At 42.6% G+C, this 72,089-nt stretch overlaps 1 protein-coding gene across 5 annotated transcripts; it reads left to right on the forward strand.

Annotated features, from left to right (window-relative positions):
* Positions 1-6,796: 6,796 nt before the first annotated feature.
* SCC3 (sister-chromatid cohesion protein 3) lies at positions 6,797-31,021 on the forward strand. Of its 5 annotated transcripts, none has more exons than XM_078588886.1 (22): positions 6,798-7,044; positions 7,177-7,408; positions 7,489-7,601; positions 7,682-7,774; positions 7,904-8,067; positions 8,162-8,398; positions 8,509-8,653; positions 8,741-8,919; positions 9,024-9,169; positions 9,293-9,420; positions 9,553-9,726; positions 13,917-14,078; positions 14,167-14,367; positions 14,440-14,577; positions 14,655-14,849; positions 15,172-15,316; positions 15,432-15,538; positions 20,102-20,242; positions 24,403-24,668; positions 24,806-24,930; positions 26,221-26,487; positions 30,501-31,021. In XM_078588886.1, exons 1-22 carry the CDS (start codon positions 7,000-7,002, stop codon positions 30,506-30,508), a joined length of 3,411 nt encoding a protein of 1,136 aa, XP_078445012.1. In that variant the 5' UTR covers positions 6,798-6,999; the 3' UTR covers positions 30,509-31,021. The 5 variants fall into 5 exon arrangements, with proteins under 5 accessions (XP_078445014.1, XP_078445012.1, XP_078445013.1 ...); XM_078588887.1 differs by lacking the exon at positions 30,501-31,021 and adding an exon at positions 29,443-29,821; XM_078588884.1 differs by lacking the exon at positions 30,501-31,021 and adding an exon at positions 27,069-27,124.
* The last annotated feature ends 41,068 nt before the right edge of the window (positions 31,022-72,089 follow it).

Below are 72,089 nucleotides of genomic sequence, written 5' to 3' on the forward strand. Positions count from 1 at the left end.
TTGAGAAAAAAACTCTTGAATAAGGATTTCATCATCGCAATGGAGGCAACAACCTGGAAGAAGCCCGACAACCACTGACATATTTCACAATGTACTCTAGCACCACATGGTGGATTAGGAGTGTACTTGTAGGTGCCATGATAGAGGAATAAGGCCACACAATTTCCTTGAATCTTCTTAGTGGCCATGGAATGGCTCCAACAAGCATGTGGCCTCCCCTATGGCTCACGGGTGTGGACGACTAGTTAAGCAACTTGAAAGCAAGATGTTTGGAGCCCTAATGCGATCTTCTTTTATAGGGGACGAACCATAATTATCCTTAACACATTAACCCTAATGTGAAATTTTCTACCACGGAAAAGATGATTATACCCTTACACATGGCTAGTCAACAAGGTCAACATCCAACATAAACTCTAAATTGCCTTAGCTATGGCAAAACAAGAGGTTCACGAAGAAGATTGAATTGTGGAGATGGATCATCTGCATTTCGTATAAGATTATACATATGAAGGAAGACTATGTGATGCGATCCTTGGTCAATCTAATGGAATTCCGGAGAAGAGTTCTCCAATTATTATTGAATGTATCAAGACTAACTTGGATGACCAATTAGGGTTTCATAATTTATCATAATTTTAGGTTTTCTTAAGCCTTGACAGATCATTCTAACATATAAATACAATGTAATCGATTTAAATCAACATTCTTGAACTAGAATATCAATGGTGATCTTATTTCCATCTTTAGATCTTACTCAAACATGACATGTCAAGCAAACCAATACTTGCTTCCCAAGATAGCCTTTGCAAGCCATTGACATGTCCAACCTCTAAATGTATCCACATAATCAATCTTGGATCTTCTCTCTAACTTTTCAACTCTCACTTGAGGATCTAGTTTATTTTATCAAATCAATAATTTATTAATTATCCAATACATTTATATAGAGAATTATTTAGATTGGATAATAAATGTTAATGGGCCATTGGAATTGTTAAAAGGGGTGTTGGACACATGAGCCAAAAAGGCCTTTTGGATGAAAAGATGATATTTTGGATGTTAAAAGATACTTAAAATTTAGGGGGTTTCATTAGAAGTTATTATTAAGTATAAATAGGAGGAGGCTGTCAACAAAATTCATAGATGCATGTATTATTCAAGTGCTTATTCTTCTCCATTCTTCCTTTACCTCCCCTCCCCTTCATCTGCGATTGGAATGTCATAAAGATGATGGGGATTATCGACATGAAGGATGCGATTCGACATTCAAAGGATGGTGTGGATACATCAATAAACTGGTCAGATTAACAACTAAACATTTATTTATTGACGAGTTGAGAAACTGCGAATCCAGATTGTGTAATGATGATTTGATCATAAAGTTTTAAGTGATGTTATTATGTTGTTCTAAGGCTTCTGTTGAGCAAATCATGAAACTTTCATGTCAATTAAAGCCCTAGAGGCCAACAATCACATCTTCGTCACCTCATTAGGATGCCCCAGCTTTTGTCACCCCTATGTGGGGGAGGGTGGTAGGGATAGGGTTCAGATTGAATGTTTACTTTGATAAGAATGAGCATTCTGAACGTATTGAATATTTCGATTGAAAAAGGTTTTTGGTTGAGTTTATCTAGATTTTTCATTAATTTTATTTTCCAAATCAAAATTGATCAAAATTTATCAGAACTGTTCGAAAAAAATTATACAATATGAGATAAAAGCGAAAACTCCCTCTCTCCCATGCTCTCGCGCTTGTGTTCGAACTCATTCTCCTTTCAGACATTTATTCTCTCTATCACACTCACCCCTCTCTCCCTTTTTCTATCTCTTTATCTCTTTATGGCGGTCTCTCTCTTGTGCTCTCTCTTTCTCTATCTATGGCTATCTCTCTCTCACTCTCTCTCTTTCTCTCTCTATGGGTGTCTCCCTCATGTGCTCTCTCTCTCTCTCTCTTTCTGTCTCTATAGCTGTCTCTCTCTCATGCTCTCTCTCTTTCTTTGTATGGCCGTTTCTCTCTCTTGTGCTCTATCTCTTTCTCTCTCTATGGTGGTCTCTCTCTCATGCTCTCTCTTTCTCTCTCTATGGTGGTATCTCTCTCTCTCTCTTTCTCTCTCTATGGTGGTATCTCTCTCTCTCTCTTTCTCTCTCTATGGTGGTATCTCTCTCTCTCTCTCGCTCTCTCTCTTTCTCTCTCTATGGTGGTATCTCTCTCTCTCGTGCTCTCTCTCTTCTCTTTCTATTGCTATCTCTCTCTCTTGTACTTTATCCCACCTATTTCCTCTCTCTCCTTCTCCCTTGCTCACTCTATCTCTCTTGCACACACTCTCTCTCATGCTCTCTCTAATGCTCTCTCTCTCTCTGTATTTCCATCAATTATATATGTATATATATTGTATAAATTTGTACAATTAATCTATGTTTGGATTCGTTCGATCGAATGCGAGATCTGATTGAACAATCTATCGACCTGAGAGATAAGGAGGAGAATGAGTGATATATACATATGTGTGTGTAGGGTTTGACGGTCCCGGTCCGGTCCGATTTTTTGGCTTGGACCTAAATCTTACCTAAAGTTTGGTCTGGTTCCAGTCCGACCTTGTTCGGTCCCAGTCCAGTCCCGATCCAGTCATGTTGACTAGTTAAAGTCAAAATCAAAGTCAAAGATGAAAAATTGGCAAGAACTTTTCGTAAAAGAATATGACAGTACAAGGCAATTTAGAATGTCCATCTCGAAAAGTGAAAAATACCATTTAGATGTTACTTCCTAGCTCTCTCTAGTTCAATCGCTGCACAACCTCCAACATAACATTGCTTTGGCACCACCTTGTTGCTACAACCTAAAGAAACATAGACATACATCATGATTGATCAATACACAATTAGAAAATACAATCTAAAATTTTAATAATAGTAATACCATAAAATAATCACAAAAGCTTTTAGTGTTCATCGTCATCCTCTAAAATTTCCTCCACTTCACCATCTTCCTCTATGTTCTCCTCATCGGTTTCATAAGTCGAACATTTTAAAGTCATCAATATGGAAATAGATTCTGCAGATAGACATCCCTTTTGAAACTAACAATCCCTTCCCTGCTAAAAAGAGACGCTCCGATGGCGCTCTCGAAGCACACATAGGGAGGAACTAATTTGTGACAACTACAAGTCATGGATATTTTGCAAACCCAAATTCAGACCACGATTTGAGTGGGTCATCACAAGGAGAAATACAAGGCTCTTTCAAGTGTTTATCTCATTTATCTCTAGCGGATCTTTGACTTGGACTTGTACTTGTTTTTCAGGCTCCATCAATGCCACCATCAATTTTGAGCACTTTGCAAGTATAGATGGTTGTTCTTCAATAGTTTTTTGGTTGGTTGAATTTAAAGATCTGTACACTTTATTGAGAAATTGTACAGTAGTGTGGATGATGAATAATTTTTCATCGGGCGTAAACTCAAGCTTCTTTCATAGTTCTAACATTGTCGCAACGAGGAACATAGGATTCAACTTCAAGTGATGTTGATAATCTATCAATTTATCCTTCATTGCACCATATGAAATTTTAAGCGACCTTGTCTGTTCCTTCTTAGTGACCTTGAGAGTTCAGGATGCATATCCTCGAGCACATGAATACTAGTCTAATTGATCTAACAGAAGTTGATGTGCCCTCAAAACACTAGATGTTGTAATGGTTTGTGACTGTGAAAGGATGTTAGTATCACCATGAAAGCCTTCTAAGTCATCAGAAAAACTTTTCAATAGATCCCACTCTTCAGCCATGATTGAATAGCTAACTTTGTTTGTGTTTAGATAATCACTTGCCATCCTGTCTAACATAATTCTCTTCTCGTAAGTTGCTTCAATCATTTCATATGTAGAGTTCCACCTGGTGGGCACATCTTAAACGAGCAAGTTTTGATTTTCCATGCCTAAATCATGGCATGAAGTATGAGAGTGGTGAACTATCTGTGGCAAAGCTCCAACTGCAATGACAAGTCTTCGAAGTCTATATACAATTTCTTTAAATGAAAACTGAGTATTATTAAGGAGGATATTTTTGTCGTCATTATCTTCACAAAGTGAGCTTGTTGTCCCTGTAATGTGAGTCAAATTATGTGCTAACTTGTTTTCAAAAGAAGGATTTTGATTAGAAAAATTTAAGAATCTTAAATACCTAGCTCCTTCAGGTCTTATTGAACCGCCAAATTTAGGACATGTGCCATGCATGGTGCGTGATGTTGATCCAGTGAAGTTTGAATTAGAACCCTTCATGAACCTTTCTAAAGTTTCAATCATGGTTTTATTATTACTAGCATTATCAATTGTGATAACGAGCACCTAGGAAAAAAGGAAAAACATTTCAAATATGTAACTACTACATAGTAAGAATTAATGATGACATACCTTGTTTGTGAGATTATAGTCCTTCAACACATTGTGCGCTACCTCTACCAACTAAGCACCTTGATGAGAACCAATTAATTGGAAAACACTTAGAACTCGTTCACAAAGTATCCATGTTGTATCAATCCAATGAACAGTGATCTCAAGTATAGCTACACGGTTTGAGGTTATCCAAGTGTCCATCATGAGTGACACTTTTTCTATTGGCTTGAGTACCTCTTTCAGCTTCAACTTTTCTTGCGTAAATTTTTAGCTGTTGTGCATCATACAGTTTTTGAACTGGGATTATATGCATCATCACTTTGTGCACAGAATGTTAAAATATTCTTTAAGTGACAATGGTAGATCCACGCTCACAACAAGGTCCAACAAAAGTGCTTTTGCTTCTTCAGGGGATATGCCTAAATACTTTGCAGTCTTTGTCAAGTAACCTGAGATAGGTTTCACAACAGTAGGAGGCTTTAAGTCATTGTATTCCTTGATATGCCATGCTTTTAGGTGCTTATATAACTTTGACGTGTTCCCAGTATTATCCCTGGTCTCTATTCTATTTGTTCTTTTAGAAAGTTTGCATTTTGCAGTTTCTGTCACTATTTTTAATATAGTATTGCAAGACAGGCAATGAATTTTGACAATGGGAAGTCAGGGATTCATTCATTATCTCTAAATGAGTTCTTGTGTGTCCAGAACGTGGCCTTCACCCAAATCCATGGACCAGAAGCTGATTGGACTGGGACTTAAGGAGAAAATAATAGAAAAACTAATCAAGATGACATAGTGCAAGAGTATTAACCAACATAATAGGAAATAAGAGTACCAAAACAAAACCATCTAGAAAATGAAATAAAAATGTTTTCTTAGTATAAAAGAAGAAGAAAAAAAGAAAGAACAGGAAAAAAGGGAAGATGAAAAAAGGAAGAATAAAAGAAGAAAAGGAGAACAATAAAAATCAAGGAAAATGAAAATAAGATAAATAAAATAAGAAGAGAACAATATAAAGAAATGAAGATGAAAATAAATTGAATAAGAGTAGAAGAGAACAAGAAGAAAAAGAAAGGAACATTAAAATAAGAAGAATAAAAGGAGAATAAAAAAAGGAGAAGAGAAGAAAAAATAAGAAGATATAAAATGAAAAAACCGAAGAAGAAAATAAGAATAAAAGTAGAAGAGATGAAAATTAGAAGAAAAGAAGAATAAAGGAAGAAAACAAGTATTGAAAATCAAAAGAGAAGAAACAGCAAAAGGGGAACACAACAAAAGAATAGAAGAACACAGAAAAGAATAGTAAGAAGAAGAAGATAAGAGCAAAGAAAGATAAAAAGAAGAAGAAGAGAAGAATAAAATAAGAAAAAAAGAAGAGGATAATAAGACTGGATGAAAAGAAAACCAGAAAAATAAGAAATGAATTTTAAAAGATGACATGAAGGAAGAATAGAAGGAAATTACAAGATTGAAGGGGGAAGTGCTGAACAAATAGATCTTACCACCGAGCAGCCAAATGCGGATGTGGTCGTGTTAGCGCCGGGTGTGTTTGCGCAGTGAGGAGTGGGTTTGGGCTGATCGTGCGGCGGGCCAGCAACAAGCAGGCAGGCAGCATTGATCAAGTGGGCCGGGCGACAACAGGGGGGGTGGAGGCGGCCCGAGAGACGACGGGCGGGAAAGGTGCCGGCGAGTGCGCAGGGTGGCGGTGAGCAAGTAGGGCGAGCGCACGTAGCGTCGACAGCGAGTGCGCGGGAGGCGGTGGCCCACGTGTGGCTGTGGAGAGGAAAGCGCAGGGGGGGCTTGGGGGGTGGCGGTGAGAGCTGGGGGGGCCGAGCGTCGGGGGGGGGGGGGAGGGCGGCAGACGAAAGGGACGGGAGCGCGCGGAGCGGCGGTGGTGAGCTTGTGGAGTGGCGGGCGATGGGGAGGGCGAGGCAGAGGCAAGTGTGGGGGATGGGATTGGGGAGTACGACGATTAGGAGAGGCAAGGTGAGAGGCAACACTCGATGCTCGGGGAGTAGGGTAGCCAAGAAAAAAATGTTAAAAAACACTTAATATAAACCGGTACCTGTTTGGCTGACCTTCAAACCGGATTCGGACCGACCAGCCGGTTCGGTCTGGTTAGACTGGTCCCCCATCCAAAATGTCAAAGCCTATATATATGTGTATCTAGGGAGAGAGAGAGAGAGACAGAGAGGGAGAGAAAGGGAGAGAGAGGGAGGGAGGGAGAGAGAGAGAGAGAGAGAGAGAGCTTTGGTCATCACCACCGTCATCCTCATGTGACGCGTCCAAAACAGTTCGTCATCTTTCACGGCTCCTACGTCATCCAAGGAACCCGCCGCCGCGTCGCGTCACCGTCCGGCCGGTTTAAAGCCGCGAGTTTCGCGACAAGTATCAGGTAAGATCCGAGAAGCGGTGGGGGCGGGAATAAGGGCGGGAAGCAAGTACAGAGGGAAGTTGAAAGCGCAGTTCACTCGTAGTTCCAGTCCGATGCTCGTCGATCCATCGTAGATCGTCGGCAAATCGCTACGATCCTGCGGTTTTTCTGATAATCGGCGTAGCCAGTGCCAAGTTTTCCTCTCGAATTTTTCACCTGTTGCGGCATTCGCCGATGGAGAACGCTGCAGTAGCGTCGGAGACTTCTGTGCGGCGATCGGTGGGATTTTCATTTTTATTTTTCTGTTTCGCGTCTTTTAGATCGCGTGTTGATTACGGTTTAGATTGTTCGAGTGATCTTTTGCTTGAATTTCGTCGTTTTTGGCTTGAATCCGGCGCATTCGGTTTGCAGAAGAGGGTTAGGGTTTCGGTTGCGACGGCCGGCGAGTGCTTGCCGTCGAAATCTAGCCGTTCGGCGGCGAACAGGTCTGGTGGAAGCTCCCGAGAGAAGAGGGGGAAGGAAAATGGCTCTGAGGACGAGTCTTCCGATGATGATGTCGTCGTTTCCGACGAAGAGCCTGCGCCTAAGCCGAAGAGGAAGCGGGGTGCCTCTGGAATGTCGAGAGAACATTTGAACTTAATTGGTATGCAGAAATTGTATAGTATATCTATAATTTATCTACTTTTATGCTTCTATGTCTAGATTATCCTGGAATTTTTGCAGAAGTTGTTAAATCCGGTGTGAAGGGAATTCCTTCTGCGGTCAAGCAATGGGTTGAAAGGTACGAGAGAGACGCAAATCCTGCTCTAGGCGAGCTCTTGATGATGCTTTTCGAGGTTATATTTTCTCTAGACGTTCCATTCCCGAAATTTTATGTTCTTGAGTATCTCTGCTGATCTAGGTCAGTTTTGTACAGGCTTGTGGAGCCAGGTATCAGCTCGACATTGACTCTCTTGATGAGACTGACGTTGATGACGTTGTTCTTGCGCTTGTGGAACTCGCTAGGAGTGTATCCTTTTGGCACCGCTTCTCATACTTAGTAAATAAACAGCATGCTAGATCATCATGTCGTTAAGTTTTTTTGAATGATCAGGAACTGCGGAGAGATAGTTGAAACTTGACCAGCAATGATACTCAGGGGGAAGTGGAAGATCTTTACAATTCCAAGTTGAAGGAGCTTAGGAATTTCAAGGAGAATCTTTCAGTTTTCTGGGATAACTTGGTCTTGGAGTGCCAGAATGGACCCCTATATGATAAGAAGCTGTTTGAGAAATGCATCGACTACACTGTTGCACTGTCATGGTATGTTTCATTGTTCTCGTATGTGAGTTCAGATTTTTACCTTGTTGCGTGAAGGTTTCAGACAAAAAGCATTCGCTCTCTGTTCGTTTCATAGCACTCCACCACGGGTTTATCGTCAAGTGGCATCATTAGTGGGTCTGCAACTCGTCACCTCATTTATAAGTGTGGCGAAATCGCTTGGCACACAACGTGAAACTACACAACGACAATTAAATGCAGTGAAGAAGAAGCAAAATGAAGGTTCTCGAGCAGAGTTGCTTATCAAGAGGCTATCGGCCACACATGAGAATATAAGCTTTATGGAGGAAATGATGCGAAAAATATTTACAGGGTGAGAAACCATAATCTTACTCATTCCACTGAGATTGTCCTTTTGGGCTCCCTTTTTTTATTTCATCTTGGGCTTTTTTGATCTGAACAGTTATTCACTGCTTCCTGTAGGCTGTTTATGCACCGCTATAGAGATATTGACCCCAGTATCCGGATGTCCTGCATCAAAGCTCTTGGAATTTGGATTCTTTCATATCCATCTCTATTTTTGCAGGACTTGTACCTGAAATATCTTGGTTGGATGCTGAATGATAAAGTAGGCTCACCTGGCTGAGTTGATTTTCTTTTAATTTTGCTCATTATTGCTTACTACTCACCTATCCATTATGTTACCATTCTGAAGAGTGCAGTTGTCAGAAAAACATCTGTTCTTGCTTTGCAAAGTCTTTATGAAGTTGATGACAATGTCCCATCACTCAGCCTCTTCACTGAAAGATTCTGCGGCAGAATGATTGAACTCGCTGATGACATTGATGTTTCTGTGGCCGTGTCTGCAATTAGCCTTCTGAAACTGTTACTGAGGTATTCAACCTTTTAAAATTTTCTCCGCCATAAGCTTCTTTTTATAATTCATTGAGATATTCTTTAAAAAAATAATACATTGAGATATTATCAAATATTTACAGACATCAACTTTTGACGGATGACGAGTTGGGGCCGCTGTATGACTTGCTTATTGATGAACCCCCATTAATAAGGCGTGCCATTGGTGAGCTGGTGTATGATCATCTGATTGCACAGAAAGTCAGTGGCACTCAGTCGGCTATCAGAGGTTAGTTTGATGCTGTAGATTCAACTAATTATGTCTTCCTCGGTGCTGTGCCTTTCTATTCCGATGATCATACACCAGCCGTGCATTTTTATTCCTATGATTTATTTTTGTCATCATTGGTAGGGGAAGATGATGAATCGTCAGAGCTTCATTTGGGGCGGATGTTGCAGATACTTCGAGAATTTCCCACAGATCCGATTTTGAGTGCCTACGTTATTGATGACGTTTGGGATGATATGAAGGCTATGAAAGTAAGATAACTAATTATGTTTTCCTTATTCTTCTTGATTATTATCCTAGGTGATCTTTTTTAGTTGTCTGTCTCTTGTTAAGTTCAACTGTGGCAAATTTTTTTTTCCCTCTTAGCTCTTCTTTCTTTTTAGGATTGGAAGTGTATCGTCTCTGCTCTTCTGGAGGGAAACTCTGTGATTGAGCTCACCGAGGTTGATGCAACAAACCTAGTAAGACTGCTTCATGCATCTGCCAGGAAGGCTGTTGGTGAAAGGATCGTCCCTTCTGCAGAGAACCGAAAGCCATATATTAGTAAGGCTCAAAGGGTATGCACTCCTTGCTAATGAGAAACATGATGACTAGTATATACAAGAAAAGTTTTTCAGGCCTTTTCCTTGTTCTTAGAAACTCCTTAACTGATGCACTGTCGGGTACCTGAATATTGACCTTTATCCTCGGAACAAAGAATTAAATTTTTGATGTTGGCAATGAGGATAGATGATAATGAGAGCTGGTAGGGGTTACTGTGTGCAGAACCCCAAATCTTGGAGGGTTATGATCTTTACAGTGACCTAGGATGATATTTCGAGTTGGAGGGATGAGGGAGGTCGAGCGTTGACAGTGCTCCGGGCGATATGGCTACACCGTAATGATGTAGTATTTGGGGGGGGGACAAGGTGTCCAAGGACGGGCTAGCCCACAAGGTCAATGGCCTCATGGCATCCTGTTTCGCTAGAGGGTTAATCAGTTAAGAGAGAGGTTGGCCAGGTGCTGAGGAGAGTTTTAACTATCTCCACATGCAACTCCGGGTGGTTACCGCTTTGTCGAGTGACCACCTCAAATCACTTTTCAAAAAAAAAAACTATTGCACATATTTTGCTGTGAAATTGTTTGCAAGAGCACCAGGTCGCAACATTGGGAAGCAATGAAACACGACTAAGAGATGAATCCTCTACCCGAACAGAGAACAAGCTTGAATAACTTCTTATGACACCAAAATCTCCTCACTCGAAATTTTCTACAGAACCAGCTAAACATAAATTATTATTGATTTGCATTAATGTTTCGAAATGATGTTTATTTGACTCTTAAGCTTTCCTCCATCCGTTTTACTTTTTCTTTAAATGCTTTTCTTCCAGAGCTTCTACAGGCATGCCCAAGTAAAAACGTTTCTCTTTATTTTTTTTTGGATATTCTAGTTTGAAATCTGGGATTTGGGTGTACAGGCTTCAAGGAGAGTATATGTAGTTTAGGATCAGGCCCATCTAATGTTCCCCGTGCCCTACTCTCCTTTGCTCCAAAAAAGACTGTTAAACATCTAATTTCATCCTTTTCTATTTTGACACACATGTAAAAAGGTGGGCCATGAGTTATAAATGGCCCACCTATCTCTCTCCTACTTTCTCTTCCTTTTTCCTTTCTCTTTTCCTTCTTTTTCTTTCTTTTTCTATCGCTCCCCAAAGAATGACCTTTTTGCCCCTTAAAATAGCCGTTGGGGCAACGGCTATATGACCGTTGCCCCCAACGGATATCTTGAGAAAGGACTTAGCCTATAAAGGAAAGTCTTTCCCAACCTGTTTATATGTGAGTTTTTTCCCCTTTTCTCTGTATCAAAAATCTCAATAAACTTCTTCTGCATATTTCTCATTTGTCTCAAAAAGGCCTCATTTGTCCTATCTGTTCCCAAAGGCAGAATTCTCTGCATTCTTCACAAAGACATTTTATTACTTCGCCGAACGGGCTTAAGTATGTGATACAGTGGGCCACTTTTTTGGAGCAAAGGGGTGTAGGCCACTGGGCCATTGCATCATACATAAGCCCTTAACAATCCGCTTTATGTTAAGTGGGATCCTTGAGATCATAAGGACAAGAAAGGAAATAAAGGGCCAAAATTATAAATAACGAAAAAATAACAGGAAGAGGCATGAAAATGCTGTTCAACAACCCCGCATGGTGGATAGGGATGTTTGGCTTGCCTGGCTTAGTCTTTGCCTTCATCTTATTGTTAGCTTTCAGCTGATCTTGAAGGGAAGCTGCCGCAAGACCTCTTGTTCTCCCTTGCTCCTCCACCTTTCCAAACCCTAGCCGCCAAGAAAAAGAGAGAGAAACTCAATCCGTAAAATTTGACTCAATCAAGATTAACATGAGTTATCCAGTACTTGTACTGGGTTACACCGATTGGGTCTCCAAGGACCTGATATGATGAATCTGGTCTACCTAGATCTAATACGAGTAGTTATACAAAAACGTGAAATACAGGGTTTAGGGAGTAAAGAGAGTATAAAGGAAAGGAAATGGGCGCCTGCTGACACTTATTCGGTTATTCTCTGGTGGGGGTTCTGCAAGAGGCTCGTTATTCTGTGGTGGCTGTTCCTCTTCATCTGGTGGGGTCACTTATGCTCCATCTTCATGATCTGTGTCATGTTGTGTGCACACAGATTCAGGTAGAGTTGTTTTGTTCCTGTCTTCTTTTCAACTTCTACTGATTATAATTTTTCCCTCTTCCACTGCCTTGCGAAGTGGAACATTCCTGGAGTTCACCATCATGATTTTGCTATAGTGGGATTTCCCCTCCAGAAAAAAATGACTCCTCATTGAAGGCAAAATTATCCGAGATAATGAATTTTCTTGAAGCTGGATCATCACTTTTATAACCTTTCTGGGCAAAAGACACCCCACTAGTATATATTTAACTGCCTGTTGATTACATTTTTCCCCTGTTGGGCTCTGAGTGTGAACTTGAGCCACATATCCAAACTCATGCCTCCAAATGTGTCTTCTGCTGAAAAGGATAATTATAGTGCTTGGTCTCCACACCTTTCTGAAAGGATAATTCTGCTCCTTCTCCACACCGTTCAGGAATTGACGTTCCGTTGAGAGAGAAATAGATTCTCTTTCTTTAAGGGAAAGGAGCTTATCTTCTTCTTTAACACAACCAGTCTTCTGTGGCAAGAAACGACCTTGAACATACCACCTTTAAAGATTGACATCTGTCTATGGTCCAGAAAGATGGCCATGTTTAAGACGCTCTTGCTGACCATTCTGAGAAAGTCGCAATTACGACTTACCATATCAAAAAGAATCGCTGAGTTGACCATCGTGTGCGAACTCGCACGTGAGAGTTTAAATTGAATAAAGGCAGGAAAGGGTGGCTATTAATAAAGGGTGTGTGCATCTGAAGGAGGACAGGGGGTTTTCTTTCCAAGGTTGGTTGGAGATCTGGTGGGAGATCCTCTCAGTTCAGATCTCAAAAGGATCGCTGAGCTGATTCATCACGCTCTCCAGTTCTCCAGGGATATCAATCCGATCTCCTTGGTTTCTATCCTTATTCTCCTTTTCTTGTTCCTGCATCTCTTCCCTTGACATTTCTTAAAAAAACAAAGTATTTAAAACAAGTTGCGAGGAAACTTTTCTATTTTGGTATAATTCAGACCTCCAATTTGGTTGATTGTCCTTGGAGATTATTGGTGCAATCTGGTCAAAGCACCATGCTGACCATGTATTTGAGCTCGTTGCACTGTAATTTATGCAGGGGCACTGCACTACCTGTGCAATGCACAGCTTCTGCTCGACCCTTGGGCGTCGTGCTTATCCGAGGCCTCTGCAAACATGTCTCTTAAGAGTAAATCTGTGTGGAAAACCCAATTGAATCTTAGCTTCTCAAGAATCCCTGAAAAATAAATGAGCCCTTGTTTTTTCTCTGCAGTTGAATTGGATGATGTTATAATCCACTCTATCTAGTAAGCCCACTAGGAGTAGCATTGTCTTTCACATTCCCTTTGCATTTTCCTCGTTGGAGGGCAGGACATGAGTTGGCAAGTAGTTCTTTCCTCTCTATAGCTTCTCTTCCCTCGATGATGCCCACTCGGTCGACCCCCCAGTCCCTCCGGTGATGTCCACTCCGCCGTTCTCGTCCGCTCAGCGTCGTCCACTCTGCCAGGGTCAATCTCGTCCTCAATACGATCCCGGCTGGGATCTTCTCAGATGATATGATATTAGAGGAAGATTTTGTCTCATGGCTAGACTACATACGTCGAAGCAATGTTAAACCACTGATGACAGGGAAGAATTAGGAAGAGTCTTTGATGATCAAGAGTCTCCGTTATCTTGATTTGAGATCTCCAATAGGTCTTATCAGGATTCTTAGACGGATCTGAGCTTTGGTACCATTTCAGCGCTCGCAATCTTCCTGAGTTGCTTCAGGAACCAGTGGGATTAGGGTTCGGAAAAAGCCAAAAAGCATGTATTAATTCTCGACCTCTGTTTGAATCCATTTTTACATGTTAGGGCCCTGCCCAATTTGATCTCTTAATGTGAATTCAATATTAATTTGGAACTAGGTAAGGGCATTTTTGAAACAGGAAAGCAGCGGGTTTAAAAAATACAATTAAGATAATGAGTGACGTAGACAAGATAACAGCTCTCTGTCTAACAGAAGTTTCAAGCATTTATTGGTCAATTTTTTGCCTATGCTAATGTTGGTCCAACGGTTTATCAAGTTGTTCCATATTTTCAGGAAGCATTTGAAAATAATAGGCAAGAGATAACCTCCGCTTTGATGAAAACTTACCCACTGCTTCTACAAAAATACGTAGCTGATAAGGCAAAGGTCTCACCCTTGGTTGAGATTACCTTGCTTCTTAAATTGGAGCTCTACACTTTAAAGAGACAGGAACAGGTAGCTTATCTCCTTTTGCAGTCTTTGCTTATTTTTATCTGTAGATGTTTGAATTGATTGTGATTTGCTCTTTGTTGATCTTCCTCAGCATTTCAGATCCTTTGTTGAGCTTATTTGTGATGCATTCTTTAAACACGGTGATAGAGATGCACTGAGGTCATGCATTAAAGCTATCGCCTTTTGTTCCAATGAAAGTCAAGCTGAACTCCAAGATTTTGCACAAAATAAATTGAAAGAACTTGAGAGTGATCTACATGCAAAGCTTACAACGGCTATGAAAGAAATAGAGGTAGCAGAGTGCACCGTTTAATTGTCTTTGTAGCTTAGTATGATGCAGCAATAATAAAAGTTGTACTCACAGATGGGAGAAGACGACTATTCCCTCTTAGTTAATCTAAAGCGCCTTTATGAAGTTCAGTTGACCAAGCATGTCGCTAATGACGGTTTATTTCAAGACATGGGTAATATCATTCCTCGATTGAGAGATTCTGGCGAGGAGGTATGGACAAAATGACGCTGAACTTTTGCAAGACTTCAGTTTTGTTTTTCCCCATTTTGATTCAGTATGTTTTGCAGGTTATTGCCTTTCTTCTACTCAACATGTACCTTCATGTAGCCTGGTGCTTGCAATCCATTGATGGTGAAAATCCTGATGACGCATCTGTTAATGCACTTGTATTGAAGAGGAATACTTTATTTCAGCGCTTGGAGAGGTTTTTGAACTCCCTCTCTGATGTTCACTGGAAGGGAAGAAATCTGCTAGCTTCCAGGGTGAGTGAAATATGTCATTATCACTTATTATTTTGTGATGTTTGTGACAGCATCTCCTGGAACTAGTTCTTTTTTGAAATTAGTTTTCCCTCTCTTCAACTTTCGTACATTTTGGAATCCGACAGGATTTGCATTATTTGTGATTTTCTTCTTCCTACCTGCTGAAAAAAAGATGCTGGCCAAGGTTGGAACAAAATTCGTTATGAAATAGGCATAAATGAGAGCTGATATAAATGATTTGTCAGTTTCTCAGCTTTGCTAGACCTCTCTTCAATGCTTAATCCTGTTCTACTAATGTCACTGTTTGTTTATCTCTTTCTAGGTTTGCGTCATTCTGTCAGATATGTGGTGCCTGTTCAAACGATCAAGGTATGTGTCCACTAAACTAGAGAGCCTCGGGCACTCGCCTAGCCATGCTTCTATTCTGAAGTTCTGGAAACTTAGCGAGCGACAACTTGATGTTTCAGGTTGGTTTTCCTTTATAACTTGGATTTTTATCAATTTTATGCTTGTAGTGTTCTCACATAACTTCAGGGATTTCTTTGTCTGTTTTGTGACATCAGAATTTGGTCATTTTCGTAGATGAGACTGAAGATGAAGATGCAAACGAAGAATATATTGAAGAGACAAATAAAGATACCATTATGATTGCTGCCGCAAAACTTGTTGCTGGTGGTGCTGTGTCGAAGGTGGTATAGATGATTCTGTGTTTGTTCTTTTGCCCTAACGTTTTCTTTATTTTGCTTGTCTTACCGTAGTTGTCTATGACTAAGATTGTACTGCTCAAATATTTTCGGGAATAAAAACAATCGAATAAACTCCTCGTCTGACATGAACTCAAACCAAATCGAGTTAATAGTCTGCAAGAAGTCCGACTGTCTATTAGATTGTCAATTCAGCTAGTAGATGGAGAATATAAACCAAACGACCATCCTTTCCTCCTTTTTTAGCTCCAGGTATACTCCAGACACATCTTCCAGTTCAATCAGAATCTCTTATTATGGCGATCAAGAGTTCGCCTTCCCAAAACCATCGTCTTCTCGTCACCAACCTGACAGGCTTTGCCCTTCCATGGCCTTGAGTTACGTACAGCCCTAGTATCTCCGGATCCCACTCCGCCAAACAACCTGAAATAATATTTGTCCCCACCTGTAACCTCATAAATACGTGGAGGACAGTAGAAATAAATGCTATTCTTCTGGCTCTCAAAAACCCTAGTCTTCAAAATCCTAGTTGCTGCCAGGTCTGTCTCCATATAGAGAGAGCCCAGATCTTCAACATATTATCAGAGCAACTGTGGTGGTTCGGCGTCTGACCTCTCTCCTGATATAGCGTACAGATACTCTGGTTAGCAGAATGATGCGGCACGTGGCAGCTGACTAATGTCTGCTGCATGTCGACCAGTCAAGTTGACCGGCTACGGTGTTAGAGAGTGAGTCTGTGGCAGTGTGCTGCGGGATTCCTCCAATCTGGGAAATCTACGACTTGGCTACTGCAGTTATGACATAGGTTCCAGAAGGATGACACCTGACGATAAGAGCTGACCAAGATCATTAAGCGGTTGACGCTGTAGCAAACCATGGCAGAAATCACTGATTCTAATTGCTCAAAAGTGGACTGAGAAGAGTGGGGAATCGTGACCCAAGTAATCTTCCTAGTTGTTCCCGATGTTGTGAAGTCTAGTGGCTTCAATTGATGGACCCAATATGTTGAACTGACAATGGAGAGAACAGGATTAGTTTGTCATCTCACGGAAGAGGTGGATCCAGTCAGTTGAAAGTACAGAGCCTGGAAGAAGGAATATGCAAGTAACGTGCATGTTTTTTGGGCAACATGGTAGGAGATTGATTCAAAAAGTACCTGTACATGAAGACAACAAAGAGGATTTTATCATCGACACAAAAGCAGTGTGAAGAAAAGCCAGGCCTAGAAGATCTTTGAACTAATTACCAGGGCCACCACACTAATGCAAGGAAACATGTCAGCCCCTAAATTTGCTGATAACCTTCAGGCACTGTGGTGAGAGGTTGATCATATCATGCGCGTCAGGTGGCCCTTTGCGGGAGATATTCCCTTGGCTCTTTGCCCTTGCCTGATCCCGATGCCATAGTGGGGGACTGCTGAGAGAACACATGGAATCCAAGGGTCGATGGTGCCCTGTCAGACCAGAGGGCGGCGGGCAGATAGCAGTCTCTTGGGCATGCAACAAACCTTGAATCAGTGCTATCCAAGACCTGGAGAATATGATGGATGGGTTTGGACCAAAACTTCCTTTTCATTACGGAAGGCCTACTCAAGGATCCATCAGGGAAATGAGGAGGACCAATCGATGATCCATTCATGTTGAGCCAATTGGTGCCTAAAGGTTCCTGTGAGACTCTATTGAGCTAACCCTAGGTCGAAGAGAGAGAAGAGAGAGGAGATAGAGAAGGAAGATGTGGCAAAAATGAGATTAGTTTCATTAGGGTTTCCTGTGTCCCTTTATAATATGGGTTCACAGGGAGTTTACACACACTGGGCTCATGGGCCGATAATGGGCTCTTCACAAGTAATAAACATAAAGTGGGTTAATAAAAAAGAAAGCCCTCTAACTGACAGTTCCGCTAAAGGTAAAGATTTTTAGATGGTTCTTACTGTGCAAAAATATATCCAGATAAATTGGCGGCACATACTTTATGCACATGAAGCGACGAAGACTGCAACCATCTATTCGTTGAGTGCCCCCTTGGCCTGCGCAATTTAGGCCACCCAAGTGCGGCTGGTGGTGAAGGCGATGTCAGATGTGGGCTTCCCAGAGTACTTACGGATGGGTGGTCCTAGGAGGGATGAGGGCAGCCAAACGGTGACAGTGCTCTGGGCACAATGGCTACATCGTAATGAGGTTGTATTCAGATGGCGGAAGACTTCTACGGACGGGCTCGCCCACGAGGTTGAGGGCCTCATGACGTCATGGTTAGGTCGTCGTGAAAACAGATAGGGGAGGGGTTGATCATGTATGAGTAGAACTTTAGGGCTCTTTACACGTACCTTTGGGTGGTTATCGCTTTGTCAGGTGACCACCTTAAATCATCTTTAAGGAAAAGAAAGATAATGCCTGGGACCTTTGCTCCTGTTACAAAGCATGCGGATCCTCATCTCTCTTGCAGCAAGTCTAGGCTGGTCACTGTTACAATATGATGTAAAAAAACCTTCCTCCATGGCGACCCGAGTGAAGAAATTTATCTGAAACTGCCTCCCAGGTACTATTGTAGAGAATCTGGATAGGAAGTCTGTAAATTAAAGAAATCCTTTTGTGGACTAAAACAGTCTGTGTGAGTGTGGTTTGGAATGTTCTCATGCAGCATGAAGAACATGGGTAACTGTTACAACCCCGTGTCGACGAGAGATATAGGAATAACTTGAAACACCAATTTCGAAAGTGGATGGTTGAACGCAAACAGTTATCACTACAACTTGGAGGAAGATAAGACAAAAGGGGAAGATAACCACGATCGCACCGAATCGGGGATCGTTTTCTTGAAGGAGAGGGAGGATCTCCCAAGCCAGCCGTGGAGTGCCTCAGCGTCCACCAAGGAAAGACTCTTCATGTTCCCTCCCGCCTCCTTGTCTTCTACTTATGAATTAACTTGTGCCTCTTCGTCTTCCCGCCGTTGCTCCGCACGTGCGAGGCGGGGGCGCTTCTTCCTTCGTACGTAGGTGCGTGGAAGAGTTGTATCAGTAACTCCCATTGTAATAACATTCAAACACTATTTGTGAAGCACTCTGACTCCGGTAAGATCTCAGTGCTGTTGGTATGTGTTGATGACTTTATTATTACATGTGATGATTATGTCGGAAACCATTCTGTAGGTGCCACTGTCTGAGACAATTGAGATCAAATCACTTGGACAACTCATGTATTTCCTGGGTATTGAAGTAGCCTATTCTCCTCGAGGCATATTTGTCTCACAGCATAAATATATTCTTGATCTCCTGCTAGAAACAAACATGAGTGCGCCAAGACACAGTTAGGTTTGTGCGTAGAAGAGTGGAGAAAAGCTAATACCAGAGGTTGATTAGGAAACTCATCTACTTGAGCAAACCACTGCCTGATATAGCCTTTGCAGTTGGATTCTTGATTCAACTCGTGGACAATCCCTGGCAATCCCATTTGCAGGCAGCATATACGGTTTTGGCATTTTTAATAATATCTGCATGCCATTTTTTCAGTCAAAATGGGGGTACCAATGTGGAGATGTATACAGAAGCGGATTTTGGAGATTCAATAGTGGATAGATGGTCTACTACAGTCGACTGCACATTTCTCGTAAGAGATGACAGAAAATTGCATTGTCAAGTCCCAAAGTTGGTTACAGAGCACTAGTAAGGGCGTCAGCAAAACTTTGGATAAGAAATATCTTTGTACAGCCTGGAATGGCTCAGAACAAACCTACAATCATATATTATGACAGTAAGGCGGCACTTGGCATTGCTCATAATCCTGTCGCACGTCATAGAACAAGGCATATTATGCTGAATAAGCATTGCATCAGAGATAAGATTGACCAAGGACATGCTCAGATAAAGCATATCGAATCAACTAATCAAGTTGCTGATATTTTCCCCAAAGGGTTGGCGATCACTTTTTAACTGATTGCTAAGCAATCTGGGAGTCAGAAGTATCCATTCACCAACTTTTGGGGAGGATGCAGCAGCAGAAATTCCCTTTCTTTCTTTCTTTCATTCTACTTTCCATGTATCTCAATGGGCCCAATAATATTTGGGCTCACCATAAACCCATATGTATGGGGAGGACAGTTGAAGTAAAAGTTCCTTTTCAGTATCCAAAAACCCTAATCATTTAAATCCTAGTTGCTGCCAGTTCTGCCACAGTTGGAGAGGGTGGAGGCAGATCTTCGTCAATTACTTCTTCAAAATACCATCATACCTTAACCCAATGCTTACTTGTGACCAAACTTATTCCTTCCACGTCAATGCAAAATGGACAAGAGATCAAGTTTCATATCCAGAGGTCTGGTTCTTCAAATTATGTGAGATCTGGGTAATTGTGGAGCTTGATAACTTATGCTGTTTATAGATTGGGAAATTGTGGAGCTTCTCTAAGAATGCATCAGGATTCTTTTTTTGAATAATTTTTGGTATTGTAAAGGTCACACTTTAATGTCAAAATGTTGCAACTCTAATGGTATTAATAAAACTGAAGTTTTCGTATGCCATGTTGCATCAGAATTGAGCCTACTTTCTCTGTGCAGGATTACCTTGGTCCAGAGATAATTTCTCACTTTGTGATGCATGGACCAAGCATTTCGGAGGTGGTTAAGTATCTGATCACGGTTTTCAAGAAAACTATGGAGGATGATGTCCATTCAATGTTCTTGGAGGCATTGAAAACGGTTTGGACCTATTTATATTGCTTGGTGCCAAATTTTTTTCATGTATCTTTATCAGGCACAAATGTTCTCTCGTTTTTAACTTTATCTCTAAAACAATGTCTTCTAAAATCATCTATTCTAGAACTTTGACAGAAGGGGGTTTGAGGTTCCCCCTTATATGAGAGGGATCATGCTTGTAGGCTTTACATCCAAAATCCCAAGGAGGCTATGAGCTTTTGTCACCTTTGGAGCTGGTGTCTTCAGCTCATCATTCACAACCTTCTGCCGTACATTCAGCTGTCTCTGTCTGTATGCAGGGCACTGTAGTTTCATATTCTTGTCTCTCAACAACAACATTATCAGTCAGATTCTGCTGAGCTAATGTGGGGCTTCCTTCTTCACTAATTTGTTCTTGACTGTCAGATAAGCAAATACTGCTGAGTTTGTTGACAGGATTATGGTTGTGAGCAAATACTGTGCATCCAAAAATTCTGGGTCTCAGGCCGCTCTCATTCTGACGGGAGGAAAGAACTTTTATGACCACGTACTTTTGATGGTTGGCAATTAATAAGGTGTGTTGCTGTAAGCAGTGCTTCGCCCCTTAGAAAATTGGGCACCTCCTGGTGAATAACCAGAGCTCTAGTTGTCTCAACCACATTCTGCTGTGGTGTATTGACACAAGAAGACTCATGGATGATTCCTTGAGTTTGCATTGAAGTAGTCTCTGGCATTAACTGTTCTAAACTTCTTCATCTGTACACCATACTGTGTCTGCACCTGAGCTATAAAATGTTTAAGAATATCAATTGTCTCAGACTTATGCATTAGAACATACACCCATTTTAGCTGAGTACAATCATCAACAATTATAAGAAATCATCTAGGCCCGTGCGTGGATGGTATGGTTCGTGGTCCCTATATGTCGCAGTGCATCAGGTCAAAAGGCCTGTCACTTCTCTCATTCTTCCCCTTATAAGCTTGGATGAGTTCAAATTACTAGCAAAAACAGGGAATATTCTCCCAAAAATTCAAAAGATGGATGTCCCAAATGACCATTCACCACCAGTGCTGCAGCCGCAACATCTTCCAAACTCAGCGAGCCGTTCCTCTCTTCAATTTGTCCAATCCATCAGTTCAGCTTCTTGTCATATACAACCAGTAGAATAGAGAGTTGGAGAAAATAAGGAATATTTAACGAGCCTTTGAGGAGAGATTAACTGAGCTTTGAGCATAGGCACATGCAGAACATTTTTCAAGAAGCCTAAATTTTTAATTCTAACAGTTCCAATGTCCGAGACTGGGAGAGTCCCCCCCTGTGGTCAATACTACAGGTATAGGTGGAATATTCCAAAACTTTCGAAATAAAGGGAGTCATGTGATCAGTTTCCCAAGAGTCAATAATCCACCTTGCGTTTTGTTAGGCTTTATGAAGATCAATAGAAGTAGAATGCATACCATTGCAAATCATAGAAGTGGGAGCCACACATACAAAACTTATTAATTTCTCCAATTCCTCCTTGAGTGCATGGATATCATGAAGTGTTGGATGTGAAGCATCATCTCCACAATTAGATGGCTCCCCACCAGGATTTGTATCGTGCATATTTACCACATGAGCTTGAGCCTGTCTGGGTGGTCTGCCATAGGGATCCCAGCAGCTTTCCTTCTTATGCCCCTTCCTCTTGCAGTATGAACAGACAATCGGTTCCCTGGACTGCCATGTAGGCTTTCCCTTTTGATGTTTCTGACTATGCACTTCTCGTGAATAAGACTTGGTTGGCTGGTTTTTAGTAGTGGCTACAAGTCCTGAACCAATCTAACCGGTAGAGACATTGGATAGATGTTGTATTTGACAATCTTCTTCAAGAGCTACCTGAATGGCTTGTTCCAAGCTTGGTACTTTCTCTCTATTGAGGATCTGATGTCGAGACAAATCTTTGTCTTCATGAAGTCCCATAAGGAACTTATAGAGCCGATCTTTCATAGTGTAATCTTGGCACGGAGAACCTGTTTCAGCAACTGGCCTGGAGAGATCCATCTCATCCCAGCGTGCCTGAACTACGCAAATTCCTGAACCGTTTTATCTCCTGTTGAAGTAGTGCTGCTTTAGTAACAACTTCATAGATACGCCAATCGTTATTTGTCTGCAAAAAACTTTTATCTATCATATCCTGGATCTCTTTTGTAGTGGGAAGCATAAGATATATAGGAGTAAGATCACCGCTCATATGACCAAGAAGCCAGGTTTTGACTGTGGCATCCACAGCCGTCCACATTGTATACTGAGGGCTAGTTGGCTTCACTTGTTCAAAGAAATGATGTCACAATCTTCGTCCTTCAGCGACCATTTCAACGGATTTACTCCAGTGGAGAAGATTAAGCCCTGTATACTTCATAGACTCAGATATCCCATGGTTGATCTCAGTAGATAACTCTTGATCCTTCCGGACAATTTGAAGGTCATTAGAACCGATCTTCTCTGCTGCCATTTGAACAGTTTACTCCTACACTCCGGCTCCTGTAGGCTTTTCCCACTGTCACACCTGCGTCACGACAACTGGTGGCAGTCGTCTACAACAGATCCGCAACTCACAAACACCACTAGCTACACCTGCTTCACAAGTGTATACGCTGCCAAGTGGCATGCTGCACTAGTGTATTAAGAAACAACGCCCAGTCCCTGTCCAGAGATTCCGGAGCTCTCAGCAATGGCGTCAAGAAATGACCAAGACACGACGAATGTTCCGGAAATGACGATCCACAACTTCCTGGCATATTTCTGCTGAGAGAATGACCAAGAAACAGCGAATGACCGCTAAATATTCCAAGTAACGATGAACGACCAACGTCGTGATGCATTTGACAATGAGAGACCAAGAAACCGCCGGGACGCACCTTTCACAAGGATGCGTGTACTTCCATGAACTGCTCTGATAGCATGTCACCTTTGGAGCTGGTGTCTTCAGCTCAGCAGTCACAATCTTCTTCTCCAATAGAAAACGCTAGAGAGATTGATATTGAACAACAACGATGACAGTTTCCATTACCTCTTTCTGGTCGAATATACCAGATTCTTGATTACACGTATTGGGCCATTATTTGGGCCCATTAATCTATATCAGGAAATAACTAAATAGGAAAAAAAATAAAAGAAATAAGGAAAAAATAGAAAATCTCGGCTCACAGCTTTTAACTTTATATGGGGGAACATAGTGGAGGGTTTCTCTATAGGGCTAATATAAGCCAGGTTCCTTGATGAGATGTAATTGATCAGATGTTTACTCAGACATGACAATTTGTTAGATTGTAGGGTTGAAATGTCTTTTCCTCATTTCTCAAGGGGTTTTGTGTAAAAGGGTAATAGTCAATCTCCCTGTTTAAGGCAGATAGAACATGAATGACATTGAGCTATTCCACTTATTTTTTCTAGGGTTTTATTCCCTCGCTCCCAGGGCGGCGGGCTCGTCCTGTCGCCCTGCCTCCACATTCTCTCCTCTGATCAGCCAAGAGCTGACACAATTCATGAATGATATCCCTCTGTCTAGTATAAGTCTTCATAGCTGATTCCATTTGTAGTGGGTCTCTTAGATCCTCCTCTACACCATCTCAAGTCAGATTTGTTGCAATGGTAATAATTTTGTCCACAATCCTCCTTATGCTCTCCCTCTTATACTGTAGTTAGAGTTCCTTGAGAGTAAAGCTGAGGAGTCATGCCTCTCATCTGCAGAGGTGGACCTTCATTCTGATTTCCTCCTCCATGAGAGGATGGATTGCTTCATCTAAAGTTGGTAATTTTCCCTGATGAATGATATGTTTCCGCACATCTTCACTTGTGGGATGCACACCTACCAGAGACATTAACATTCATTGTCTAAGAGTGATTTGTCTATCTAGCCCATCAGTAGACTGGACTGGCCAATAGTCGTCTATTTAACGCCCCTTGAACTCACATGCATACTCCGCCCAATAATGGTTTAAAAACCTATTTATACAGAGATAGTAAGCTTTACTTGGCCCACCAGTCCCTAAGATAGGTAAAGTTCTCTTGAGGCAAATAAAGTATAGTAAGACTTCTTTAAAAAAAAGTATAGTAAGACTAAGCTCTTGGGCTGACAATAATTTGTGTAATTTGTGCCAAAAAATACATTGTGTTTATTATATTCACATTTTTTTGTGAGTAGGCATACTTGCGACATACGGCTGATACCTCGCCAGGTGATGGTGTTTCATCCTCCCACAAGTCCATTGAAAATTGCAAGGAATTGGCTGTGAGGTTGTCTGGGATGTTCATTGGTGCTGCCCGCAATAAGCACAGGGCACAGATTCTAAAGATTGTGGAGGATGGCGTTTCTTTTGCTTTTCTTGAACCCCCTAAGAAGCTATCCTTTCTCGAGGCCGCCGTGCTACCGTTTGTTTCAAAGTTGCCCTCTTCGGACATTTTAGATGTGTAAGATAAATATTTAGATTGCTCATTTTTTTCATCTTTCTGGGCTCATCTTCCTGATTTTTAGACGTGTAAAATCAGGAAGAGTTCTTTCAAGAAAAATCTTCCTGATTTTTATTTTTTTCTTTCTGAAAATACAGTTTGAATGATGTGGAGACAAGATCAGAGACTTTGAACCCTAATTTAGATGCTAATGTTCTGCGTCCGGATCATACTTTTATCAACCAACTGAGGGAAAGACATGCCAAGAACGAGGACCTTCAGGGTAATTCAAGCTCCTCGCTCTTTGTTTATTTTAATGATCTTTAAATACACCTTTTCCTTTTGATCTTTAAATTCATTCACCAGTGATGCCTTCCTCCACTATCCGAGAATGGGTTGGAGTTTTTTCCTGGAAAATGTTTTCCATGTTGACGATGTTGTGTCTAATGTATTATTTCTGAATTTTTGTCTTTTATTTGTGTTTCATTTGATGTACTTAAATCCCTTCCAAATTATAATGTAGAAAAATGTTTTGAAACAGCATTGCCTCACCTAACGATATCTTTTACGATAACATTTTCGTTGTGGGAAGTTAGGTATTAACTTGTTTTATATGCCTTTGTTTAAAATAGTTTTCAATACGTACCACTGATTGCAGTGTCTTCTATCATTCTATTGGATGATTTTGATTATAGTTAGGGTATGTGAATGAATTTCAAATCGACTTCGTTTCTGGCCCAGTTGTCTGACCTGTCTTCAAGAGGGACAGTGCAATAAAACGGATGACAAGTTTGGGGCGGAAGAAAATGGACTATTGACGGATGCTTAACTTAGTTCCCCTCATGCAGCTGTGGTTCTTCCTCCAGCAACCTCTCCTAAACCTCTTTTGTGGTGGCTAAGGTTTACAAAAACGAGAATTGAACGACTTACACATTCACCTATCACAGTTGGTTTAAATACCAGCCAGTAAATGGGTTGGCCCCACTCATATTAAGTCACATGGGTTCATTATAGAAATGTGGCCCACTTACACATTAAAAGGGAAATTTAAAAAATAAGAGGAAAAAGCAACACTGTCTAACAACGGATGACTGATGACGGGATGAAATGTGATCTTACTTTCTTTAACTCTCTCACAATTACTGCCGTTATTTCAGATTTTCCAGTCTATCTATTAATCTTTTAAAACAAATTTTGTAATATTTCCCTGAACGGTTCCAGTCTGTCATCTGTTCTGTCCAGTCTCATGGATGGAACACAGACCAAAATGGTTAACTCCTTTGACAGAGAATGCCACAAAACCATTAAGTCCCAGCAATCATCCGTTTCCAAATCCAAGATCATTGTATTTTACTTGATTATTTCCATGAAAGTCAGGAATCTACCATTTATCTGTATGCCAATGTTTTTGAAAGTTTCACCTTATATCGTTTAGTGTCGCATGATTTCTGATGATTCCAATGAATAAATTTGTTTTGATCTTATTAACCATTGTATACTTCCATTTTGCTAAATAATATTTTGTAATATGATTTTAACATCATGATGTTTTGATCATTCCAACGCATGGCAGATGAACGAGACGGGAATAAAGTGAAGCGTCGCGGTCGACCCCGTAAAGCAAACAATCTGCCTGGGAAAAAGCTCTTTGAGGAGCACGCTCCAAGTGAAGAGGAAGATTCTATCAGCGCATCTGATGGCGATGATCCTGGCGAGGAAGACAGTGAAGAGGAGCAGACGTTGGTTCACTCCTTCACCAGGTCCTCTGCTTCCAAACTCCGGTCAATGAAAGTCCCACAACAAATGACCAGGGCTCCTCCTAGTGCGTCTCGGAGAGGAGGTTTGTACGTTACTTAAGGATCATCATGAATGCATCATACTTAGAGCTCAAGTTTTAAAATTTCATTATGTGGATGCTTACTGCTCGAAGTACTTATAGCCGTCGTTTTTTTTTTGAATTACTTATAGCCTTCGTTATCACGCTGAAGATTCACTTTTGCATGTTTAGAGGTTGACGTATTATTAGATTTCATAGTATGCGCAATTTTCAATCACGTGGAAGATTTGACTTCTGCATGTTTTTGGTTCGAAGTATTATGTGATTTCATAGTCTGGGCAGTTCATAATCAGGTCGAATATTCAACTTGCTCGTACTTTTTGTTTAGAGTATTATATTTCATTGTCTGGGGGAGAACTCTTGGCCACAGCGAAGATGCAGCATTTGCATCTATAGATTTTGAAATATTAGATTTCAATTGGTTCAAGTTGTGCATACTTAAGTTCGAATTATTAATTGCCATAGACTAAGCACTGCATACTCATACTGAAGATTCGATCTGGGCATGCCTAAATGGTAATAGACCAAGTCATCCAAGAAGTGAAGAAGGTGACCCATCTTCTCGACTCTTCCTCTACGAACAGGAGAATGCAGGAGAAGAAGCTGGCATGGGCAGAAAATATAAGAAGAGGGTCAAGGATGATGAGCCGGCTGTCGTCACTGAAACTACTTGCATCCGAATCACTAAGTGTTTGGACGATTTGTGGGCTTCTGATGCCGATGTTTGCACTTATTGAATCGACTCTTAGTCAACTCATCCGAACGGCAGTGCACAAGCTTTGCAACAAGATGGCCTGATTTCAAAGAGGAAAGACTACAGAGAGCGTGTTCTGTTCTCTTCGGAATGGTTTGAAAGGTGGCCTAAGAAGAGAGTAGGGGAATGGATAAATGAAGGAATAGGTGGGTAGTGGCTTCATAATGGACATAACCTTTAAATAATGGAATGGACGAATTGGAAAGGACACAGGAATTTTCAAGAAAAGTCATTTCCCTGATCGGCAGTTGCAGTTGAGAACTGGAGCGCAGGAGAAGGCTGCGAGCAAAGAGGAAAAGAATCTACCCATTATTCTCAAATCATACCTTCGTTTCTCTTCCGCATTTCTCGTTCTCTCTTTTCTGTCACTAGACTTCCCCAGTTTGATCTGAACTAGGTTCTCTTGAACATTGGAATTCTGAGTGTACAATTGTTGTTTCTTGTTTGAATTGCCACATCTGGAATGTTGTTCAAGGTAGATTTGTTGCAGAATGATTAGACCCTTGATATCACTACGAATAAAACGCCAAATCTTTGAAGAATCCCTCCTGAAAAACATCTTAATGTAGTACACCGATCCCTTAGATCAACCAACGAACAACAAGAATATACCAGAGAGGAGATTGCGAATAGGTGGAAATTGAAACAGAACAAGTCTGAATCGGGAAACGCTCATCCAGCGAGGAGGATTTCCCACTGGCCTCAAATGGTGAGTGCAACTCAAATCTTCAAGAAAAGCCAATGCCCCCATTTCTCATGGTCTTTATTTGTAGTCACCTTTTTCCCTGCAATCTGTTGCTTTATTCAAATCGTCACATGTGCCTGAGTGAGTTGCACGTGTGATGTCCTTTCTCTAATAGGTCTTCATATGGTTCTTATCACAGAACTCGTTGCTTGATACCACGATAGTATCAGATTGCTATTAATTGTCAGTGTTTAGGAATTAGTGGAATCAAGATTGACTGAGGGAGGAAACGGTGGAGGTGTCAGGAATTTTGAACAGAGTTGGTTATAAGATTTGTGTACTCATTACCCTTATGATGAGTTACAGAACGAAAAGACGGTCATTAGAGCTGGTACTGATAGTAGAGACCAGGGAAGAAGGATAAGGGTACAGATTGCGTAGTCTTTGATGAAAGAAGAATATATTGCTAAATGGCATAATGCTAAACTGGAGATGACTCAGCTTAAGAAGCTGATGGGTATGTTTGAGTGTAACTGAATTTTAAGAGTCTGCTTTTGGTGCCACTACGTCGGTTATTTACTTTTTGTTGAAGCCCAATGGTCAAAATTTACTTGTACTCCTGTCAGAGTACATGCCATCAACAGCTGACATTGAGGGAGTAGTAGATGAGCAGACAAAGAGGAAGAAGGTCAAGGTGGATCAGTGCCAACATAGAAGTGAGCTGTTCTCTCAGGAAGAGGGAGGAGGTAATCGCAGCAGACTGGAGAGAATAGAGATCTTCATGAATATGACGACCCAGAGTAGCATCAGCCTTGAGGTCGAGAGCAGTGATGCAAGCAATAACGTAAAGGCCGAGAACTATGACAAGGGATTCTTCCAAACCAGCATGTCTCATTTTCGATGGCACGCAGCTGGAGGGTTTGCCAATTTGTGAGCCTGCAGTTACAAACGATGAACCTGGCGCTTCTGGCAGTGGTTGGCCAAGATTTTTGAGCTATTGGGTGGGTCTGATGCATTTTGGCAGGGTTTGAGACAAGTCTTCCCCTCAGTCCAGGAGTTCTTCCATGTCAAACTGGGGGATGGTTCACTATTTCATCAACGGCTAGAGTAGTCAGCTTGGGGCAGTCTGCCAGAGTAACTTCTGCAGCTTTTTGCCATTTACAAGATCAACGGGATGAAATTGGAGATTGCTGGGAGGGTAGATGGAATCTGTTCTTTAAGGGCACTCTGTGGGACCACGAGGGAGCACAAGGGAGGAGAATCAATCCATGATTCTTCTTGAGGTATATATCACTATTCTTCCTGATCTCCATTGTCTCATTTATCCTGAAATCTACCAGATCGTTCTGGATTGATTTCTGTGAACATCTACTTGGTGTGCATTCTTTCCATAATTATTATTGGAGATCAACTTTTGAAATATTTTTTGGAGGTAGGGTTGTTGCTGAACATTCTTACATGATACTTCATCGTATCACAACATTCTTTTGCACAAGTTAAACTGATCAATGGATTATAGGATGAGTGAAGTGGACAGATGAAAATTCTTTCCGAAGGGTTTATCTGGAGATCAGAGCTGACAAGATTGTGGAAAAGCTGGCAGCCATTTGCGCATTCAAGTTCATTTGGAAGTTGAAAGTTCCATCGAAGGTGTGGATTTGTTGTTGGCTGCTCCTCAGGGGGAAACTTGTGACATAACCTTCAAAAAGAGGCTATTTCAAGATAGACTTATGACATCTTCGCATAACGTGTTGTATAAAATGGTGGTGGGGGGAAGCCTCGGGTGGTTTCTGGGCCTTCATTAGCGGTTGATATTCAGGAGGGAGGCATAGTAGAGAGGCTACTTTGGGTTAGTTTCCGGGGGAACCATTTTGGCCTCATTCGCTTTGGGTTGATCATCATTTTTCTGCTGTTCCATTTCCTTCAAAGAGCAATTTTTTTTTTTAATTAATGAGGGAAAATCACCCAAAATCTGTGTTCAACCCAGAATAAATGATATACATGAACGTGCAGTACAAGACCGGCATGGTCCTCTCAAATCAACCATCCCCTTAAACCAATATGTAAGGAGGCTCTCCACATCATGTAACACACTATCCATTGAAACTGCCCTTCCCCTGAACACCACTTCATTTTGGTGCAGCCATATTGCCCAAATAACCCCAATTACCCTTCCCCATCCCATCTGTCCCCTGCCTGCACTCCCCTGGATTGAGCCCCAGCATGTCGCATTAGAAGACGCGTCCACCGATGTGGGCTTCTGAAGCCTCCATACTGCCTGAGCAAATGGACATTCAAAGGAAAGATGAGGACCCTAATCATGTTCTTTCATTTGGTACCATCCAACACCCATTGATCCAACAATATGGTTGAGCATGCATATTATTTGTCCACTCTATTTGAAAAATGTGGATAAATAAACTTGATACCTCTCGACATTTTTTCTTTTCTTATTTTTTTATGACTTTTGTCCTGCGGGGTTGAAAACATAAGCCATATAGATAACACATGTCTCTGGCCCTTGCTCCATATCCTGCTTGTTGCACTATTTTTTTATAGCTTTGACCATTTGTGTAGGTGTTTGAGCATTATCACTTGCAGTATGAAGATACAAGTGTAAGGAGCTTGGGCTTGAGACGAGAGATTTATAGCGGAACTCAAAACTCTAGGTTGAGAATCAATGACCAAACAATAGGCTTAGAATACTAGATAGGTCATGTTCATCCACTAAGTACTACAGAGAATCACACACTGACTCATCGTCTACTATCACATGAGACATCAAAGAATTTTGATCATGATAGAGGTGATAGGTTCCCAGTTCACCCCTCTCCCTTCTTAGATTGTTCACCACATTATTCTGGATATTCTATATCTCTTGATCATTCTACATCTAAGAAGTAATTGGCTTGAACCATTAAGGAGTTCTGTGTATGCACATAAATGAGTGCTTGTGCAGCACATTGTATGAGCTTAAGTCCTCTAACCCCATTGATCAATCATGCTTATAAATGATGTGCATGAACACAAATAGTAAGGATAGAAAAATCCTGATATTTTTAGCTCCTTGATTTTTAAAAGGCTTGGCTTCTTCATGATCGGCTTGGTTGACAGCACACGACATGTCCTTCGGAACTCACCTCCAAGGCATTTTATAACTAATATGAAATCTATCTAAGAACTGAGAAAATAATCAAGATATGTGGACTGGGTTGTCTCCAAGGAAAATTCTAACTAATATGAAATCTATCTAAGAACTGAGAAAATAATCAAGATATGTGGACTGGGTTGTCTCCCAGAAAGCACTGATGTTATAGTCTTCAGCCAGACTTTATAGAATTTTATAAAAGAAATTATATACCCATGTACATGTACTGTACTTCAAGGTTGACTTAAGAGATCCTTAGAAATTAAAGTTACACCTTACGTTGAAGTAGTTCATTTACCTGCAACAATGTTAGCCATAACACAAGCAATTATGAAAATGATTCATTTAAAATATATAAAAGTAGAAGAGAAAGGATCTCACCTCAATTTCCTCTAATTTTGCTAATATACGATATAATTTATTTTCCTGTAATGTTAAGCTCAATAAAATAAAAAACAGTAGATATGTATGAAAAATAGTACCAACTCAAACACCAAATCAATCTAAGAGACGCCAGTCTCTGGCAACTGTGCCAATGTGATACGGGCAAATTGCATACTAATTTTTAATGTCGTTGAAATTTTAATTTGCCTAAAACCAAATAAATATGATAAAAATAGAAACTCACTTGAATGTATATTTGGAGTGAGGACATCTCCACAGGGACTGGCCTTTAAAGATGTATTCAATAGCTGAATAGATAATATAGTAAAATCTAATGGCTATAGTAAAAGATAAGTAATTATTAGGTGTGAGGTAGAATCTAATGGATGAGAGAGATCGGATAATATTTAATAGTAATGATTGGAGAATGATGTAAGAGAGCACCAGAGAAAGAGAGAATACAAGATATTATAAATATATGTTTATAGATACTGAAGATAACAAAGAGGTAAGATAATGAAAAAGAAGTAAGGGTATTCTAATTATGGGTGACGTTAATGTAGGTTGTGAAGAAATAGAGAAGATAAATAAGATGCATAGAATAGTAAAATACTATTGATATAGGACAGGAGGTTATTCTCCCACATATTTCTCTTAAACTTCACCTCTGAACATAAATAAATACTTCTCTAGCTCATTAATCTTTAACTAATTAAATAATCTACTCCTATCTATCAAAATTCCACTTCCATTCTTCATCCTTCCTCTTACCTCTTATCATAAAAAGTATTTTTAGTAATTAACTACTTACATCTTACTAAGAATAAAATTAGTTTTCACCCTCTTATTAAGTCTTAATATTCATTATTATTATACCTATCTCCTATCTAAGACATACCTTATTATTAATCAAATAAATAACCACATTTCTGACATTCTGGTTCGTTCGCTAGGGGCCCCACTATTCTCGTCATTGTCCGCAGCCAATCAGAAAGCTCAAAATGAAAAAGAACGCAAAATTAGTCGAGATTATATCAACATACTTAAAAATCCATAACTACATGAGACCTCAAGTTTCATGGTTTAGTGTTCCAACATGTGTAAACATATTTTTTAGGGCTCATATCATCCAGCCCCACATCTCATATAAAAGACCAGAAATAAATTGATCTAGGTTCACTACCCCCAGCTCCCCTAAGGAAGCGCCCCACTAGTAATGTGACACTGATGTCACGCCATACAGCAATAAGAGCCCTAAAAAGGCCACTACCATGCCCTTTAGCTACCCTTCAAACTTAGTTGTGGGAGACTTCTATAAAACCAAATTGAACCAGTCAATGTCTAAATAATGTGCCATGATAAGTCCAAATTTAGGGGTTTTATATCATTGTTTTAATTCAAACTTAACCATAAATACTTATGAAAACTTTTCACTTCGGTACTCCACTGTTAATATAGGGTAAGGGGTTGATCGATAGAGAGAGAAATCTAATATCTGAATTTTTCTTAAGTAATAAATGAAGAACATGAATTTAAGTAATAAATATATGATTTCTGGGATTTTTCTAAAATTTTAATTAATTTATATAATTTTTATGATTTAAATTAAAGCAGAAATATAAAGAGAAACACTAAAATACTTTGCATCAATTTCCCTAATTTTAATTAACAGTAGAGATCATAAATAAATATTTTTAGAATTATATGGACTTTAATTTACACCAAATACCTCTAGAAATATTAAAAACGAGAGTTAGAGACTTTGTTTGATTTTTTTGGACATGAAAGTGACTAGAAATCGATTATATTAATTTTAGGGATTTTCCTGATCCTTTTTGGAAGTTTTAAATGCAAAAATAGAGAATTTACCTGCTTTGCCGATCACCTGCAACGGTGGCGACGGAGCCCAACAGAGCGGCAGCAGAATGGCGGCAGAGCAGATGGGACGTTTGGGTCAGCAGACCTGGATATTGGGTCAACCCAATTGGGCTTGGCCCACTAGGTTTAGGATTAGCCGATTTGGCTAAGTCCTGAACAGGGGCCCCTTCTGCTCGACGGATACGCATGCTGCCCACACCCGAACCATCAGGTGGAAGGGTGCTCCTACAACCCTTGGCGCTATCGTGCATCGCACACCACTACACGACAGTGGTAGCGAAGGGAGAAAACTGGTTTTTTTTAAGATAAAACTCATTTTTTAACTGGACTTTTTTTGGGATTTAACTGGAAATGGAGGGTCTAGGGGGAGGTAGTAATGGATTTTAAAGAGAAAAAGAACAATATTTGAGAGAGAAGAGGTCGAAATGAAGAAATAGAGAGAGAAAATAAAGAAATGGTGTAGAGTAGGTTTCGCCCAACTGATATTCGTCTGATATCCGGTATTGGACAACCGATAGCCGATATCCGGGAAAAAATGGGACGGTGTCGGATATCGCATATCGGATATCAGACAATATCCGTCTCTGAGGGGGTAGACGAATATCGGTATCAGATATCGGGAGGGCGAGGACGAATAGGGTATCGGATACCGGATATCAGTTTTCGATATCCGGTATCGACCGATAAAAATAATCTACACTTCACATTCTACCTGTTAGTTTTAAACGCGTTGTAGTTTTGACTTATATTCAATGTCAGTTAATATATCGAGTGCAAACTTTTTTTTTCTTCAATATGGGATAACAGGATTCAAAGGTAATTTAAACTCAGAATCCCGTTTTCCCACATGGAAGATATTAGAAAATTTTCTCTGTATATATTAAATGAGGCCGAGAATATATTTAATATTAAAATAATATCTACATCAATTACCGTTACATTTTAAGAGCCTTATATAAATTATTTATTTTATATATGAGTACACCGTCCAATAAATAGAAACAAAGATTTCTATTTCCTTCCATATGAAAAAAATACGTGACTGTATATATTATACGAGATGTCTGATCAATTAGAAAGCTTTTTTGTTGCTCTCGTGCCCACATTAACCATTGTGTAATGTTTAACATTTAATAATTAATATTATTTTTACTATAATTTGATGTGGATATCGGTTTTTTTTTTATATATATCCACATCTGGTATCCGATATCGTCATCTGCCCGGTTGAGACGGAGACGGATGCCGACATCAAGACGGATATCGGTATCGGATATTGGCACTATAGCAACCGATATCCGATACAGATATCCGGTATCCGGATATCAAAAAAAATGGATACCGGAAAATGCCTTTCCAGTATCCGGTATAGCATTCATCCCGATACCGGCATCCGGTACCGGTATCGGGACGGGCGAACACTAGTGTAGAGGGAGTTTGAGATGGAATTCGAAGGTGTAAATGGAGGATATTTTTATGAAATTTTAAGGAGATAAACTAGGTATATGGATGAAGGTATAGAGAGAGATATTCAGTTCAAGAAATAAAAAGTAGGGAAAATGAGTATTTTGAGTGAGAAAGTGATGGTTTTAAAGGGGAATGAGTGGATAGTGATGGAAATTGTAAATCTAAGTTCCTAAAAACTTAATGCAAGCATAAAGAGCCCTCAATGCTTCCTATCAAGTCTATATCCTTATGTTTCACCAAGATCATGCATTTTTTTAATGCAAACTAGAGTTGAGCAACTTGGATTCTGAAGTATGCCTTGCCCTGCTGGTCAGCCACTTGCTGGATCACGTCCAGAATTAGGGGTAATGAGAGTATTTATACATAGGAGGAATTACTAAAATACCCCATTTGGGTATTTTCTATTCTCTTTTCTTGCTATTTTTGCCTCTTTTTCTCCATGGGTTGAGAGCTTACCCTTGTAATCTTCAAAGTCTTTCTTTGGAAGACTTTTGAGAGCCCAATGGTCAGGTCAGGTCGTGGCCCATCTTCCTTTGATTTCTCTTTTGAAGGTCCACAACACCCTTTGCTCCTTTCAAGCCCCATTTGAGAATCACTAAACTCCCAAAAAATCTCCAACCCCTTAGAAGTTGTATATTCTCATTCCTGTAAATTTCTGCACGTATGAAACTATGAACCACTTGTCAGTAATAAACCTGCTTGACTTAAAAGAAGTCAAGGATGTTAGTAAAAAATAACCATAATGTACAAAAAATGGAATTTATAGCTGATGCGTAAATATTTAGTTAATTCAAATAATAAGATGATAAATTACAAATTATAAATACCAAAATCATCTAAAATGTACGCAAATAGCCATGCATTTATCATGTTATCATGCCATCATGACATGCACTAATCCCATTTGTAACCAATTTTAACCTCTAATTTATACAAATTTAATGCACATTATCTTACTGTTTCAGCATTTTCGGGTTCATCCCATTTCATGAATTCAGTTTTAATATGATGTGATTTACAAATCGGACCTTTTGCAATGTCAACCCAGATCAATTAACCATTTTCTTCCAAGTTCGATGATTGCAGGAACCAAGTTAAGAGATGTCATGTATGTCAGTTGTTCCACGTCAGACATAGGCAGCATTTCATGACAAGGGTGCCAAGTTTAGCACTAAATTGAATATCTTATATTTGAAATGGATGTTCTAGGGTTGAATTCCTTGTTTGGGCAGGTCGTGTACATTGTTGTGGCCGATTTCCTGCAGAAAAGAGAGAGGGAAAAGTTTGAAAAGGAGGAGAGCGCTCAGAAGAAGAAAAAGAGCGGGAAGAAGGTTAAGATTAGGGCACGGGCTGGCCCCAGAGGCTTCGGCCAAAAGGTTGAGGACGAAGATGAAGCTGATGACTGACCATGAGTAAGAATCTCATTTGCTTTATTTCATTTCTTTCGATCCTGTCTTTCGATTTTATGGTTTTATTTCATTGAAATTTGACTGGAGAGAATGCCTGGTTTCATTGCAGGATTAAACAAATTTCTTCCCTAGTTTTAATAATTACCTTCGAATCTCTTTTTAAAGCGTCGGGACTGTAATAATCATATTGCAAGATATATCGCTTGTTAGCTGCGCTTGTGAGGAAAATTTTGGATTTCCATTTAACTTTAGAAGTAGAGAGACGGCTAAATGTTCCAAAATCAAATTCCTCAATCGGCTATTGAAGAGTGGTTGGTTAATACGCTACTGTTGAGAGGCATTGCAGTTTTCGGTTTTCATGACTCGAAGAGAAGACATGAATTGTGAATTGTGAATGTCCAATTATTGATGTCATGGCTAATCTCAATTACATTATTGTTCGTATATAACTTTTGAGCCATTGAACGGTGATACACTAGATTTGTATCAATGGAAAACTCGTGACCGATGAGTCAAATTTGCGAGGAATATCCAATATCAATTCGTGATTGATTGAGCAAGAATAGACTTGCTCCCATGAAGTCATGATGTTAGGTCATGGAGGATACTTAGTAGGGTTTAAGCTAACTAATGGGCCCGAGGCCTTGTACTCTGTAATAGCCTAACCCTAGGAGATATTAATAAAAATAACTACTTCAGGCCCAACATGGGCCGCCTAACTTCCCACTAAGGGCCCATTAAGGGCCCATTAGTGTAGGCCCAGTAGGGCTCATATATTAGGCCCAGTAGGGCCTAATATATGTTGGGCCTGACCACAGTCAGGCCCAACTCTCCAACGGCTGAAACCCAGCCGTTGGAGAGTCCAGCTGCTTTAAAAGCAGCTGGACCTCTCTGTTTCAAACAGTCATATATTCAAAATATATGACCGTTGGAAACAGGGAATATTCCTTAGGAATATTCCCTTTCTAACAAGTGAAGTTTTTCTTCTATAAAAGGGGGCCCAGTTCAGCAATAAAAATTATTCCTTCTTGCCCCAAATTCTTCTCTCTTCTTTTTCTCTTCCATTAATCACATGGTATCAGAGCAAGGTTTGATCTGAACCTAGTGCAGCCCTGATTGAAGCCCTATGAAGCCCTGATTGAAGTCTCCATTAGAGCTCTGTTCAAGCATTCCTGAAGCACTGTTTGAAGCCCTGTTCGAGGCATTTCTGAAGCACTGTTTGAAGCCCACCAGAAGAACCAGAGCCACAGCCAAAGCAGAAAAGGAGGCTGAGGAGCTGGCTTCCCAAGCTGCCTCCACTCCATTCTTTGCCCCAGAGCCCCGCCGCCATGCAGTTCACCACACCAGTCCAGGAAGGCCTGTCCTACCCGACCTGGACATGAAGTACAATGGCCTAAATGGCAAAAAATGGATCACTATGGTACAGAGGGCTCTCAAGGCAGCCTACCTTGGGAGACACCTGACTGAAGAAGCTCCGTCAGAAGACGAAGCCAGTTGGGAAGTATGGGAGTCGGAAGAGGCTCTCATTATGAATTGGATGTTGAAGAATATGGAAGACGAACAGAAGGATGACTACCTTCTGATCGACGGCGTCAAGGACCTCTGGTTAGAAGTCAACAAGTCATGTGCAGAAATGCACAGCGATTTTTGGTCTATGATCTCCGCGAGCAAGAGCGGACGCTAAAGCAGGAAATCTGACGATCTCCACCTATTCGCCAGGCTGAAGGCGATTTACGGAATTAGATCTCCTGTGGCCCACAGGTGATAAAAATTCCCCTCATACCTCCGTGAAGTAAAATTCAGAACTCTGCAGCTTCGATGGGCCTCAATTCCAGCACGAGACCCTCCGAAGTCAGCTGCTACACCAGGAAAGATTTCCCACGCTAGCAGAGGCAATTTCAGAGCTCCAAGGAGCAGAAAGCAGGAAGAAATTGGGTAGCAAGGGAGGGGAAACCTCCAAACCTACCGTTGCTGCTCACTTAGCGAAAAAGGAGTCTCAACCTGGGCACCACCACAGCCTGTGGCACCATCTTCTCAAGAAGCCAAAGCCCTCCAAAGGAAGGTAACACCTCAGAACTGATCTGTGGTACTGCAGAAAGCCAGGGCACATCAAGCGGGATCGCCAAGGCTGGCGTGGAAGGAGGAGCAGATCAAGAAAGGGACCTGGAACCCAGGTCAGCAGAAGAAGGCCTACGTGGCCAGCGAAGGCGACCAACCACCTCCACCGAGAAGGAGGAATCAGGAGCGACATTCTGAAGCTTATTCAAGCGGAAATAAGCAAAATCCTGCAGAAGATGAGCTCAACATCCCTCGTGCAGTCTGGTAAGTGTTTCGCATTTACCACTTTTACAAATACTAAATCAATTTCAGTATCATGGGTGTTGATTCAGGGGCGACAGATCACATGTCACCCCACGTGTCCTTATTTCAGACTTATGAGTCTAAGAAGGGAATCTTAAAGTTTTTACCGCCAATGGTGGAGTCCTACGGGTAGAAGGAAGAGGAACAATCCTCATTAAAGGAAAAATCTTGCAGGGTGTTCTTGACGCTCCTGAATTAAAGGCAAATCTTTTGTCTCTAATTCAGCTAGTGGAGAATACCGGGTGGCGGTTCTCCTTGGATTCTGACTGCTGTTTTTATGTGTAAAGGACACCGGACAGAAGATTTCATCTGTTAACCGGAGAGGTGGTCTTCTCATGCTAGATGAATCACGGGAAGGAGAAGGGCAATCGATGGTCTATACTGCCCAGAACGAGGAGCGGGTCATCCTTCTTCATAGGAGACTAGGACACCTCATTTCATATCTTAAAACAGTTGCATCCTCATATGTTTAAAGGAATTCCTTTTGAAAATTTAATTTGTGAGAGTTGCCAATTGCGAAACTCAAACGATCCCCATACGTCAGTAACCACAGAGCCTCCTCGGCCTTCGAGTGTGTTCATAGTGATGTATGGGCCCTGCTCCATATCTGGTTTATCCCACCAGAAATGGTTTGTTCTTCGTAGATGATTTCACAAGGTATACATGGGTATATCTAATGAAATCCAAGGCAGAAGTACCATCTATTATTCTGTTATTTTGCAATGATTCAAAATCAGTTTGGGAAAAGGATTAAATGTTTGAGATCAGACAACGCCAAGGAATACTTCTGTGGAGAAGTAAATAACTACATGGAAATGAAGGGAATTGTTCATCAATCTTCATGTGTGAATACTCCTCAGCAAAATGGGCTTGCTGAAAGGAAAATTGGCCATATTATGACATCGGCCAGGGCACTCCTATTTCAGGGAAATTGCCCTAAACATCTCTGGACTGAGGCAGTAGCTACGGCCACACACCTCATAAATAGGACAGCGTCAAAGACATTGGGACTCAAGGCCCCAATCGACCTATTATCCGCTGAATTTCCTAACATAACATTAAAGACTAACCTGCCGGCCAAAGTATTTGGCTGTGTTGTGTATGTTTATGTCCACAATGCAGGTAAATTGGATCATCGGGCAGTAAAGTGCGTATTTTTGGGCTACTCTACCATGCAGAAAGGGTATAAGTGCTACCATCCAGAGTCAAGGAAAGTGTACATCTCTGCAGATGTAAGATTCGACGAGGTCAGGATGTTTTATGAGACAACAGACAGATCCGGGGACTACTTGGAATCAGAGGAAGGAGATGCCAAGGTATGGAGTTTAGTTGTTTTTCCCATAGGGATAGTGCAGAGGAACTTGAAGAGGGCACTGTGCGGATTTGACGGAAAATGAGGACCACGCCCGATAGCCGACGCCATAAGTGAAGAACAAATACCAGCAGAAGAACCAAACCAAGCAACTATGGATGGCCGATTGCGGTTAGTAAAGGAACCCGAAGTGTACGAAGACCAAAATCTATCCGGTAAGCAACTATGTCTCCTACAGTCGTTTTTCCCCAGAATACACTCAGGTTGTGCAGGCTATGATAGCTATGTCTCTCCCAAAGAACGTCAGAGAAGCTCTGACATCCTTAGAATGGAGAGAGGCAATGGACGAGGGGGTGGAAGCACTTAAGAAGAACGGCACTGAAGTAGGCCCTCTCCCTATGGGAAAAAAGGTAGTAGGTTGTAGATGGGTCTTTACGGTTAAGTACCATTCAGATGGGTCAATTGCAAGACACAAAGCCATATGGGATTGACTACAATGAGACGTTTGCCCCGGTCGCAAAACTAAACACGGTCAGAATCCTGATTGCACTAGCAGCAATCTACAAATGGAAACTACACCAGTACGACGTGAAGAATGCTTTCCTACATGGAGAACTTGAAGAGGAGGTATATATGGCACAACCTCCTGGATATCAGGTGTTTACAAACCCAGCGACGCCTGTCGCCTCAGAAAGTCCCTATACGGACTTGAGCAGTCCCCCAGAGCATGGTTCGGTAAGTTCTCTCGGGCCATGTTGACAGGAGGATACTTCCAGAGCGAAGGAGACCATACACTTTTCATAAAGCACGGTAAGGAAGGTAAGGTAGCAATATTAATTGTTTATGTGGATGACATAATCATAACAGGGAACGATGACGAAGAAATTCAGAACCTTGAAAGGTACCTGTCTTCATCATTTGATATTAAATCGCTTGGACTTCTAACGTATTTTTTAGGAATTGAAGTGGCATACTCAGGGACTGGGACTGTACTGTCTCAGCCCAAGTACATTCTAGATTTGTTGAAAGAAACCGTAAGCTGGACTGTCGCCCAACCGCCACACCAGTCGACATTAATGTCAAACTGAAGGCACAACAGCATGAGAAGGATGCTCGTGGACAGGACCTCGCTTCTGAGGCTCATTGGTAAACTCCTATACCTCAATCATACGAGACCTGATATTGCGTTTGCAGTTAACTCCTGAGTCAGTTCATGAACGATCCACGGAGTCTCATCAAGGCGCAGCAGACAGAATTTTAGCCTACCTGAAGGGAACTATTGACAGGGACTGTACTTCCGACAGGAGGTGAGCCTAGTGTTACTTTATACACTGACTCTGATTATGCAGGGTCCTTTGAAGACAGCCGCTCTACCTCCGGGTACTGTAGCTTCCTCGGTGGCAACCTTGTTACATGGCGCAGCAAGAAGCAAAGGAAGTTTCCTCTCAAGTGCCAGCAGAGCTTGAGCCTTGAAGAAGGGAGTCTGCGAGGGCATGTGGCTCCAAGGCATCCTGGAAGGACCTACGCTTATATGACGGTAAAGGTATGATTTTGCAGTCAGACAGCAAATCAGCCATTGCGATGGCGAAGAACCCCGCCCAACATGAGCGCACGAAACACGCACGAGTGGCCAGGCATTACATCAAGCAGAACATTGACGAAGGACACATAGTCCCGCAATATGTTCCTACGTTGGAACAGACCGCGACATCTTCACGAAGGGCATCCCGGCCCACAATTCCAGGTGTTGGTGTCCAAGTTGGGCATGATCAACATCTATACCCAACTTGCGGGGTGTTAGGTCATGGAGGATACTTAGTAGGGTTTAAGCTAACTAATGGGCCCGAGGCCTTGTACTCTGTAATAGCCTAACCCTAGGAGATATTAATAAAAATAACTACTTCAGGCCCAACATGGGCCTAACTTCCTACCAAGGGCCCATTAAGGGCCCATTAGTGTAGGCCCAGTAGGGCTCATATATTAGGCCCAGTAGGGCCTAATATATGCTGGGCCTGACCACAGTCAGGCCCAACTCTCCAACGGCTGAAACTCAGCGTTGGAGAGTCCAGCTGCTTTAAAAGCAGCTGGACCTCTCTGTTTCAAACAGTCATATATTCAAAATATATGATCAAGAAACAGGAATATTCCTTAGGAATATTCCCTTTCTAACAAGTGAAGTTTTTCTTCTATAAAAGGGGGCCCAGTTCAGCAATAAAAATTATTCCTTCTTGCCCCAAATTCTTCTCTCTTCTTTTTTCTCTTTCCATTAATCACACATGAGACTTGCTCCCATGAAGTCATGAGGCTGGAAATGTATTGCAAAGTCATGAGACTTGCTCCCATGAAGCTTCTATGGCTGGTAGATTGGACCATTTGACAAGTACCTCTGCTCCATAGGGAGTACGACGAAATTTGAGGACATCTTCGGGGTATACCTGCCATTCATACTCGTCAGTTGGACAAGAGGGAAGAGGCTGAATATTTTGATGATGATGGCCCATTGCTTTCTTAAGTAGAGATGCATGGAAGACCGGATGCAGTATAGAATTGGATGGTAAGTCTAAGCTGTATGCTGCTGGTCCTATTTTTGATAATTTTGTGAGGACCAAAGACTTTTGGACTGAGTTTTTCTGATGTCCTCTTTGCTAAAGATTTCATCTTGTAAGGTCTCAACTTCAAGTAAACCATATCCCCTTCGGATAACTCTTCATCTCTTTTGTGTTTATTTGCTTGGGCTTTCATTATTGATTGAGCTCTTGCTAAATGCTGTTTTAGGGAAATAATGATCTCATCCCTCTCTTTTAGAAGTTGATCTATAGAGTCAAAATGCGTGGGTGTTGATCCGTAACGTCTTAGCGATGGCAGGTCTCGACCATACACTGCCTTGAATGGTGTAGTCTTGATTGCTGTAAGATAAGAAGTGTTGTAAATATATTCAGCCCAATGTAACCAACTTTTCCCTTTCTTTAGATTTTAAAGAGCAAAACACCTGAGGTAACATTCCAGCCCTCTGTTTGTGACTTCGGACTACCATCAGTTTCGGGGTGATAGGATGAGCTGAACTTTAGACAAGTGCCGTGTAGTCGATGCAACTCCTTCCAAAAGTGGCTCGTAAATAAACTGCCTCTATCAGAAATAATGGAGTTTGGAAAACTATGCAATTTGATGATTTCCTTGGTAAATGTATCAGCAATGTTGTCGGCCAAAAATGGGTGTTTAATTGTGGTATAATGGCTATATTTACTTAGTCGGTCCACAACAACTATAATGGAATCATATCCTTCTGACTTGGGTAGTCCATCAATAAAATCATATCCTGGGTAGCGGCTGAAGTAATTCAGCAGGAGATAGTCTTGATGATTTGTGCCGCTGGCATACCTGGCATTGATTCACGTAAGCCTGATAGTCTTTCTCATACCTGGCCAGGTGACTTGGTGTGATATCCTCGTGAATGTTCTTTGAATTCCTCCATGCCCTCCTACATTTGAATTGTGAAATTCCTGCAGGATCTTAGGAATCAAGGAAGTATATTGAGGTAGAATAATGCATCCCTTGTGGAGTAAGAGCCCTTGGCTGGTTGTATAATGTGTATTTTTTCCTTCATCCAATTCAATATCCTTGCGTACCTTTTGGAGTGTTGGATCTTCATTGGTTTCTTGTATAAGCTTCACCTTGTCAAGCCAGTGAGTTATGTGATATAGAATTGCATTCTCCTATAAGATCCTCTAGTGATCATGGTAATCACCAACGATATTCTTATTCCCAGCCTTCTAATGTATGGTAAAATCATATCCCAAGAGCTTCGATACCCAATGATGATAATGAATTGGTACCTCTTTTTTATCTGAGAGGAATTGTAAACTGGGTTGGTCTGTGTAGATTGTAAATTTGCTGAACATGAGATAATTTTTTTCCATCTTTGGACCGCCCATACTACGGCCATAAGTTCTCTTTCATATGCTGATTTAAACCGAGTGTGGTAACAGAATCCCTTGCTGAAATAAGCAATGGGATGCCTTTCTTGTAGCAACACTGCTCACACCGCTATTTTTGATGCATCTGTTTGAATACTGAAAGGTAAGGAGAAGTTTGGTAACCTTAGTATTTGTGTCTTAGACAAGGCTTGCTTGATTTTGTATAATGACTCGTCAGCTTCGTTTGACCAGAGGAAACAACTCTTTTTTAAAAGAGCATTCAGCGGGTGGGTAATTGCAGCATACTTAGAAACAAAACGCCTGTAATACCTCGTAAGCCCAAGAAATCTTCTCGATTACTTTATCATACTAGGAACCTTTCAATGCTTAATCACTTCAATTTTTGTAGGAACAGTCAAGACTCCATTAGCGGAAATTATATGTCCCAATAAATCAATGTGGGTGTTGAAGAGAGAATTTCTATGCTCCTAAACCTCAAGCTGTGCCACCCACGTCATATCACGTAGATCCTCATTCATGAGCTACACATCAGTACCCTTATGGGCATGGATGAATTGTGGCTATAGGGCTTACATCGTATCTGGCCAAAAATAGCCTCACATGGGACGCATCCCATAGGGTGGTTCATTATCCATGTGGGGGAAAATTTGGCTTTTGGGGTAATTATATCTCAAGTCGTGAAGTTTCCACGACATTGATCCTGATGTCCTCGATCTTTCACCATAAGATCTTGTCATTTCACTCCCTTAGGCCACTCTGCCTTACCTGGCCAAATCTGACTCGTCCTAGCGCGTCATCAATGAGCATCCCCTGCCCCCTCCCCCCTCCGATGACAGAGGACTGGCCATGTTAGCATTACTGCATGCACTGTCAGCGGGCCCCTCTTCACTGTCACGGACGAACGATTTCGTTCAATGTCCTGGGAAACCTCCAGCCAAAGATAGCTCAAAATCCCTGCCCTCTAATCGTCCCCTCGACAACTCGAGCAGCCAACACGCCCCTACCAGACATGTCATACGCCATGGGAACAAGGGAGACATCAATTACCATCGGTCGGTTGATACCGCCCACCGCAACAAAATGAAGACCAGGAGCAACCACAACACATCACTACCCGTAGTTGAGGTTCTCGCCTCGAGAGGAGGCATTCACCATGGCCAGTTACTTCCTGAGAGGACCCCATAAGGACCACAATGGTCGACCTCACAAGCGCCCCCCTACAGTACTCCACCATGACCTTTTATCCTCTTACGTGTGGACCTTCCCATCAACACGCGAGGAGCCCTACTACCCGTTGACCCCTTAGACGACTCCATCATTGTACAGCCTCACGTGGACTCCTACACCATACCTGCCCCATGATTAGTAAGGTGCGGCTCACGCACCCCCGAAACCACCTCAGTTATATGTGCTGGTGCCAACCTACGCGTCCCGCAACCCCTACGCTACCCAGATGCCATCCGCTGCAACACTGGCCTCGTCGGTAGCCTTTGCATAATCTACACCTACCCAGTGCGGTCAGTATTCCTAGCTACGGCCCGCGGTGCCAAGAAATGTAGACATCCCGCTCGGACTGCCTGCACGTAAGGAATATTACCCAATAGTGGGAATACTACCTAACACCGGATCCTTGAGCCCCTTATGGGCCATAGGACGTCTCGCGACACCAACCAGCCCATCGTCACTACGATGATGGAAGAGATTATAGATGGGAGGCACATCAGGCCATGATTTAGAAGAGTGTCCGAATAAAGGGCAGACAGATTCCAAAAGCTTATACGCATTGGGAGTCCGACCTACAAAGTTATTTCCAATTGAACGATATGGACGACTTCATATGTGTCTACTAAGCCAAGGCAATATATTTTAGTAAAACAAGGACGTCATAAGACGACAACAAGATCCTCCGATCACTTTAAAAGTCATGTCAATAAAGCTTAAGGTTAAATATACCCCTAAGCTCTACAAGATGTGACCTCTCCTCAAGTAGCTAGATCTCAAACATGGAGAGCGCAACATAGGCACCATCATTGATGATTTTAAGTATAACCGTATGCATTTTCGCTTCATTTATGATTTTAAGAATTTTGATAAGTATAAGCGGCGTATGAATTCCCCACTCGCCAAAGACTAGTAACAGTAGATAGGCTTAAAACATACCATCTTTGAGTCCAGCTAAATGAAAAATGTACCTCTTCAACATTAACCAATGCGTGAGTAAGCCGTCTACCCTTTCTGTGACTAGATGAGAGTTCCCCTGCTTCGAAATAAACGGAGAAATGGAAACTATCGGAGTGTCTGCCATCCTCGGCCTCTGCGCCTCTCCGACAGTTTCCACTTCTCCGTTTATTTCGAAGTAGGGAAACTCTCGTCTATTCACAGATAGGGTAGACGCCTGACTCACGCATTGGACGAGGTTTAAGAGGTATGTTTTTCATTTATCTCGACGCAAGGATGGTACGTTTTAAGCCTATCTAGTGTTGCTAGTCCTTGGCGAGTGGGGAATTCATACGCCGCCGCCACCTTTCTCGAGGCTGGGCTTGCAATCTGTTAGATGATTCGTTCTCGAGAGGAAATCGACGGCTTTGATCATCTTTCACCTTGTTCTGTGACAAGCAGTGGAAGTCAATGAACCTGTTTGAGCCTCTCACTCTCCTTCTCTCTCCCATGATGGCTCTCCATTTAAAGAGTCTGGAATGGAGGTGTTAAGAGAAGTGAATTATCAAGGCCGTCGATGAGAGTTTAGGATTTTTAAAATGGACGTATCGGATCATAGGACGCCTCTCTCTTGTCTGGATTTCAGAGAGTGTGACCGAGCGACAGAACGAGGGAGATAAGAGAGAGACAGAGATAGAGCGAAAACTCCCTCTTCATTCCATCATGTCTGGCATCTTTTACACAGTATAGAGAGCGATAGGGAACCAGAGAGCGAGAGACAGACATACAGAATGAGAGAGAGAGAGGGGGGGAGGGGGAGAGAACGCTCTCTGTTTATTCCATTATGTCCGCCGTCTTTGACCGAGATAGGGAGGGCGACAGCAAGCGAGAGCACGCAAGGGACTAAGAGAGAGAGAGAGATATGAATTGTTCGCTGGACACCTGATTTCCACAACGCCAGCGACACCAATTCGGAATAGGGTGTTCGGCGACCAATTCATATCTCTATCTCCCTCTGTTTCTAGGGCACTCTCGCTTTTTATCGCTCTTCTTATCTCGGTCAAAGACACCGGACATAATGGGATAAACACGGAGCGTTGTCTCTTCGTCTCTCACTCTGTCTCTCTCTCATTCTGTATCTGCCTATCTCTCACTCTTTCGTTCCCTGTCGCTCTCTATACCTGTGTGAAAAATGATAGAGATCTTTCACTAGCAGACTAATGTGATTGTTGCTCAGTTAGCGAGATGGTATGGGGGCGTGGATTTTGTTTATGAGGGTAGTGCTTGGAGCGTAGTGCCGAGCACGGCAGTGTCGGAGCAGATCGAGCAAAAGGTGCCAGCATAGGTGTTGTGGTGTGTGATCGCTAGGCCCTTGGGCTGGTGACGCCCTGCATGGGGGCACGCGTGTAGCAGCAATGCTGGCGGCACGTACGCCGGCTGCGGGCCTCAAGACGCACTGGCCCTCCTACCCAGGCGTGTGGCGCCTCATCCCGTTACTTTGGTATCAACCCTTGAGAGAGAGGGAAAGAGGAGAGGGAGAACGAGCGAGAGGGTCTTGGGAGAGAGGGAGACAAGAGGAGAGGGAAACCAAGAGAGAGGGTGAGAGACAAAGAATTAGATAGAGAGAGGAGAGAGATTGGGAGAGAAGTTGAGAGAGAGGGATAGAACGAGATAGAGTGAGAGTGTGAGAGAAAGAGATTGAGGGAGAGAGAGAGGAGAGAGATAGAGGGATAGAACGAGATAGAGAGAGGGGTAGAGGGAAAGAAAATGAATGGAATATAATGAGAATGGGAGCAATGGAAAGAGGGAGCGAGGGATGGAGGGCGAATGAGAGAGAGTAAGACCAGAAGAGAGAGGGAGAGGGAGGGAGGGAGGGAGAGAGAGAGAGAGTAAGAGCAGGTGAAAGAGAGAGGTAGAGAGGAAGGAGAGGGGGAGCGAGGGTGGGAGAAAGAGAGGGAGGGAATGAGATAGGGAGATGGATAGAGAGAGAGAATGGGTGAGAGAGAGTGAGAACGATACGGAGAGCAAAAGGGAAGGAGAGAGGGAGAGAGAGCGACAGAGAGGGAGAGTGAGACTGGAATAGAGGGAGAAAAAGAGAGGGAGAGAGAGTGAGCGAGAGAGAGGGAGAGACAATGTGAGAATGATAGAGAGAGATAGATGGAAAGAGAATTCGTGGGCGAGAGGACGAAAGAAAGAGGAAGAAAGAACAGAAGAGAGAACAGAGGGAGAGATAGGAAAGGGAGAGGGAGCAAGTGAGAGAGTAATAGTCTCGCACTGGACCCAGACCGGAAGGTTCAGTCAACCCTAAAAGGCTGACCAACGGTCCAGTTTGGTCTGGTCTGACCGATCTTCGGTCAGACCATGTGCTTCCCTAGTCATGTCAGGCCAGTTTAAGTAAATGGACATGATCTCAGTTGACTAGTCCCTTTATAGAAGATTCGACAATAAGATCTGTCTCATATTATTTTATTATTTTATTTCTATTCCAGGGTTCTGATTGGTTGCGCCCGACGATGCAGATGATAGGGCCACAAAAGCTGGCAAATCACGAAAAAGGCATGCTGGCGGGGAATGGTGACGAGGCTGCTGACAGGGTGGGGATGCACCAACTTAAAGGTGTCCATGTTTAAAATTTAATCACAACCGTTTGACCCCATATGAAAGTGATTGGATGGCTCAGATTGTTGCCGGATGACAGTTTTAAGCTGAGGGGGAGGACTGCTTGGGAATTGGACGGCCTAGGAGGATCCCCAAGGCTGTCCCACTGCATCGATGACCATGGGAGGTCCTTCCCAAGCCATTAAAGGGCCTCAAAGCCCCCTAATTTTATCATCTTCTGATCTAACCCAATTGTGGCGGTAGGAGACCCTTCCAACAATGACGAGAATAAGAATAGGGGCATGACACCCTTCTAATTTCTCACGGCACTCAAGAAGGGACTAGAAGAGGTCCATGACAAACTGGCAATATGGCAGCATGGGGGAGAGTGACAAGGACGCATTACAAGAGCAGGGGGTGACGAACGGCACCCCCATCCCCCACTGCTTGAATCATGGCATTATGTGATGGCGCACGCTGTCAACAGTTGTCATTGACGTCATCTGCGCCGTGCGCCCTGTACGTTGAAGACCAGGTGAAACTGCTTGAGTTATCTTTTTCGTTTTCTCGTCTCTCTCTCTCTCTTGTGTTTCTATATTTCTCCATCCTCGTCCGTCCCGTTTTCATCGTATTTTGTCACATCCATGACGCCCTTCGTCTGTCTGTCATTTGTCGTCTTGGGGATGGGCTTCTCTCTAACCCCTTTCCCCCTTGCTTATCCCCTTTTCCTCTCCTTATTCCCCCTTAATTTCCCCTTTATCCCCTTGTTTTTGTCTTTGTTTGTAAAGGGGAGCCCATTTATAAGGGCTCCCCAAATGGACCATGTAAGGCCCACTAAGGGGCCCCTCCCCCCCCCCCCCCCCTATATATGGGAGGAGATGGGCGATCTAAGAAGTCAGACCAGAATTTCAAGTGAGGCATTTCATCGAATATGTTTTTCTGGTCTCCTTCCTTGTTTTGAGAAGGAAACACAGGAGAAGGAAGAAGAAGAAATTGAGCGTCAACAAGCAGCGCTTGAAGTCGCCAACCACTGGTAGACGTCGTCGACTAGTGCCAGGAGAGACTACTAGTCGGACCCGGGGACCCTGTTCCCCTCTGCGGACCCCTCTCCCACTCTTGGTGGCCGATTCTGGCGCGCCGCTGTCGGCCATATCTCCCCCCCGGCCAGGACCGCCCAGATCCACGGGAGACCCCGCAAGGACCTCGCCATCGACATCGAGATGCCATTGGCCCCTCAGGTAGCTAGGCGAAGCAGAACTGCCGCCGGAGGCACCGTTCCCTACCGCGCCGGGCCGCCGCTGGTCGAACATTCGGCGTTCGACCAGCCCGTCGGGGTCGTTTAAACCGACTGACCCATTCGGTCCAACCCGACCAGCCCGACCCGCCGATTTGACCAGTTTGATCAGACCGACCGACCGATTGACAGGCCGACCAATCCCATCGAGCCGAGCAACCGACATGCTACCCAACTGAACCGACCCGACCGGCCGGCCGGCTAAATCAATTGAATTTACCCAACCAGTCCAAACGACTGATCTGATTGAGACGACCCAACCCGAAGAGCCGACTGATCGATCATCTGCTGCAATTGACCTTGTCGATCGACCTGACCGACCAACCACTGTCTTACCGATCAGACCGATCAATCCACCCGACCGATCCGACCCGGTCGAGCGACCCGACCGACCCGATCCGGTCGTTCGACCTGACCAGGTCAAATCGATCAAGCCGACTGATTGACTTGTCTGTTACGGGGGCTTGCTTCGGCCGTTCCGGTCCATGGACTTCGGTCGTCCACGCGTGGAGCCGCGTGCGCTGCCGAACGGTTCATCCTCCTCTACGTCCAATCTTTACGAGAAGGTCCGGCACCATCCACTGCATGTCGAGCCACCGTGTCTACTCCAGCGTCCCTCCACCCCACCCGCTCCAACACGCCACCGACAAAGATGAGATCCTGCACTATGAGCCACTGTCGACGAGGTACGCCGTCCTCTCCCGTCGCTCGTTTAATTATTCTCTTGCAGTATTCTTTTATATTGTCTCCACCGCACTCGGGCTAGGTAGGCAAGAGAGGCGAAACAAGAGATAACTACGATTGTGAGTGTCTTACCGGTATGGACGAGTACGTCTGTTATGTGTGAGCCCAACGGATTGAGTCCGTTCAGCCGTAGACGTCCTCGTCACTCTAACAAGGTTCGAGAGGTCACCGTCGTTGTCGCTTGGCGACACCCATCCAAGCTTGGAGCTTAGCACCTCCCTCGAGTCGGAGCCTGCACCTACGACACGTAGGACACTCTTTCATTGCATAGTAGTTACATCTACCCATTAGGGTTTGATCTGTCAGACAACGACACCGCCGTAATCCGATATATATGCCTTATCGGCACCGAGTAATCATATTCGGTGTCGACCAAACGACGTCCTAGATGACGTCCGACATCATTATGATTTGTTGAAACTGTTATGGTAGATATTTGCTAGTTAATCTTATCTATGTTCTTAGATTTTGTCCTAATGACAGTAGACGTTGGATTTCATTGCAATCTAGTACCATGGCCTCTTTGATGCATTTTATCCAACACCTTCATTGCATCAAGGTATTCTCATAAATTTTTCACAATTCTATGATGATTTTGCCTTATGAAAAATATAAAAACACATTAAAATATATATAAAATATTACACGTACATAAGGCTCACTCTATTAATATAATAGACCTATAAATAATATAATATAAAATATTCACTCTCAATTCGTCTACTTATCTTGAACTATAATTTCTTATCATTTCTGAGTTATATAAACTCCTTTTAATTAGAAAATACATATTCTCCCACCTATTTCTCTTAATCTTCACATCTTAACATTTATAAATATTTCTCTAACCCACTCATCTATATCTAATAAAATAATCTCTCCCTCTAGCAAAATTCTACACCAATCCTTCATTCTTCCTCTTACCTCTTATTATAACATTTATAAATCTATTAATTGACTACTTACATCTTACAAAGAATAAAATTGCTTTCCACCATCTAATTAAGTGTGAATATTCATTATTATTATATCTATCACCTATCTTAGTTATAACTTACTATTAATCCACTAAATAACCTCCAACCTTCTATCAATTGTATTTTACTATTCTTTATATATATATATATATCTTATTAATCATTTCTACTTATTCCTCTATCTCCATTACTATAAACAATTTGTCATTACTCATAAATATTATCTTAGCTCTCTAATCCATTAGATTCTGTCCACACCTCCTAATTACTTACCTTCTACTACATTCACTATCTTTATTATTAGTATCATTACCCCTCAACTACTCAGCTATTAAATACACATTTAAAGGCCAGTCCATGTGGAGACAACCTAGCTCCATTATACATTTGAGTGAGTTTATATTTTTATCAAATTTATTTTGTGTTAAAAAATTAAAATTACAACGACATTACAATTATATATGTTATTTTTCTTCATCAGACACCACTTGGCCTACTTCAACTTGGCTCCCAAAGGCTTCTTCTTCTGGTCCAAAAGCCTTAACCTGACTGCACACAAAGATCCAACAAGAGAATATATTTCTGACCAGTATGGAATTTCACCTCATTAACACTTAGTAAATAATGACTCTACTTAATTTGTATTTAAGACAAAGCCTATGGTATTTTATCTCAACAGGAATATTGATGGCGAGGACGCCAAAACATCGTCGTCGAACATGTCACCACGATCAACCGGAGTCAGCACGCTTGCTATGGACCCGACAATGAAGTCAACTGAAGTCAACGCACCACGGTCAACCTGAGTAAACACCAAAGTCAACACGCCGCAACCGTCGACTAGCACGTCTCCACCCGCACGCGCCCCTACGTGCGTCATGACACGACGCCAAAGGCAGATCCACAACTGCCCTTTGGCGTGACACGACGCACGTCTTTACTTTCTCGTCAATTTCTCTTTCATCCAAGGCCTATATATTGGCCATTGTTTTCAAGAAACAGTAGGCAGTCATAATTTAAAGAATTGAGTTTTGTTTAACTCTTCTTGGAGGACTGCCCAGCCTCCCCTATCCCTCCTAACCCTAGCCGTCGTCGCCGCCGCCGCCTAGCGACGTCGGCCTTCCACCCTCTCTCCTTCCTCTCTTGCCTCCCTCTCTCTATCTCTTTCTCCCTCTCCCTCTCACCCTCTCTCTCGCCCAAGGCTGCCCAGGTAGCCCCGCTAGGGCCACCCAGGCCGCCCCAGCCAAGGCCGCCCAAGGTTGCCTGGCAGCCCCGCTAGGGCCGCCCAGGCCGCCGCAGCCAAGGCCGCCCAGGCAGCCCCGCCAGGGCCGCCCAGGCCGCCCCAGCCAAGGCTGCCCAAGGCCGCCCAGGCAGCCCCGCTAGGGCCGCCCAGGCTGCCCCAGCCAAGACCGCCCCAGGGCCGCCGAGGCAGCCCCGCCAGAGCCGCCCCGGCCGCCCATCCAAGGTCGCCCAGAGCCGCTTGCCGCCGCACGCCGCGCGCCGATCGCCTATCTGCGTCGCGCACACGGCCGCCCGCGCACGCCACGCGCTGATCGCCTGCTCGCACTGCTCACGCGGCCGCCCGCACGGGCCAAGCGCCGATCGCCTACGCGCGCGCTGCGATCGCCGCCACGCCGCACGCCGGCCACCAACGTCGTCGAGGCCGTCCAACAGTTCGTCGTCGACGCCGTCCACGCTTCGCGCGCGCGGGTATTCGCCTCACCTGACTCTGCGACGACGCCATCTACTCTCCACCAGGGCCGTTCAATGCCCGGAACGCCCAGGATCTTTCTCGTCCAATGGGCCGCTCAACGCCCGGATTCGCCTAGCCTCGTCACGATCAAAATTTCCTGCATCTTCTTCACGCACTACGGTGCCGAGGTACGCCTGAACCCTTTGGTGTCGAAAGTGTTCTCCGTCTAGTGTTTTCCCCAAAAGTTTCCACCACTGACAGAATTAGACTTGGTTTGGATTTCCACTTCTCTCTCTTTCTCGAGTGTTTCTTCGCGACCCGAATTCGGATATTGATTTCGGTGCTTAGGCATCGTCGTGGTGGGGGAAGATAGTACTCCCGCCCTCGATAAGGGTCGGAACTGCACCACCAGATTTTCATCGGTTTTGAAGTCCGAATCCGACCGTGTGATTTATCCCTTCCTCCAAACCGTCCATCACCATTTACACGGCGTCATCCCATTCTTCTCCTCAGTCGCCCTTTTCCTTAGCTGTCCTACGTCAAATATTCTTTCAGATAAGAAATTTATTGAACTCGGATATAAAAACAAGTAAATATAGCCATGACTTCCCTAAAGCAGTAACTCCCTATTTGTGGTCTCTCCTTTCTCTATTCCTCTTCTCCTGCACATTTCTTATTGGACAAAATTTGTTGATTTGTGTTCGACCTTTGATGCTTAAAACTAAAGTATCTTCTTAAATACTATACCAAATGGTATAATTACAACTCATACAGACATCTAACACAATTATGCTGTATCTTTTATCTCAAAAAAATATCTAGAGGTCAATCTTTCCACTTTCTTAGTCAACTGCCAGATTTCTGGGCATCCAAGTTCAAACCCCTTTAACTTTTTCAAAACTCATCGAAAAGACGAGATTCTGAATTCCATGGATTTATATGTGATGGGGGACCAATGCGTCAACACCGGGACGGGATAGATCCAGCCTCACCGAGCCGCTCACGCTGATGTTCGCGACCTTGACTTCAAGTATTGCTTGTAAGTTTTCTGTATTGCTTCGGCTGTATTTCTTTCCTTTTGTTGAACAATCTGATTGGGCCATTGTTGTTGGGCCTTGTCCGTTCATCTTTGTTTTCCATTGTACTGCTTGTTTAGGGGGGGACCTCATCTTGTGACGGTTTCTTCCCCTCGGTTCGTCCGCTTGGCACTCATCCTCCCTATATAAAGGGATGTCATGCCCAAGTGAAGCAGGATTTTTAAAAACTGAAAAGTTGAAGGTTTCTTTGGTTTTGCCTTAGAGAGAATAGATAGCAGTTAGGTCTCTTGAGAGTGGAGAACGTGAGCCATAGTTGTTGGTTCGCCCCACGTCGAGATCACTCCATGGATCGCCTCACCATCGACCCATCTCCTCCACGCCCCAGCCCTTTCTTGGAAGATCTCGAATCAAGAAACCTGAGTTCTTGATAGCTCACGTCGAAGAATCCTTCAGAATCAACCCTCTTGGTTGAATCTTGAAGGAGTCCCAATCTTCGCCACTGCCGCGGCTTGCGCATGATGCCATTTGCTCATCGTACGTTGTGCCTCATTGCGCACAACGTGCTGAGCCTGCCACGCGCCGCGTGCCCGTCTTGTGCCGCGCGCCTGTCTTGCGTCGCATGCCCGACGCACGCCACACTCATCGCGCGCCGCCCTTTGTTATGCGCCACGCGCTATTCGCGCGCCGCGTGCCTTTGCATCCCATGTCCCCCACATGTTCGTCACAATGATGATGAATGAGACCGAAGAAGAGAGGCACACTCTGCCATGATACAGAAAAGCGTACGCATAGAAGTACCCATCTTTGAGGGATCACGAAATCCGAAAGATTATTCGAATTGGGAATCCAATTTAGAAACCTATTTCCAATGGTATGATATGGATGACGATCTATGTGTATCATATGCTGAAGCTCGTCTCGGAGGACAAGCTAAGATTTCTGGAAAATTGAAAAGGAAATGGCACGATGCCGAGGAGACCCACCCATGATATGTGATGAGATGTCTCGTAAGCTCAAGGATAAGTACATACCAAAGCTTTATATGACCCGACTCCTGCTTAAATGGATAGATCTAAAGCAAGGCAACCGAAAGGTAAGTGACTATTTTGAGGAATTTTAAAAGTACCAAATGAGATGTAAATTTATGGACAGGGCACAAATTCAGATTGCATTTTTTATCCATGGACTACCATGGACTTAGCCTATAGTTTGGTGGAAAGCAACGAATATACCCATGACAATGTGGTGACACCCATTCCCACCGCACCTCGAACGCCTAACATTACCACGAGTATGACTACTCGAGCAGCGTCCAGATGGACCCGGGGAGCTAGTACAACCCCATGTATTAGCACACCAGCTCCCACACCGGTCATGATTCTGGCGCCGCCAACATCCTCTGTGATATCGACGGCAAGAGCCCCGAATGCCGGTCGTGAACCCATGCAATGTTTTAAGTGCAAGAGTTTCGGACATTGTCGCACCGATTATTCGTCACTCCTACATATGGATATCCATGGGAATCCACTAGAAGTGCCTCCCGAAGATGGCCTTGAAGTTGACGAGTATCCAGGAGAATGTCCCGAGGGAGAAGAATTGGAAGAACCACTTGGTTACATTCTGATAACACTGGTTCCCCCAATTCCAGCTCAATCTGTCCTGACGCTGCAAATCCAACATAGTACCCACTCGGACAGCTCTAGTGCTGGCTCACGTCACGTTCCTACAACACTGATAGTAGCAGCCCCCGTCACCATCACGATTCCTGGGACAAACTCGTGACCACACGGCTCCGCTACGACATCGACACCAAACATCTCTTTGACATCGTTGAAGCTGCCACTTTCAGACAATGCTGACATTACTCGGCGTACTTATAAGCTGATAGTAGACAGTGGGAGTTGTGTTAATGCCATTTCTGAAGACACAACTCATAAGCTGGGACTCACATTGATACCACATCCCACACCGTACAACGTGTCTTGGATTGATGCTTCCACCCTACCGGTGAGAATGCAGTGTTATGTTATGTTAAAAATGAGCACGTTACGATGAACATGTGCTCTGTGATGTACTACCAATGAAAATTGGTATCATTATTTTGGGACGGCCATGGTTATTTAACCATGACGTTCAGTTAGCGGGGCGAGCAAATACGTGCTCGTTCATTTACGATGGTCAACGCCTCATTTGGTATCTGTCAGCCCAACCATCCATTCAGTCTACGACCCCTGTTCAAGGACAGAACCATCCACATCCGAACCCTATTATATCTATTGGATGTATCTTTAGGCGAAACTTAGAGTTTGAACCCCATGTTATGCCTATATGTTTTGCGCTGGCGATATCCGCATTAGCAAATGATGAAGAGTTGAAACCCAAAGATCCAGAGGTGATTCAACTTGTAGAAGAATTACCGAATGAGTTTCCTCCTTTGAGGAATATTCAGCATGCTATAGATCTAGTGCCAGGAGCTTCCCTCCCATATCTCCCTCACTATATAATCGATCCAATTAAATATGAAGAACAATATGGTCAAGTAAAGGAATTACTTTCCAAGGGTTTGATCAGGGAGAGTCTCAGCCCATGTGTAGTAGCTGCACTACTTGCACCCAAGAAGGATGGTACTTGGCACATGTGCTGCGACTCAAGGTCCATCAATAAGATCACAGTGAAGTATCGCTTTCCAATACCAAGGGTACAAGATTTTTTTGATGAGATGGTAGGATCTACCATCTTCTCAAAAAATAGACTTGTGTAGTGGCTATCACCAGGTCCGGATAAGACCTGGAGATGAATGGAAAACAGCATTCAAAGTTAAGGATGGACTCTATGAATGGAACATGATGCCTTTTGGATTGTCCAATGCCCCGAGCACTTTTCAAAGATTGATGAATGAAGTACTACGTCCATTCATAGGAAAATTTGTAGTAGTATACTTTGATGATATCCTCGTCTACAGCTACACGCGGAGCGATCACCTCCAACACTTACGACAAGTATGCGCCGCCTAGCGCCATGAGAAGCTCTATGCGCATCCCAAAAAGTGTAGTTTCTTCACCCATAAAGTATCTTTTTTAGGATTTATATTATCCTCACGTGGAGTAGCTGTTGATCCGGCCAAAGTTGAGGCGATCACCACTTGGCCAAAACTGAAAGATGTACACGATGTACGGAGGTTTATTGGACTTGCAACCTTTTATCAGAGGTTCATACGTGGGTTTAGTGGTGTGACTGCACCAATTACTGGCCTAATCCAAAAGGACAAGTTCGAGTGGACGCCATCAGCAGATAAAGCCTTCGGGCTCATCAAGAAACGTATGACTGAAGCACTGGTATTAAAATTACCAGATTTTGCCAAAGTTTTTGAAGTATCCTGTGATGCATCCGGTGTCATGATATGAGGAGTCCTAAGCCAAGAAGGACACCCAATAGAGTATTTCAGCGAAAAGCTGGACGACACGCGCAAGAGATACAACAACTACGATAGAGAGTTCTACTGGTGGCATAGCACCAAAAACGTCTTTGGCAATGTCGTCATCATCCCCAGAAGCACCGGCAGCAGCCCCGAATACGTCTTCGGAGATGTCACCGTCGTCCTTGACAGCACCGGCCGTCCGCGTTCAGCCCACTCGGCAAGCCAAGACGACCGTACGCACGCCCAGATTCAAATACTCGGGTAGGGTTACGACCCAAGGAAGAGGAAGGTGGAAGAGGAGCAAGGAGAACTGAGGAAGAGGGGGCAGAAGCCCCACGGTCCGCGGCCGCCCTTCCAGCTCGCTGCTGACCCCGCTCCTTCCTGCAGGCGCACCAACCGCCGCATCCAGGAACTTCCCGCGCGGTGCAACCCGCCCGCGCTTTGCCGACGCCGGTGCTGCCTCCCGCGCATCTCGGACGCCAGGAACGAGCTACGCACTGTCCCGCCAACGGGTACTGCCTGGTCACGCCCCCCGTCCGCATGGCTTGATCCCATCTCCTTGCCCACAAGCTGCCCAACCGCTCGGCAGCCATACTCGGGCCGTCGTGCAAAATTGCACCGCCGCAAACGCCTTTGCTCGCCGTGGCCGGACCACGCTGAGAGCGCACGTTCCCGCACCCTGCAGGCAAATGATTGCCGCACTCCCGATGTCGTCTGTTGTCTCCACCTACTACGCAACCTCCTAGACGCTCCAAGCGTCGCCTTGACTTGGTCAGGTGCCAAGTCGTTGTCGGAGCCACTGCTGGGTTGCACCCTGCGGTGCGTCCCCTCTTGCGCCAACCGCAACCCGACGCGCTAGGCGCGCCCTGCCTGTGCACATGGCTGCCTGCTGCTGCGCACGCGCCCCTGCCGCTTCCGCGCCCACTGCACGTTCTCACGCCGCACCGTGCTTGTGCGTGGTGCCTGCCGCCAGAGCGCTTCTCGGCGCCTCGCCGATTGCACAAGCTGCGCCACGCCTCACGTGCGACGCCGCCGTACACTGTTGTGCCTACCGACGTCGGTCCTGTCCGATCCTCTATCCCGGCGCCTTCGTGCCCGGACTGCCTGTGCGCCTGCTGCTGGCGCCTCCAACCGTGTGCTATCTTGACACCGTGGTGCACCTGCTGAGCCCCTGCCCGAGACGACGAGGGACGTTCGCGATATAACCACGAGGTACGCCATTTCACCCCGTCTTTTATTTCTTGCATTATATCTCTCGGTTGCCTCCAGAGCGCTCGGGTTAGACCTAGGTGAGCGAGACAGGCTGAGAGAACATCACGAGAATTTGAGCGTCCTACCTGGTTTGGTACGAGTCGGGTTCGCCCGTCACGTGCGAGCAACACCCGGCGGGATATATCCTGTTCGGCGCCGTAGCAACCTCGTCCACTCGAACGAGGGTCAGGAGGTCTACTTAGTCATCGCCAAGCGACCCCGTCGACTCCCGGACGTCGGCTTCCCATTGCTTGTCGGCAAATACACGTACGAGACCCCTACCCGGAGCATTCCATCGTAGCTCGTCCTCGTAGGATCCCGTGCTGGACGATCCACCTATGGGTCGTCATCGCGCACATATGCTTTTTTGACACCGAGTATGATCCTCGGTGACAGCTGGGCCTCGTCCCTGATGTTGTCCTGCATCATCTACTCTTTGGTACAATTGTTGCGCCATTGGCGCCACTATCTCCTCCCAAAGGAGTTTGTTCTATATTTGGACCACAATGCACAATGATATTTACATGATCAACGGAAAGTTTGCTGTCGTGATGCTCGTTGGATAGCTTACTTACAAGAGTTTACGTTTGTTATCCGCCACAAAAAGGGCAAGGATAATGTCATGGCGGATGTGTTATGTTGATGACCTTTAGTCCTAAATATGATGAAAACTCTAAAGAATAAGCTTTAAGGGTATTTTTAGCACAATGCTTTAATGTGTGTTTTGATGAATGTTCAAAGTGATGCATGCCTCAATATGGGTCGAAATTAAAGCACAATAGGTCCTCAGTCAAGTAGTTGACTGATTTTATGTGAAGACAGAATAAGAGCCTTAGAATATGAAAAGGTTACTTAGTTTGACCATACATCGAATAAGTCAATTCATGTATTTAGGACTTGTAATTTTATTACATGAAGATATTATTATTCAATGGTCATATATTTATTTAAATGATATGGTAAACATATCTAAAATTTTAATACTATTTTAAATCTCAAGTCCTTGGCATAATGGGTACTTATTTATTCTTAACTCTTGAAATGTATTTTGAATTGATGGCGAAATTGTAAATATAAAAAATCGAAATCAAAATGAATACCTTGTGTGAAATAATTCTTGTGAGAAATTGTGTTACAAAACCATTTCAGGTAGAATCATTGCATTTGGTGCAGGATTGAAAAGGATATCGGTGTTTTAAGCATCAAAGGTCAAACACGAATTAAGACTTTTATCCAAAGAAAAATGTGGAGGAGAAAAGGATAGAAGAAAGAACGACCACAAACAAGGAGGTATTGTCGAAGGTAAGTCATAGTTAGATTTATGAATCTTTATCTCTGAATTAATAAAATTTTGATATAAAAGTTTCGTGTTGAAATACTTAAAATTGATCATTGTCTTGAATACTATTTTGAGTAGCCATCAATACTAAGTGCTGATGAGGAGAATACATTATTCAGAAATATACTGTTATTGCTAGATCTTTGTGATCACTCAGGTCAACGCTTTGGGGGCCTTAAGAAGAAGGCTTTGGGGGTTGAGGATAACAAAGCTTCATCGACTTTTTCTTTTTTCTTGGTATCCTTGTTCAGCCCTATTTCCAAGTGATTTTCTTGGGGGGCATTCACACAAAATTGGTTAGGGAACATCATCACCTTGGGACGGATACCCCCAAACAGCATTAAGGATTAGCCTAAGCTATCTAAAAAAAATAACCGTGTGAACCTAATTCACACCCCCCTCTTAGGTTATTCCTTGGCCACTTAAACTAGCAAACTCAAATCCTTGGGTTCGAACATGTTCGGGAAAACTATGTTTATTGTCCCCATTTCAGGAGGATATTCCACTCCATCACCGATTCGGCTAGCGCGAGGTTACAGGATTTTTATATTACCGATGGATACTTATTCAACGGTAAATGATTATGCATTCCCAGGACTTCACTTCAAGATTTCCTAATCTGGGAGACACATGACGGTGGATTAAGTGGACATTTCAGGGTAAACAAGACGATATTAACCTTAGGGCAACAATTCTATTGGCCTTCCCTAAAACGAGATGTAGGAAAAATAATTTCTCGATGTCTCACTTGCTCATGAGCCAAGCTCAATAAGCAAAATATAGGATTATATACCCCACTATCCGTCCTGAACAAGCCATGGGACAACATTAGTATCGATTTTGTCTTAGGACTTCCTAAGACTTCGCGTAACAATAACTCGATCATGGTGGTGGTAGATTGGTTCTCGAATATGGCACACTTCATGTCGTGTTCGAAGACAGCCGACGCATCACGAGTCACTTGATATTTTTTTGACAACATAGTTAAGTTTCACGGAGTTCCCAAGACCATCGTCTCTGATCGAGATGTAAAATTCACTACTTATTTTTGGAAGACTCTTTGGGTCCTCATGGGAACCCAATTGAAATTTTCCACAGCTTACCATCCTCAGACGGATGGCCAAACTGAAGTTGTCAACTGCAGTCTTGGCAACCTACTTAGATATATAGTTGGCAAAAATATCAAACGTGGGATCAAGTGCTGCCTCGTGCGGAATTCGCCTTCAACTATTCAATGAATCGTACCACTGGGAAGGCGACGTTCAAAATCGTTTATGATAAACTTCCACGAAGACCCATAGATCTCATTCAATTGGACTTACATAATAGATATTTTGAGGATGCATATGATTTTGCAAAAGAAATTAGGGACATGCATAAAAGCATACATACTCGCATTTCATCCCTTAATGAGCAATATAAGTTAGCTGCCGACAAAGGATGAAGGTCCATTTCCTTCTCAGAGGGAGGATTAGTCATGTTCAGATTGAGGTCTGAGAGGCATTCTCCAGGGGTTGCTACAAAGCTACATGCTTGTAGTGCTGGGCCTTTCTCGATAGCCCAAAGATCAACGACAATGCCTATGTCGTGAGTATCCCGCTAAATTGGGGGATTAGTTCCACTTTTAACATCAGTGATTTAGTCCGATATCGTCCTTTGCAACCAATTGAAGAGCCTCACAGCCATTTGAACCTTAGTAGTCATGAGAGTGAGAGTAACCTGATCCTCTACCCTTCCCTACCACTGTATGGCAAGAAAAGATAGAAATGGTACTACAAGAGGTAATTAGCGCTGTTGGGAAACGAGTGGACCATACTTTTCTTGTACACTGGCAGGGACGACCTTCTTTGAATGATACGTGGATCACCGAGGATGACCTACGATGACTTCGCTCAGAATTGATCTAGTCGATTGAAGACATCCTCGATCTTAAATCGTCGGAGTCGAGTTCTTCCACCGCGGGAGGATGATGGGGGACCAACGCGTCAACACAGGGACAGGATGGATGCAGCCTCACCGATCCGCTCGCGCCGATGCTCATGACCCCAACTTCAAGTATTCCTCGTAAGTTTTCTATATTGCTTTGGTTGTATTTCTTTCCTTTTGTTGAACAATCTGATTGGGCCATTGTTGTTGGGCCTTGTCTGTCCATCTTTATTTTCCATTGTATTGCTTGTCTAGGGGGACTTCATCTTGTGATGGTTTCTTCCCCTCGGTTCGTCCGCTTGGTACCCATCCTCCCTATATAAGGGGATGTCATTGATGGAAATATATGTGGCCGGCAAGCCAATCACACATTCAACATCTCGTTCCATATTCATTAATGGAACATATTCATTATAGTGCACGTGTGATGTGTATAATGAAGTCCATGAAGACATGATCGGACTTGGTGAATTATGATGAGATCGTAATGCGGAGATCACTAGTCTTTAAACATGTGTTCTAAACATTCCTATTCGAAGGATACGCGAGAAGGACATCGAAGTATCCGGATAGAATAACACTATCTAGCCTCACTCATATGATAAGTATGGCAGGTCCCGTAGCCATTAGTGTGGCGACACTAAGGATAGATAGTGGGTACTCTTTAGTAGAAAGAGTTCACTGAATTGATCCGTACGAATCCCTGAATGGTATTATACCGAACTGTCAATCAGGTTGATTCACGTCACGGTTGTGTAAGTGGTCCTTAGACCTGAGACACCAAAGACGCCTTGTGGACGGACGGTTGTATTTTGGCTATGGCCAACGAGTCTCTAATCATGGGATTCTAAACGGTCTTAGTTTGGGTGCATCAAGAAGTAAACGAAGGCGATTGAGTGGTCAAGATGGGATCGTCCACCCTCGGTATAAGAGGTGACAGCTCAAGGAAGATGATGCGATGAAGTCCTTGGCCAAGGCAGTGAAATATTGGAGAAGAGTTCTCCGATGATTTCCAAATGCATCAGTACTAACTTGGATGACCGATTAGGGTTTGACAGTTGACCATACCCTAAGTCGTCCAAGGAGCGTCAAGTGGATGAGGGATTATACATGCACGGTAACCGATGACGAACAGGTTCCATGAGTGAGTCGATACACACTCCTTTGTATCTTCTAGGACACGAGGTGTAGCTTGGCACCCCATTTGTCAGAGTCTCGACCTATTGATTGGGTAAAATCGATCCGACATTAATTAATCTATATGATGATATAGTTAATTAATTTGGAAGGCCATTAAAGGTTATTGGGCCAGTGGAGTCGTTAACTAGACTGATACATGGGCCTAGAGGGTCACACGCAAATGGTCTTTTGGACATTGGAAGATATACTTAAGTTTTGGGGGGTTTTATGAAAAATACCCACTTAGTATAAATAGGGGAAGGCCCTGAACGAAATTCACCCAGGCCAGGATTGTTCAAGGGCCTTTCCCCTTCTTCTCCACTCTCCCCACACCCCCTCTCCATCCCTGATGTGATCGGGACGACGTAACGACGCCGACAGAGAAAGAGCGGTGCTCGTCAACAAGAAAGAGGAGATCCGATGCGTCGAGGATCGCAGGGATATGTCTAAAGGCTGCACACTTGAGCAGCTTGACTCATCTCGCTCCGGAATCGAAGAAATAACGAATGAGATTCGTGCAAAGGTACTTCATTTTAATGTTTTTGTCGATGCCGTTCGATTCGCAAAAAGACTTCCGTTGCGCATCATTTTTTTCTGTTCATCCAGATCTAGGCCTCTAGAACCCAACAGTCATGCCCAAGTGAGGCAGGATTTTTTAAAAAACTGAAAAGTTGAAAGTTTCTTTGGTTTTGCCTTAGAGAGAGTAGATAGCAGTTAGGTCTCTTGAGAGTGGAGAATGTGAGCCATAGTCGTTGGTTCGCCCCACGTCGAGATCACTCCGTGGATTGCCTCACCATCGACCCAGCTCATCCACGCCGCAGCCCTTTCTTGGAAGATCTCGAATCAAGAAACCTGAGTTCTTGATAGCTTACGTCAAAGAATCCTTCAGAATCAACCCTCTTGGTTGAATCTTGAAGGAGTCCCAATCGTTGCCACTGCCCCCCCCCCCCCGCGTACACGCCGCCATTTGCTCATTGTACGTCGTGCCTCGTCACGCACAGCGTGCTGAGCCTGCCACGCGCCACGTGCCCGTCTCAGCCCGCCTGCCCGCCACACGTCGCGGCCGTCGCGCACCGCACGCTTGCCGTGCACCGCATTCCATCACGCACCGCACGCCCTCCGCGCGCCGCAATCCGTCACACGTCGCTCGCTGTCTGCACGCCGTGCGCCTATGCGCCCAGCGCCCATCGCTCGTCGTGCGCCGTGCACTGCTGCGCATCGCACCACGCACGTGCCACAACCTGCTGCACATCACGCCACAACCCGCTACACATCGCGCCTCGCCATGCTCCGCTGCCCTGACCGCGCCATGATTTCATCTTCCAAGATTCCAGCTGTGGCGTACTCCGTCTTGTACCGCCGTGTGTTCACATCCTCGACTACCAGTGATTCCCTTGTTAACGCCTGCCAGGTTCTATCTCGTCCTCCCTTCTTAATTAAGTATCATTACTTCTTGTAGTGTCATCTTCCCCTATCAGTTCCTCTGCCAAATTATTTGAAAATTAACTGAATAGGATAACCACCGCTTGTCGAGAGGTAGGATTTTCATTGTGATAGAAGATTAAATTTCCTGATATCAAAGTGTGAACAATTTTGAGCCATCAAAAGCTTCTTACGTCTTGGGTATTTTAGTGGTCTTGAGGGTCATTGGGAGTCTGTCTTGATTCTTTTCCTCCTTCATGAATTTATGGGATTGTTCACTTGGTCTGACAGACTACTTAATTTCTCATTAGGGTGTTTTGTCAAAATTCATTATGTTCTCATACTTACCCTATTTGATTTAACATCACCATTACTGTGTTGTAATACGAGCCATCAATCCCGACGCTCTCCCATTACATCAATATGAATCTAACCAATAGTACTAAGTTGACTAAAATCTCATAATCAACTTAAAACTCATATGAATTATATCAAAATTATCACAAGGGTTGAGGATGTTAAAAATTCAGATACCAGCTTTCTTTCCTTTAACCATGCACCAAAAAGCATGACTATGAATCCTTTGGGCTTTTGATGTTTGAAACAAATATCATCTTCTGTAATGCAGAAAATGGGTTGAAAACTGCTTCAGGGAGTGAAATATTGGTCTTACTTTTTTTATTGTGATTTCAGGGAGCAATGTGGACGGAATTTGGAATCATGGCACAAAACTGTATACATGGACTTAGAAATCTGAAGTTGTAAAAAGTCATACTAGTAAGTTGTAAAAAGTCTAAAAGTCATATTGGAAATTTCTCATTTATGTTTTGGTTTCTATGTCTTTGATTGACAACCTGAAATGTTACTCATGCAATAGAATAAGGAAACAATACATAACTGATCTAATAAACCTTAGATCACCTCATATGGAACTGATTCCACTTTCACTTTGCTCATTGGTAGAGTTTCTTCTAGCAGTTCGTATGTCCAACCTGCTGGATCTCCTACTCTCCTCCAACTTTCCTTCAAGATCCTTAAAATCTTCTCATTATCAAGTCCAACTTAGTGAAGGAGTATTTGAGAAGAAGAGAAGACATGCAGGGTTCAAGATCGTTTTGTCACCTAAAATGGATCATCCTTATTTATAATTTTTTATCTTTTCATAAAAGCCTTTATAATTTTAAGTGCATCCATTGACGTCCATAGATCTTATGCATGTGACTCTCTTGGCCCATATATCAATCTAGTTAATAATTTTGATTCGCCAACCTTATTAATAAATCCTAATTTCTTTGAAGTGGGAGAAAAGTAATGTGAATGTTCCAAAATCATAAAAAATAGATTTATTTGGAAAAATATAAACGGAATGGTCTCAGCAAAATCAAAGAGAACAATCAAAAAATTGTTATAATTTGAGTAAAATTGATTTATGTATAGTTTTCATTATTAATTAAACATTGCCCCCACCACTCATCCGCACTATCTAGGACATCCATATTTTTTCCCCTCACAATTCCCTGATTCTTTATTAATAGCTTTTGTGACAAAGCCTAAAGCTTGTTTTAAACCACCTCCAAAGTTGATCCTTTAATATCAATTATAATTTTACATCCTCTAAAAGAAATGACAACATGATGAATAAACCAAGAATGGTGCAAAATTATATTCACAAGGTATTGGCCTTCCAGACTGTACTAGCTCTTATTAGAGAGCATTCAGATGCATTCTTAGGTCAACAAGAGTTTCCGGTGACTAGTTTTCTTCAGCATTTGTCTCCTACAAATTGTTCTTGAATTTAATCTAAGGCAACGCATCAAAGATGATGTTCATAGTGTCATATCCAATATTTGATAGTTCATCTATGCAAATGCTTAGTGCCTGAATTACCTCATGAAACAAGTTATGCGTAAATAAGAAAAAAACATGAAATGTTGAAACTTCTATATATGACTTGCAGCATTTTTGCCATCAGTGATGCTTCCTATGTCACCTCTATCATAGGCACCATCTCCTACGGTATTCTCCTTGTCGGTGGCGCCTCTTGCACCACTGACTTTGTGAGGAGAGAGAAGCGAGGGTTAGGAGAAGAGATAAAGAAGGGGGGGAGAAGATCGCCGTCCGCTGCCACTACTTGTGGCACCACCTGTTTGAGAGGCGGTGCTACTTGCAAGGATCAATCTTCCAGCACACTGCCCCTTCTGGCATGACGTCCCCTTCTAACGCAGCGGCGTGCAGCACCTTTCACAGTCACTCGCGTAATGCCCCCTAAGCGGCACACATAGCACCTCCTGCGTCCTCTCTTGAGGTCGCTCCCATAGTGTCTTTCCTCCCACGACACTAGCTCCCTCAAAGGCTTGTAGTGGCTCTACCGTGGAACTATCTCTTCGGCAGCTTTCCCGCGGTGCCACTGCATGGAAAGGCTTGTGGAAGCTCTTCCATAGTGGTCTGCGACGGCATTAGAAGGTGGAATGAGTGTTGATGAATCCCGATAGCACATACGAGTGCCAGCATGGCAGTGCCTACTCCTGCTCACGATGCTGCTTGTGGCCCATAAAAAAATACAGGGACACTTTAATCCCACATTTAATAAATTGACATACGCGATACCTAAATATGATTTAAGATAACATTTAAAGCCTTTTTCATGCATGCCACTCATGCACTACACGGGTGCGGAACGTGCAACCACAGAGGCAAAAAAAAAAAGTCAAAGATATAAAAAGCTTTTTTAGAATAAAAACTTCAGGCAGGCTTAAACTCCCTAACTGTTTCTCCAAATTAGGTGAAATCTTCACCCAATTTTTTTCTCTGAGGAGGGGTCCACATTCATTCATCTTGGATTTCAAATATAACATATGCGCTCATTCAAATTCAGCCCTAAACATGGCGCTTTGGTCCTGAAATGCTGCCTTTGCAGGCATCAAATTTAAAAGAAAATGGTTATTTAGTGCATATTTGACCTTCCAAAGGCCAAACATGTGAATTGTATTGTATTAAGTGTAAGTTCATGAAAAAGAGCAAAAAGATGATGAAATGCATTGAATGCTAAAATGCTTAAACTGTAAGATGAAGTGTATCAAATTCATATGAATTAGGAAATTAAAATTAGTTGTCAATGGAATTAATTCATATTTTGATGGAACATTATCACAGCTTTAAAATTAATTCATTGCTAGTCCCTTAGCAATGTAAGTAGATAGAAAAGGTCACACACATTAGCGATAATGGCTCACTCTGCAAATAACAACTATGATCAGCTTGGTTACAACTGTCCACACCCTATCATGACCCAAGGGTCTTGAGATCCGTGGCTATTACTGTGCTGTTCATGACAATTATACAAAGAGTATGATCAAATAAAGAGTAAGGTTAAAGAAGCTTTCAAATGACTTTATGAAGTGTAATAGGAAATTGTGAACACTAAAAACAGTTTTAACATGTCTGTTGGGATTCAACAAGAAGAAGAAAAAAAAGATAAATACCTGTAATACTACAAATGTTTGGAAGAGAAACCATAAACAGGATTGATTTTTGTTTGCATTCCAAATAGTTTCTGTATTAAAGGTATTTCTCTAGCTATCTCCTGACTTGTAACTTAAGTATTAGTAATATTTTTTTTTAAAAGAAGTTTGTTTTCTTAATTTTCATGCAATGTAATAAAGTATAATGGATGAGAAGACATTACGACCTGGAGAAGACGGCTGGCCGTAGAGGACAAAGGAGCCGTGGTAATCAGGTTCTATCCTTTGCGCCCAAATTGACATGTTCCTTTAGTGATGGAGTCAACCTTTGGTTGTGGAATGGTCCTATGATGATAAAATGTAAAGTTCACAAAATCTACATCAAGGATATTTGAATGATGCACAGATGTAAGGTCATCGTCTCGCTAAACGATAAGATGGGTACTAGTTTTAGTTAGTAACAAGGAACGATGATCAGATTGTTTTTTTAAAAATGTCACACACATTACCAATTACGGCTCACTCTGAACATAACAATAGTGATCAGCTTGGCCCCAACAGTCCCAACCCTAGAACATCTCTTTCAAATATAAGATATTCACTCATTCAATTTAGTGCTAAACTTGGCACCCCTGTCATGAAATGCTGCGTATGCCTGACGTGGAACAACTAACACACATGACATCTCTTAACATGGTTCCTGCAATCATCAAACTTGGAATAAAATGTTTAATTGACAAGGGTTGACACTCCAAAAGGTCCAACTTGTAAATCACATCATATTAAAACTAAATTAATGAAATTCAATGAACCCTAAAATGCTGAAACATTAAGATAATGTGCATTAAATTTGTATTAGTTAGATGTTAAAATTTGTTATAAATGGGATTAGTGCATGTCATCATGGCATGTTAACATGATAAATGCATGGCTATTTGCATACATTTTAGATGATTTTGGTATTTATAATTTGTAATTTAACATGTTATTATTTGAATTAAATAAATATTTATGCATAAACTATAAATTCCATTTTTCCACTTTAGAAGTCAAGCAGGTTTATTAGTGACAAGTAGTTCATATTTTCATACGTGCAGAAATTTACAGGAATGACAAGATACAACTTCTAAAGAGTTGGATATTTTTTTGGGAGCTTAGTGATTCTCAAATGGGGCTTGAAAGGAGCAAGGGGTGTTGTGGACCGTCAAAAGAGAAATCAGAGGAAGATGGGCCACGACCTGACCTGACCATTGTGCTCTCAAAAGCCTTCCAAAAATAGAATTTTAAGATTACAAGGGGAAGCTTTCAACCCATGGAGAAAAAGAGGCAAAAATGGCAAGAAAAAGAGAATAGAAAATACTTAAAATGGGGTATTTTAGTAATTCCTCCTATGTATAAATACTCTCATTACCCCTAATTCTGGACATGATCCAGAAAGTGGCTAACCAGCTAGGCAAGGCAGACTTTAGAATCCAGGTTGCTCAAATTGCTTGATGTAAGTTTATTGAAATTTTTAGTGACTCTCAACTCTTGTTTGCATTAAAAAATACATGATCCTGGTGAAATATAAGGATACAGACTTGATAGGAATAATTGAGGGCTATTTATGCTTGCATTAAGTTTTTAGGAACTTAGATTTACATTTTTCATCACTATCCACTCACTCCCCTTAAAAACCATCACTTTCTCACTCTAAATAGTCATTTTCCCTAATTTCTATTTCTTGAAATGAATATATCTTTCTAGACCTTCATCCATATACCTAGTTCATCTCCTTAAAATTTCATAAAAAATCTCCTCCATTTACATCTTCAAATTCCATCTCAAACTCCCTCTACAACATTTCTTTATTTTCTCTCTTTATTTCTTCATTTTGACCTTTTCTCTCTCTAAAATTGTTCTTTTTATCTTTAAAATCCATTAATACATCCCCCTATACCCTTCATTTCCATTAAAATCCCAAAAAAATTCCAGTTATAAATGTGTTCTATCTTTTTAAAAACCAGTTTTCTCCCTTCTCTACCATTGCCGTGTAGTGGTGTGCGATGCACGGTAGCACCTAGGGTTGCAGCAGCACCCTTCCACCCCATGGTTCGAGTGTGGGCAGCATGCGTATCTGCCAGGCAAAAGGGACCCCTATTCAGGACTTAGCCAAATCGGCTAATCCTAAACCTATTGACCCGAACGACCCATCTGCTCTTCCGCCGCTCAGCTGCCACTCCGTTGGACTCTGTCGCCATCATCGCAGGTGATCGGCAAAGCAGGTAAATTCTCCATTTTTGTGTTTAAAACTTCCAAAAAGGATCAGGAAAATCTCTAATATTAATATAATAAATTTCTAGTGATTTTCACATCTAAAAAAATCTAACAAAAGTCTCTAACTCTCATTTTCAATATTTCTAGAGGTCTTTGGTGTAAATTAAAGTCCATATAATTCTAAAAATATTTATTTATGATCTCTTCTGGTAACTAAAATTAGGGAAATTGATGTAAAGTATTTTAGTGTTTCTCTTTATATTTCTGCTTCAATTTAAATCGTAGAAAATTATATAAATTAATTAAAAATTTAGAAAAATCCCTGAAATCATAGATTTATTATTTAAATTCATGTTCTTCATTTATTACTTAAGAAAAATTCTGATATTAGATTTCTGCCTCTCAATCGATTAACCCCTTACTTGCCATATATTAACAGTGGAGTACCTATGTGAAAAGTTTTCATAAGTATTTATGGTTAAGTTTGAATTAAAACAATGATGTAAAACCCCTAAATTTGGACTTATCATGGCACATTATTTAGACATTGACTGGTTCAAATTGGTTTTATGGAAGTCTCCCACAACTAAATTTGAAGGGTAGCTAAAGGGCATGGTAGTGACCCTAGATCAATTGATTTCTGGTCTTTTATATGAGATGTGGGGCTGGGTGAGATGGGCCCTAAAAAATATGTTTACACATGTTGGGACACTAAACCATGAAACTTGAGGTATCATGTAGTTATGGTCTTTTAAGTATGTTGATATAATCTCGACCGTCTGATCTTATTAAGGAAGATTGGATGGCAAGCTATTCCTATTCATTCCATAATGATAGTGTGCTTCTTGGCAAGAAGAATTCTGGTGGACTGTATCATGGCAGCTATTCCATTGAAAAAATTCAATTTGTCCGGTGGTTGCCATGATGATGTGATTCATAAGGTATGTTGATTGTGCATCTATTTTGTATTATGATTTCACTTCATTTTTCATGTATAATGATGTCCATGAATACATGATCGGACTTAGTGAATTAGGATGAGATCGTAATACGGAGATCACTAGTCTTTAAGCATTTGTTCTAAACATTCCTATTCAAAGGATACGCGAGAAGGACATCGAAGTATCCGGATAGAATAACACTATCTAGCCTCACTCATATGATGAGTATGGCCAGTCCCGTAGCCATTAGTGTGGCGACACTAAGGATAGATAGTGGGTGATCTTTAGTGAAAAGAGTTCATTGAATTCATCCGTACGAATCCCTGAATGGTATCATACTGAACTGTCAATCAGGTTGATTCACGTCACGGTTGTGTAAGTGGTCCTTAGACCTGAGACACTAAAGATGTCTTGTGGAGGGGCAATTGCACTTTGGCTATGGCCAACGAGTCTCTAATCATGGGATTCTAAACGGTCTTAGTTTGGGTGCATCAAGAAGTAAACGAAGGTGATTGAGTGGTCAAGATGGGATCGTCCACCCTCGGTATAAGAGCTGACAGCTCAAGGAAGATGATGCGA

Source organism: Wolffia australiana, chromosome 17, assembly GCF_029677425.1.
Source record: "Wolffia australiana isolate 7733 chromosome 17, ASM2967742v1".
Classification (NCBI taxonomy): domain Eukaryota; kingdom Viridiplantae; phylum Streptophyta; class Magnoliopsida; order Alismatales; family Araceae; genus Wolffia; species Wolffia australiana.

What these genes read in the sequence shown, in the direction of transcription:
- SCC3 (XM_078588884.1), top strand. Translation starts at nt 7,000, where the DNA reads ATGGAGAACGCTGCAGTAGCGTCGGAGACTTCTGTGCGGCGATCG. An exon ending in AGAACATTTGAACTTAATTG is followed by an intron (nt 7,409 to 7,488) that starts GTATGCAGAAAT and finishes GAATTTTTGCAG; the next exon opens with AAGTTGTTAAATCCGGTGTG. An exon ending in ATGCGAAAAATATTTACAGG is followed by an intron (nt 8,399 to 8,508) that starts GTGAGAAACCAT and finishes TGCTTCCTGTAG; the next exon opens with GCTGTTTATGCACCGCTATA.